The sequence below is a fragment of the Nelumbo lutea genome, chromosome 1, assembly GCF_056320005.1.
Source record: "Nelumbo lutea isolate HS-2025 chromosome 1, American lotus-T2T, whole genome shotgun sequence".
NCBI classification, from domain to species: domain Eukaryota; kingdom Viridiplantae; phylum Streptophyta; class Magnoliopsida; order Proteales; family Nelumbonaceae; genus Nelumbo; species Nelumbo lutea.
The window spans coordinates 191,060,390-191,132,478 of record NC_142684.1 but is presented as its reverse complement, the minus strand read 5'-3'; the positions used below and the strand labels follow the sequence as shown (position 1 = coordinate 191,132,478).

The following is a 72,089-nucleotide window of genomic DNA, read 5'->3' as shown; positions in this document are numbered from 1 at the left end:
TGACCAGGTCAATTTGGTTGGCTAAATAGCCTAAATTGAATCAAACCAACTGATGAACACTCATAATTTCAGCTAAAACAATAGTCATATCTCTGATAAATAACAATAGTTTAATCTCCAGTTATTATTGAAAATTTATAGCAAAAATATACAATTAATGAAAATATATTGATAATGAAAAAAATACAATAATTACAAAAATACAACAAGTATTAAAAATATATTAAATTGGTCAATAAATAGTATAATCTCAAATAATAATTTAATCTCTAATAAATATTAATAAATAAGTTATAACAGAAATACAATAAGTACAATAAATTAAATTTAAAAATTTCATTAAGAGTAGTTTAATCTCCAATAATTATTGAAAGTTTTCTATTAAATAAAAAAATAAATTTATACATAATCATTGAAAATAAATTTATCACAAAAACAATAAATAATTACTGAAATACAATAAATATAAATTTTAGTATATATAATTATTTTTTGAAAGTCATTTTCTCGAATTATTACTTGATATAAGTGAAATTAGTTATTTACATTATTATGTAAAAATATTAAATTATTATTACTTTTAATATCATGTCATAATTATTTTTCTACTTTTCAAAAATTTTTTAAATTTATTACATAATTTCTTTATTTTAACTATTTAAAATCTCATTATGTTAAATATTTTTTTATTTAAAATACCTAGTTATTTAAATACTTAAATAGTATGTAAATTATTTAAATTTTAAAATATTATTTATTTATGGAATTTATTATAAATAAAATCATAATTTATACTATTATTACATAATTTCATTATTAATTATGTAATATATTAAATTATTATTAATTTCAATATTGTCTTATAATTATTTTTATGCTTTAAAGATTTTTTTTAATTTATTACATAATTTCATTATTTTAACTACTTAAAATCGAGTTATGATAAATATCTACTGATTTAAATAATCTATAAAATATTTAAAAATTTTTGTTATTTTAGTTTTTTTTTTTATTTAAAGCTATTACATATTATTAAATGTTTGGAAAACATTTAAATCGATGATAAAAAAACATAATTTAAATTGTTAGTACATGATTTTGTGATATATTTTGTATTAATATAAAATTATTTATTAGATAATTTCATTATTTTAACTATTTAAAATTTAGTTATGATAAAAATTTAGTTTTTAAAATTTTAAAATAATCTAAAAAATATTTATTTTTTTTGTTATTTTAATTTTATTTATTTAAAGCTTTTACATATTATTAAACATTTGAAAAGCATTTAAATTGATAATCCAGAAAAATATAATTTAAATTGTTAGTACATAATTTTGTGATATATTTTGTAAAAATATAAAAATATTTTTTGTGTTTTTAATAAATATGTTAAGGCTATTATATAATTTTGTTAGAATATTTAAATAATTCTTAATTTTTTTTTAATCCAAAATTTCTTTAGATAGATATAGATAAAAAGTAGAGGATAGGATAAATAGAAAGCTAAATAATAGCAGGGACCCGTTTGATGCACGAGATTTGTTAAGTGAAAGCTAAATAATAGAAAGGGTCATATACTATTATTATAATCTAGGTCGAGGTGGGGCGGGGCAAGGCGGGGACCTCAATCCCCAACTTGACCCCGACACTGACCTCGATCTGAGATTTCTATTAATCCTCGTCCCCGCCATTGGTCCACTAAAACAATCCCCATCCCTAGCCCCATCGGGGTCGGGGAAGTAGAGTCCCCGTTGGGGATGGGGAAAATTGTCATCCCTAAAAGTGTGTTCGAATAAATGACCCTAATAGAAATACATAGAAGTATACAATTGTTTTATATTTTCAAATTTTTAAATAATTAATAATTATTCATATTTAATATACTACTTTTAATAACATTTTTGTAATACAAAAATAACAATAATTAATTTCAGTTAGGTTTATTTATCAAATTGATGAATCCGACCAACCCGATTAACTCGACCCAAGTTGGTCAGTTTTTTAGTATTTTAGGTTGGCTTTGGTTAAAAAATTTCCCAATTTGACCAAGTTGGATCAATTTCACTTTGGCCATTTGTAAATATATTTTTTATATTTTAAATATAATTTTTAATATGGAAAAGTGGGAATTTTCCTACATTTCTTAGTCTAAAATGTTTTATATCATAAATTTAATTTTTAAATTTATTTTTTTAATAATTACACTATAAATTTTAAAATTAAATTAAATTTTTTATTTTAAATGGTTTCGATTGACCAACTCCCTAACTTGACCAAGTCAATTTGGTTAGCTAAATAGCCTACTGAATCAAACCAACTCATAAACACTCATAATTTCAACTAAATTAATGGTCTTATCTCTAATAAATAACAATAGTTTAATCTCCAATGATTGCTAAAAATTTATAGCAAAAGACACAATTATTGAAAATATATTGATATTAAAAAATATAATAATTACAAAAATTACAAAAATACAATAAGTGCTAAAAATATATTAACTTAGTTAATAAATAGTGTAATCTCAAATAATAGTTTAATCTATAACAAATATTAATCAATAACATATAACAAAAATACAATAAATACAATAAGTACAATAAATTAAATTTCAAATTTTCAATAGTAGAAATTTAATCTCCAATAACTATTGAGAGTTTTATGTTAAATAACAAAACAAAATAAATTTATAGATAATCATTGAAAATACATTTATCACAAAAGACAATAAATATTAGTTTTAGTATATATAATTATATAATAAATACAGATTAAGAGTTTAAAATTATTTTCTCGAATTATTACTTGATATAAGTGAAATTAATTAATTACAATATTATGTAAAAATAGTAAATTATTATTAATTTTAATATTATGTTATAATTATTTTTCTACTTTTTAGAATTTTTTTTTAAATTTATTACATAATTTCTTTATTATAAATATTTAAAATCTAGTTATGTTAAATATTTTATTGTTTAAAATATTTAGTTATTTAAATACTTAAATAAAATGTAAAATATTTAAATTTTAGAATATTAATTATTTATTTAATTTAATTATCCACAAAATCTTAATTTATACTATTATTACATAATTTCATTATTAATTTTGTAATATATTAAATTATTATTAATTTCAATATTATGCTATAACTATTTTCTACTTTAAAGAATTTTTTTCATTTATTACATAATTTTGTTATTTTAACTATTTAAAATCTAGTTATGATAAATAAAGTTATTTAAATTGATAATCTGGAAAACATTTAAATTATTTAAATTGATAATTCAAAAAAATATAATTTAAATTGTTAGTACATAATTTTGTGATATATTTTGTAAAAATACAAAATTATTTTTTATGTTTTTAATAAATATTTTAAAGTTATTATATGAATTTGTTAGAATATTTAAATAATTCTTATATTTTTTAATCCAAACTTTATTTAGATAGATATAGATAAAAAGTAAGGGAGAGGATAAATAGGAATTAGAGATAATTTAGGAGAGAAACTCTCTACTAGATTAGAGATAATTTTGGTGATAAATAGGAATTGGAGATAATTTAGAAGATAAATATGAATTAAAGATAATTTAGGAGAGAATGTCTCTCTCTCTCTCTCTCTCTCTCTCTCTCTCTCTCTCTCTCTCTTTTACCTAGAAGAAAACCGCCACTATTGAAGGTCAATTGTTTTGAACCATCATTGACCCGGACGGTTAGACCGTTTGGCCTAGAAACCGTTCAAGAAACCAGTTCCATTTCACCCCTAACCTGTTCTTGGGTAAAAAACTATTGACTTTGTCAAAAAACCGTTGACCTGGGCGGTTGAACCGTCGATTCATTTGACCCAGACAGCGGTTCACAATATAAAGATGCAGGAGAGAAACACACAAACTTAGCTCAGTTTGTGTCTAAGATATGTGGAACAAAAGATAGAGAAGAAGAAGAAGAAGAAGAAGAAGAGTGTTGTAGTGAATCTTGAATCTGAGATCCAAGAACTTAGGTATCATATCTCAGATCTGAGAACTCAAATTTGTGTCTGTTGCCGCCGCTTCACCGTCATTTTTGCCATTATCATCGCTAGTGTTGTCGAACCATCCTCCCCCTCTTCGTTCTTCTTCCCTCATTCCTTTCCTTTTTTTTCTTTTCTTTTTTCCTTTTCCTTCCTTTCTTTCTTTTTTTCTTTCTTAACCAACATCTCTTCTCCACCCTAGTTCTCCTTTTCAAATCTCATATAAAATATTTGCCCTAATCCTAATATACAAATCGTCCAAATCATTCAATTCAGACGGTCGAACCGTTGACTCGAAAACCGGTACCTTGAATGGTTTCATTTCCGGGTTGTTTTTTAAAACCTTGCTAAAGGTTGTAGTGGCAGTGGTGGGTAGAAATGATATTAGGGGAGGGGAAATAAATGGATGCCCAAGAGAGGGTGATAGAGAGATAAAGAGTGTGAGAGAATGAAAAAGAAAAAGAAAATGGAAAGAATATCGAAGGTTTAACATCGATGTCATCTCATTCAATTTGCCACTGTGAAGAGCTCAATTTGCTTTACTAAAAGGAAGAAGACGATGAAGAAGAAGAAGGAGAAGAAGAAGAAGAAGAAGAAGAAGAAGAAGAAGAAGATGAAGAAGAGGGAAAGAGATGAAGGGTAATATTGGGCTTTAAAAAATTATACGTTATGTGGTGTTACGTGTGTATGGATTTTGGTGGAACATCAACGGATGCTGATAGTAGGGGTAAAGTTAGTCAATTATCAAAAAAATAGGGGTGGTTTAAGACAATAGTTAAATAGTAAGGGTACAATTTGTCAATTACCTAAACAATAGAGGTAATTTAAGAAATTTTCCCTTCTTTTTAATACATAAAGCTATTGGGTGTTCAACAACATGGTTGGTTTTGTTTTCAAACGCAACAACAACCGCCATTTTGGGGTGTTCTTTTTTTGGGATTTTGAGAGGGGGGAAAGTTGGTCAATGGAATTTTGGTTTCTATTGACCAAGAAATCCATGTTATTTTTTATATTTATGTGGAGATCATGGAAAACTTATTTTCCTGGGTAAATAACTTTCCCACATGGGGGAAAATTTGCCAACACTTGAATGGGACAAAATGCCCGTTTTAATAATGGATTTTTATGGCTAAACTAGTCATTGCCTTATTTATTTGGGAAGTAAAAGAACATGGGTAAATGCACTTACCCGGGTAAGGTAACTTACCAAAAAGTGAATGAGGCCTTGGTAATTTACTCTCTTCTTTCTGAGCTGCAATTTGGATGGGCCTTGTTAGGTTTAGAGTCAATTCAATTCAACTATGTTTTGTTATGTAGGCATTTATTTGGAAGTTTTTGCCACATTAGCATTTATTGTGCATGAAACCACTGTTTGGTTTCAACGTTTACCAAATAAACATTAAAAAACTTAAACACTTGGATTTATGTGCATGAGATGGTGGCGTGCTATCGTAGGCACTCAAAAATAAAACCTATACTCCTAAAAACACATGCAGTAGTGCGAGTAAGGATTGTTCGCACAGAGAGTATCCAGCCTAGTTTTTGTGCTGCGTGAACAAAGATGGAGGGGGGGTTTTGAGTATAACGAAAACCAAATTTAAAAAAGAAAGAAAATCAAATGAAGAGCAATGCAAAATAAAGTACCGAAATTAATCGAAAGAACAAATCTTGGTTTAAGTCAACATCCACCATCAGAATTTTACCACTGATCATCGATGAAAAAATATATCAATTTACACTTCGAATATTCACCGTAGGAATTATTTTCCCATCTCTCATTTTGCAATTAATTAGAAAACAAGCGATCTACTTAACCCTTACTACTAAACAACCCGAAACAAGCGTTCAGAATTTAATCCAGTAGTAGCCTTAAGAATTGGAGATCGATGAAGCTAAACAACACAAGCACAAGCGGTTGCATTTAATTTAGTCGAGTGTTCTTCCTAATATCTAACAATTTCTGACACAACAAATCATTAAACCTTAGTTGCTTTTCAAATTAGAGGGATCAAATGATTACAGATCTGATACCTAACCCAGTAGTAGATTGCAACGAATAATAAACTAATAGGCCTCCTACCGATCAGACGGAACAATCATGAACATAAACATAGAAGAACATTCGATATTCAAAGTATAAATCAAATAGTAAAAATTAAATTAGATCTCACAGTTTTGCTGATTCTGAGGCTTCTGTTTCCTTCGACCAAGTATCAGAATTTAGCCATGCATGGTCATGGTGAAAACTTAAGGAAGAATTAGAGAATAAGAAGAGAGGTGTGGCTGCCTTGTTCTGATTATCTTTCTTCTTGTTTTTCCTTCTCTTCTTTTCTTTTCTCTCTACTTCCCATTCCCCAAGAGAAATCTACAAAATCTTTTAAAATTTCTCTCTAGATAATAATCTCTAAGTCAGACTTATCAAGAAAAATGTTAAAAATAAGATAAAACAAAGTTCTAATGCAAGTGGGAGAGTGGTGATTTCCGCATATGAAAACTTGAAGGCTAAAGAACGTTTACAACACGTTAGCAGTTTGGTTGCAGCTACTTCACACCCGATTTCGACCTTGACACAATTAGTATCTCTCAAAACTCAAAACATAAAAGTTGTATAGATTTTCCTTGTCGTTCCAAAGCATCTTGAATCATCTCAATCGGAGCTCGGAAGAGAGAGTTATGCCCAGATCACGAAGCAATGCTGAAACTGTCCAGAATTGTCCAATTAGCTCTATTTTTCATTTAATGCCTCCATTTGTGCCCTAAATCAAAATATAAGAATAATGTGTTCATTTAGGCACTAAATAAGTATAAAAGAATAAACATTAAGGGAGAAAAATATGATATTTTGCATTATCATCAAATCCCCCCACACTTAACTTTTGCTTGTCTTCGGGCAAAACTCGAAATCACGTTCCCAAAAACACCAATGTTACAATGCCATCAGTAAAGAACAACTAAGCTTTTCAATACTCACAACACATCATGAACAAACATTCTTACCGACTTTCAATAACTTAGTAAGCATTTCCACTCGAAGATGGAATAAACTAAATACGTAGACCCTCACAAAAATAAACACTCAACTCTCATGTTTGAAGGGTATGTGTTTTGCTCAAATTCATTCCAATGGAAATGATCTACCATAGGCTTGCACATCTTCTCATTCTCCATCACTGGGATCTCATGCATAACACGAATCAAAATGACTTTTCAAGGGTTGTAACGTGGCTTAGGATCAAGGTGGGAAATGTTTGGGAATATAACTCAAAAGCCATCGAAACTAGTTGAGCAAAACTGAATCATCTAAAGTTCGGATGTATAAGACATGTAAAACCAATCACTCCATTCAACAACTTCTTCAGTTTTGCTTTAATGCATTGAAACCATGTAAAACTCCTGCATTGGAAAAGAAATTGTTCAAATGAGCATTTTTCATTTGCAGCAGGGAACAATCCTTTGTAACAGCTTCCACCCTTGCATATATAAGCATCCCCTTTCCTTGGAATTTTTTAGGAGCATGGATAGTTTGTAACATCAAAAGCAATTTCCTCCATCACTTTCTTTCTTCTTTACTTACTTTTTTTTCTTGTTTTTTTTTCAAAAACATCAATCACTAGAACTCACGAATTGAGAATGAAAACATGTTCCATTTTACCATTCATAACCATACCACGAATCCAAACACCCCCACACTCAGAACTTGTACATCCACACATATCAAATGATGAACAATGATCCACTAGCTCTATGGCTTGGGTAACGGTATTATCTTTTTCTTGGGTTTAAAGCTTGTAACATGGGTTCACAGTAAATGACATAGGTCAATAAAGCTCAAAGGGGTCCAACAAAGGGGAAATTTTATCACAAGGTAGGCTATTTGGATTATGTAGTTTATAACAAAAAGGGCCTTAATCATGTTCATGCATGCATGTGTCAATGTGATCTTGAAGAGAATCAAGGCAAGTTCTAGAGAAACAAACCAATGGAAGAATATCCCACATGAAATAAAATAGTGAGACTGATATGGATGTGTTAGTCTAATGATGTGTGGCTCATTGTGACACTAGCAAGTGCACTAACCGTTCAAGTAATAAAGTAGTGAGTGAAGTATCGTTCCCACGAGGATTTAGGAAACAAGTATCAATACTAAATTGAGTACTTATCTGATTAAAAAATAAATCAAAACTTTTAATGAAAGCTAAAAAATCCTAAATTAAAATCTATCTAAATCATTGGTCCAATTGCCTTCAAATCAGGTTAGAAGAGTAAGCAGTAAATTTCAATATCAAAATTCAACAATCTATCAATTTGGATCATTCGAATAAATCATAATTGAGTTTTGGTTTGGTGAAAACCCCAAGGTCATGAACAACCTCTCTCAAGCACATGTTCATCCTATGTATGAGTGACAATTCTTCTATCTCTAACAACAATCTAATCCCCATGCATGCATTTCTTCAAACACTTCTAAGGCATCAATTCAAAACTGAATTGATCACCAACTGAATTGTGCAAGCTATCTCTAATCTTGCATCCAATTTAGTTATTGAATAGTAGATCTGAATTCCTAGAGTCTCTCTCAAGAACTCTAGGAATTCCAAGCTTTAGATCCATTCGGCCAATCTAAAAATTGTAGATCTGAATTCTCTTTCAAACAATTCAAATCTTGCAATCTCAGATCTGAGAATTCAGATCTGAGTTTTGAAGGTTAGTTGGCCGAATTAATTTACAAAAACATCATTATTCAAGAAACTCCAAGTACAATTCATGACCATTCGAATGAATAAAAAAGAATTAGATTGCTGAACTGAAATTTTACAATCTGAAATACATTAAGGAAGAATGGAAGAAGGAGAAAGAAGAAATAAAATATAACAAAGAAACAGAATTCAAATTAAAGGAGAATGAAACTACAATTGAATTATTACAAATGATCTTTGAATCACAAACCCCCAATTTCGAACTCACCTTCTCTTCTAGCTTGCTTGTCTTGAACTTCCTTCAGCCATTCTTCTTCTTCTTCCTTGTGCTTAACCTTCTTTTCTTCTCTTCTCTCAAGGTGGCCAAACCTCTAAGAGTGGGAGAGCCTTCCTCTCAAGCAATTGAACACCTCTCCCCCCTCCTAGAGGCTTCCTTATATAGTTTTTCAAGGGGGCTCTTGCCCCTTCTTGAAGCCTCTAGAATGGGGTGTATTACACCCCTTTCTTGAGCTTTCTAGAGCTCTCTTGAAAGTTTCCTAAGGGCTGTTATTTGGGCTGCACTTAGGCTCTCTCTTAGCACATGGTAGCTATACATTGAACTGTTCTTTTGGGTTGAGAATGGGCCTTCCTTGCTGGGCCGAATTCTACTCTTAGCTAGGTTTTCTTTTCTTGGGTTTTCTCAAGGAATCCACTTGCTCTTCTTGGGCTGAAGTGCTCTCTCTTGCTTCTACAACCGGGCTGGGTAGGATTTGGTCTTTTTGAACATTCTTTTCTTGCCTTTTTTCCTTCATTTTTTTGGATTAATTACCCATGAAACTTATTCTTAGCATTAAGCTAAATTAAGGCAAAAATTAATAAAACCGGCATAAAAATCCATGCTAAAGTCCTCAAAAATTATAAATAAGTTGTAGGTTCATCAAATACCCCCACACTTAAGCTTTTGTTTGTCCTCAAGTAAAGACATCAGTCATAAACTGAACATTCCCCCCCTTTTGTTCTTACCATTTACCTGGTAAACTTTTTAAGATAGAAATGCATTGAGTAGTCGGGGAACTTTTGTAAGTGCTCAGCTCTTATTCTTGTAAATTACCATTTAACATAAGTATAAAATCCAAGGAAAGGAGAATATGAATTTCATCATAGTCTAGCCTTCACTCCTAATTCATATATAAATCAACTCCTTAATTGTCAAGGTTAATAATCAAATTTCACTACGTTTCACATCCGTAACTAAATCTCAATGAGAGTTCAACTTTAGAGTGCCCCTTTGAACCTTAGTTGTCACCACAATTACTTATTTCTAAGGGTGAGTGCCTCTTATGCTCCATCTCACCCTTTTCTTCTTTTTTTTTTGGTGTGAGTGCATCTTATGCTCCATCTCACACTGGTCACTTACTTGAAGTAGGTAAATAGGACTCATGTTCTGAGCTGCTAGTTTTACTATTCAGCTCAAAATATCGGAGTCAATTTGGGCTTTTGTCCTTCTTTGCAATTATTGAACCTCAAGAATCAGCACTTCAGATGTGCACTAGCTCTCTTGATCATTAACCATGAAATCAAGGGCTTCCATACACATGAAGATAGTTAGGGCTAGTCATGCTGAAAGGCATATTCAGCTCCCCTTTTCTCATGCATATATCAAATTGGGTCATTCACAAGAATAAAAACTTAACAAGTACGACAGTCTCCCTCAACTTATTGAAATCCTTCTTAAAAATCATCAAATAGATAGTAATGAACTTGAGGAGTTCCGATCTTTTTTTTTTTTTTTGGTTATGTCATTGCCTGCATATGTGTGTTGGGGTGAATGAGGTGCATGGTTTCAGCCCCCGTACCCTAGCCTCGGGCTCACTCCCCCACACTTAAGATGAACATTGTCCACAATGTTCGTAGTGTTAGGGAATCACACTTGCTAGAGCAAACTGAAGAAAAGAAATGGATGAACTGAGTCCTTAAAGAATTGGAATTTTGAGAAAAAGAACTTTATTTTACTAACTAATATTCTAAAAAGATAAATGACAAAAATATGCCTTAACCTGTTCATGAGCAAGCATAAAAGATTATTGGTTATCAAGATAAACAGTGGATGGAGGGGGTACAGTACCGCCCTTTAAATATGGTTTCAGGCGTTGACTATTTACTTTAAACGTGCCCTGAACCGGGTGGGTGAGTTCTATAGCCCCATGGGGAAAAACCTGTGAAACGGTAAAGAGTCCAGACCACCTGGATCTCAGCTTACCTGGAAACAAGCGGAGACGGGAATTATATAACAATACATGTTGACCTACATATCAGCAAGTTCTTATCATGCCAGTTTTTTATTCTTTCTTTATAAACTTTGGCATTCTCATAGGCGACAAGTCTGAATTCATCAAATTCATTCAATTGCAACCGCCTTTTAGCCCCTGTGGCCTGAATGTCAAAATTTAAGAATTTAAGAGCCCAATAGGCCTTGTGTTCTAATTCAACTGGTAAATGGCATGCTTTACCAAAGACCAATCTGTAGGGGGACATGCCAATGGGTGTCTTAAATGCAGTTCTATATGCCCATAATGCATCATCTAATTTGATGGACCAATCTTTTCTGGCAGATGCTACGGTCTTTTCCAAAATTCTTTTGAGTTCCCTATTAGCTAACTCCACTTGGCCACTAGTTTGAGGGTGATAAGGGGTAGCTAATTTATGTGTAATTCCATTTTCTGCATTAACCTTTCAAATTGGCTATTGCAGAAGTGAGTTCCCCTATCACTAATTATAGCTCGCGGAGTGCCAAATCGGGAGAATAGCTTCTTTAGGAAGAGTACCACCCTTCTTGAGTCATTTGTGGGTAAAGCCATGGCTTCTACCCATTTGGATACATAGTCAACTGCAACGAGGATGTATTTATTCCCAAAAGAATTCGGAAAAGGTCCCATGAAATCTATACCCCAAACATCAAAGATTTCACATATCAAAATATTGGAAAGGGGCATTTCATTCCGTCGGGAAATGTTTCCCGATCTTTGGCATTTGTCACATGTGGACACATACCTATGGGCATCTTTGAAAAGTGTGGGCCAATAAAAACCTGATTGCAAAACCTTGGCTGCAGTGCAACTACCTCCAAAATGACCTCCTGCTTCTTTATCATGGCAAAATTGGAGTACCGACTCCATCTCCTCCTCAGGGACACATCTCCTTATGATTTGATCTGCACACAATTTATAAAAAAAGGGTTCCTCCCGCAGATAGTATTTTACATCAGAAAGGAATTTCTTTTTCTGTTGATATGAAAGGTTAGGAGGAAGGACTTGTGCAGCTAGATAATTAGCAAAATCAGCATAACAAGGATATGAGTATTTCTGTATTGAGTACAGCTGCTCATTCGGAAATTCTTCTTGAATGTTGTTGGTTATCTCCTCTTTTGAGCTTACCTTGTCCAACCGGGAGAGATGGTCAGCAACCAGGTTTGCAGCACCCTTCACGTCTCTAATCTCAATGTCAAACTCTTGCAATAAAAGGATCCACCTGATTAGTCTTGGTTTTGAGTTTTGCTTGGTAAGCAAGTGCCTTAATGCCGAGTGATCTGTGTAGGCAACAACCTTGGATAATATCAGATATGAACGAAACTTGTCAAGTGCAAATATTACTACTAGCAGCTCCTTTTCTGTGGTGGTGTAATTGAGTTGGGGTCCAGTCAAGGTTCTGCTAGCATAGTAAATTGGCTGAAAATGTTTGTTCATTCTTTGTCCTAAAATAGCTCCTATAGCAGAATCACTCGCATTACACATTAATTCAAATGGGAGGGTCCAATCTGGTGCTACCATGATAGGTGCATGGATCAATTTGTCTTTCAAGATGGTGAAAGCATGAAGGCATTCAGTTGAAAATTCAAAAGTCACTTATTTTCGAAGCAAGGTAGATAATGGCTTGGCAATTTTTGAGAAATCCTTAATAAACTTCCTATAGAATCCGACATGTCCTAAGAAATTTCTCAAAGAACGAACAGATGTTGGGGGTGGAAGTTTTTCAATTGCCTCCACCTTGAACTTGTCGACTTCTATACCTCTTTGAGAGATCTTGTGTCTAAGCACTATGCCTTCTTGCACCATAAATCGACATTTCTCTCAATTCAACACAAGATGTGTTTCTTTGCATCTAGTAAGCACCTGTTCCAGATTATTCAAACATGCATCAAACGAAGAGCCAAAAACTGAAAAATCATTCATAAAGATCTCAATAAAATTTTCAACCATATCAGAAAATATAGACATCATACATCGCTGAAAGGTAGCTGGGGCATTGCATAACCCAAAGGGCATCCTTCGGTATGCAAAGGTTCCATATGGGCAAGTAAAAGTTGTCTTTTCTTGATCTTTTGGTGCAATTGGTATTTGGTTATATCCTGAATATCCATCCAAGAAACAATAATACTCATGCTTGGCTAGCCTCTCCAACATTTGGTCCATAAATGGGAGAGAGAAATGGTCCTTCTGGGTGGCTTCATTTAATTTTCCATAGTCAATACACACACGCCATCCAGTGATGGTTCTAGTAGGGATGGGTTCATTTTTCTCATTTGGAACAACAGTCATACCCCTTTTCTTGGGCACAACTTGCACAGGGCTTACCCAAGAACTATTAGAAATAGGATAAATGATTCCAGCATCTAACAACTTAATTATTTCAGCCTTTACCACTTCTTTCATGTTGGGGTTCAGGCGCCTTTGGGGCTGAACGAAAGGCTTGCTGTCCTCTTCCATCAAAATTCTGTGAGTGCAGATTGATGGATTAATGCCTTTGATATCTTCTACCTTCCAAGCTATAGCATTTTTGTGTTCCCGCAACACTCTTAATAATTTTTCTCTTTGTAAGGGATTCAGTGTTGCGGAAATCATCACGGGGAGATCTGATGGTTCCTCAAGGAAAACATACTCTAAATGGGATGGTAATTGCTTCAATTCAAGGGTGGGGGGTTCTTGGGGTGATGGCTTACCTGATGGTCCAGGCAATTTACCTAAGTTCTCTAATTTAAGAAACCCTTTTCCCTTGAATTAAGGCTTATCATTCACGTATGCTATCATGAGGTTTATTTCTTCATTTTCTCCTTCTTCAAGTTCTCCCTACTGGAGGCAGAGTTCGAGAGGATCAGTTATTCTACTTACCTGGAAGCATTCATCAATTGTCAATTCAATGGCATCAATCATAAAACAAGAATCATCACTAGAGGGTGCATGTTTCATAGCATCAGACATTTTAAAAATTATCTCCTCATCTTGTATCCTAGGGCTGAGTTGTCCTTGTTGGCATCAATCATTACTTTTCCGGTAGCCAGGAAAGGTCTTCTTAGGATAAGCGGGACCTCCACATCTTCTTGCATGTCTAACATAATGAAATCAACTAGGAAAATGAATTTGTCAACTTTAACTAACACATCTTCTATGATCCCTCTAGGATGTCTAATGGATCTATCAACCAATTGTAATGCCACTCTAGTGGGTTGGGGTTCATTCAACCCCAATTTCTTGAAGATAGAATATGGCATTAAATTGATGCTAGCTCCCAGGTCACATAAAGCTTTTTCAATTTTTAAACTGCCAATGGTACAAGGAATAGTGAAATTCCCTGGATCTTTGAGTTTCTAAGGCAGCTTGTTCAGAAGGATACAGAACATTCCTCATTTAAAGCAATTGTAGCCACATCTCCCAGTTTCCTTTTGTTTGCCAATAATTCCTTCAAAAACCTTGCATAGTGTGGCATCTGGGCTAAAGCATCAGCAAAAGGAATATTAATATGTAAACTTTTAAATATTTCAAGAAACTTACCAAATTCCTTTTCCAATTTTTGTTGCTTCAGCCTGTTAGGCAATGGAACTTGTGGTTGCTGGTGCATCCCTTGTTGTGCTTCTGGTTGTTTCGTCTTCTGTTGTCCGGTCCCAAGGCTTGTTTCTGCCTTGGGTTCAGCCCAATTCTTCTTTTCTACCTCGGGCAACTCTTTTCCATTCCTTAAGGTAATAGCTTGCACCTGCTCTCGTGGATTCACTTCAGTGTTGCTTGGAAGAGTTCCTGGCAGTCTGGAAGAGATTAATTGTGCCAATTGCCCCACTTGGTTTTCCAAGTTTTTGATTGAGGCTTCCTGGTTCTGGAACCTGGTTTCTGCACCTGCTATAAATTTTGTCATCAGTTCCTCCAAATTGGACTTTGGTTCAGGCTGATGATAAGTCTGGTGGCACAGCTTGGAAGTTTGCTGATTTGGCCAGGACTGGTTTGAATGTCCCCTCCATCCTAGATGAAAAGTATGGTGACTCTGATAACCCTACTGTCTTGACGAATTGCTAACATAGTCAACTTGTTCAGTAGATGGCCTGAACTGATTGCCAACTTGGCAGTCAATGCTGATGTGGCCTCCCCCACACAATTCACAATTAAGAGGCTGCACATGCATGGCAGCTATCTGCATTTCATCTATTTTCTTACTGAGTGCTCCTATTTGTGCAGATAGTGCCGTATAAGTATCAACATTATGCGAGCCATGATGCTTCCTAGCTTGAGTTCTTTCAGAATGCCATTGATAGTTGTTGGCTGCCATTTCCTCAATAAATGCATGGGCAACCTCCGGAGTTTTATTATTTATGGACCCTCCGGCTGCAGCATCTAATATGGTCTTATTTGAGTCAGTAAGACCATTATAGAAAGTCTGCACTTGCAGCCAAATGGGGAGGCCATGGTGAGGAACTCTCCTTAACAGCTCCTTGTATCGTTCTCATGACTCGTTGATGAACTTACAATTTATCTATATTTTATGAGGTTTTTGCATGAAATTTTATAATGGTTTAATTAAATTTTTGCCGTATTTTAGCTTGATTGCAAGAAAGATTTCAGGGGGAGCCAAATCAACAAAAAGAAGGCAAAAGCAAGAAAAGAAAACCCAAAAATTTATCAAGTTCAGCCCGGCCCAGCCATGAGAGCAAGAGAATTTCATTCGGCCCAAGAAGAGCAAGTGAAACTCTTTGGAAAATCCAAGGGAAGAAGCCTAGCTATGAGGAGAATTCGGCCCAGCAAGGAAGGCCCATTTTTAGCCCAAATAACAGCCTAGAGTGTAGCCCACATGAGCTCAAAAGCAAGCTAAGTTGTAGCCCAAATAGCAGCCCAAAGGGAGCTAGGGGCGGCAACTTCTAGGAGTTTCTTGAAGAGAAGGAGGGAGCACTCTAGAAGGTTCATGAGGGGTGTAATACACCCCATTCTAGAGGCTTCAAGAAGGGGCAAGAGCCCCCTTGAAAAACTATATAAGGAGGCCTCTAGGAGGGGAGAAAGTTGTTCAATTGCTTGAGAGGAAAGCTCTCCCACTCTTAGAGGTTCGGCCACCTTGAGAGAAGAGAAGAGAAGAAGGCTAGGCGCAAGGAAGAAGAAGAAGAAGGGCTGAAGGAAGTTCAAGACAAGCAAGCTAGAAGAAGAAGGTGAGTTCGAATTGAGAGTTTGTGATTCAAAGATCTTCTGTAATAAATCATTTGTAGTTTCATTCTCTTTTTATTTGAATTCAGTTTCTTAGTTATATGTTCTTTCTTCTTTCTCCTTGTTTCCATTCTTCCTTGATGTATTTCAGCTTGTAAAATTTCAGTTCAGCAATCTAATTCTTTTTTATTCATTCAAATGGTCATGCATTGTATTTGAAGTTTCTTGAATAAGGGTGTGATTGTAGATTAATTCGGCCAACTAACCTTCAAAACTCAGATCTGAATTCTCAGATCTGAGATTGCAAGATCTGAATTGCTTGAAAGAGAATTCAGATCTGCAATTTTCAGATTGGGCGAATTAATCTACAGCTTGGAATTCCTAGAGTGCTTGAGAGAGACTCTAGGAATTCAGATCTACTATTCAAGAACTGAATTGAGTGCAAGGTTAGAGATAACTTGCACAATTCAGTTGGTGATCAATTCAGATTTGAATTGATGCCTTAGAAGTGTTTGAAGAAATGCATGCATGAGGATTAGATTCTTGCTAGAGATAGAAGAACCGTCACTCATGCATAGGATGAACATGCACTTGAGAGAGGCTGTTCATGACCTTGGGGTTTCACCAAACCAAGGCTCAATCATGATTCATTCGAATGATCCAAATTGATAGATTGCTGAATTCTAAGATTGACATTTACTGCTTACTCTTCTAACCTGAATTGAAGGCAATTGGACCAATGATTTAGATAGATTTTAATTTAGGATTTCTTAGCTTTCATTAGAGTTTTGATTTATTTGTTGATCAGATAAGAAATGTTCAATTTAGTATTGGTAATTGTTTCCTAAATCCTCATGGGAACGATACTTCACTCACTACTTTATTACTTGAACGGCTAGTGCACTTGCTAGTGTCACAATGAGCCACACATCAAGTTTTTGGCGCCGTTGCCGGGGATTTAGAGAAACAATATTAGGAAACATTGAGCATTCTTAATCTGATCTCATTCAGCATTGCATTCATAGTTGGGTTAATTTGCTAACTTTTTCATTTCAGCTTGGACTGCAACTGCTGTACTACTGTAGTTATGTTTCTTCTTTCTTAAGTAGATTACTTTCTTTTTTTTGGTTTCAGTTTCATTTTAATAAAGGCATATTTGATTTCTATTCAATCTTGATGTTGTTCCCTTCAAAAAGAAAAAAAAAAATTCACATAAACATGAGTGTTGCAGATCTGAGTTGCATTCGGCACTCAGATCAGCAGATTTTAGATCTGCAGCACTCAGCCGAAAAGAGTTGCTTGTGTTTCAGATTTTATTATTCTTTTCTTTCATTACAAAAAGAAAAAAAAAAAAAACAAATGAAAAAAAAAAGGGGGAGATCTTTTGAACAACCAGAGGAGCAATTGAGAATTCGGATCAGAACTCAGATCTGAGTTCAGATCTGAATTCTGCTATTGCAGATCTGCAACAGTTCAGATCTGAGTTCCTCTGAACTCAGACCTGAACTGATGAAATTTTGAGGGGAATTGGGTGTCATCACCACCCCAATTCACCCTAGGGCACTTCTGCTATTCCCCAAAAACAATTTGGTAGCAATAACTGAAGGTAAGGCAATTGAGAATTCAGATCCAAACTCAGACTTGAGTTCAGATCTGAATTCTGCTGTTACAGATCTGCTCAGTTCAGATCTGAATTCCTCTGAACTCAGATCTGAACCGATGCAAGTTTGAGGTGAATTGGGTGCCATCACTACCCCAATCCACCCTAGGATACATCCAACCTGCCTCAAGGGTGAATGGATAGCAAGGAATGAGAGAAATTCAAATCTGAAATTCAGTTGATATGATGTGAGGACTGAACTGATACAGAGCATACTATGAATTCTGGGTGGACTGAATTCTTGGCTTTACCCACTTGTAACCGAGCTACATTAGCTAAGGAGGTGTATGTTTGGATTGAATAATTGTTATGCCTCAGATATTTAAGAAAAATTAGCACTTTCCAAGTATTTCTTTTAGCATTCAGATCTGTAGCAGGGCTGCTATAGTGCAACAGTTAGCAGACCTGATTTCAGATTTCTACAAAAGTTGTATGGGCCGAATAGCTTGCAATACCAAACATTGCAGACCCAATTTTCAGGTCTTAGCAAGTGTTTGATATGCATCAGCTATACAGGTTTGAGCTTCAATTGTAGAGTTTTTAACCCAAGCCTAACTCAGGACTGGTTTTAGTTTATTTCAGATCCTTTTAAATTTTTTTTTAGATCAGATCTGATTTCAGCCCTAAAGCATCACAGAATTGATTCCAACCTTAATGGATGTATATTGTAGTGTATACCAATGAGTGTGTATGAGATATCCAGCTCAGATCTGAATTATCATTTATTAATTTCTCTAGACTAACAATACCAAAGACTTGTAGATCTGAACTCAGATCTAAATTGGGTCTGAATTCAGATGTTGCAATCGATGGATGTAGATAAAGGAACCTTGAATAAGATGATTGGTTTAAATCTGCTTTTAGTATAATCGGCTTCATTTATTCATGATAGGATGTAGGTTTTGTATTCCAATACTTCACTTTACATTTTCAGTGTGATAGGATTAGTTATTTATTTTCTTTTGTGAATATTGGCATTTTTATTGCTTTGACTTTAACAGTTTATGACAAGCAGACCTGAACTGGAAGAGATCCTTTACGACCCAGAGATTGAACGGACTCTCCGTGTCCGTTTGAGAGCTGCTAAGCAAGTCAGACAAGAAGCACAAGAAATGGCTGAACAAAGAACTATGATGGATTATGCCAAGCCTACCCTCACCGGGACTGTCTCCAGCATTATCAGGCCAACTATTGCTGCCAATAACTTCGAAATTAAACCGGCCATAATCCAAATGATACAAAATACGGTTCAGTTTTGTGGTATGGCCCATGAGGATCCGAATGCCCATATTGCTAACTTCTTGGAAATCTGTGACACCTTCAAACACAATGGGGTAAGTGATGATGCCATCCGGCTGAGGTTATTCCCATTTTCTTTGAAGGACTAGGACATCGTCATCAATTTCTTCTTTAGATGAGCCAGACTCTTTGTTCGCCGCCTTCGCCACCTCGGGAGTAAGATCAGACATAGAGACAACTCTGAGGTCAAGATCGGGGAATTTTTGCCGCATTAGATACTTGCACAGCTTGAAACCGGAACGATAGGAGCTCGATCCATATTCGACCTAGAGATCGAGGAACTCTGAGGATTCTTTGAACCGGTCAATGGTGTGGCTTCTTTCTTCAGCTCGCGCCTCTTGGATGGTGGTCTCGAAGATCTTAGTTCACTCTTGGATCATTGCTTCGAGATTCTCGATCTCTCGTTGAAGCTTTGCCTTCTCCTTGGTCATGACCTTGATTAGCTCCTGTTGCTTTACCTTCTCCTCGGTCATGGCCATGATCAGCTCCTACTGGATCTGAGCTCCCTTCTTGGCCCGAAGAACCTTGCCCTGAGCTATGTCCAGCTTTCGATAAAGTTTTCGTGCCTTCTCCTCAGCTTCCCGAGCTTTCTTTAGGCAGATCTCGGACTGGTAGACCAATGAATGAATGGTAGAGTTCACCTAGTAAAGAAAACCGAGGTAAGTACGTTTGAAAGTTTGACAAGGAAATAAAATGTAAAGTAAGATACTTACTACCATGCAGTAGCTGGCAGCCTGGCCTCCGAGCTGGCTTGTAGGCATGTCAACTCATTCCGCGACCTCGGCAGGAAAAATGACATCCTTGCTCTTGAGCAGTTCGAGCCGAGGAGTCATTATGCTTTCTTTGGGGGACTCGGGCTCGGGTGTGGAAGTGCTCTTCGGCTCATGAGGCTGAATGTCTTCTTCCTGGTCTTCGACCAGGTCCACTGCGAGGGGTTAGGGCGGACCTCCTCCTTGGGGAGCTCGTGAGGGCGAATCTCCTCCTCGGGGAGCTCGATAGAGATCCGCTCCGGAGCAAGGACTTCGGATGGGGCGGGGGCAGAAGGATTGGTCTCTCGGTGAGATTTCTTCGAAGCCTTCCTTTTCTTCCCTCTCTGAAAGCTCTTGAGAAGGTCTTTAGCATTGACTTCCAGCATGGTAACTGCAAGAGTAATAAAAAGGGTTAGTCACGAACTAAAGAAAACCTTAAAATAAAAATCGAGGTGGAGACCTACCAGGAGGGCTCAACCCAGCTCGCACAAGCTTCTCCTCGGCCAAGAAATCTTTCATCTCCACGTCGAGGTCCCTCCAAGAGTTGATAACTGCCCTAGTCTCTGCATCTAAGCTCACCCCGGGATCCTTGATAGCCACCCTCCAATGAGTTGGAAAAGACCATCCCTCAGGATTTTGGACAAGGAAGTACCTCCTCTTCCAGGCCGAAACCTTGTTCGGGCTACCGAACAGGATTTTAAACCCGGGCCAAGGAGAGATGTAGTAACTTTGGCTTACATCCCCGCACAGACAAGCGGAATTCTTTTTGATTGAATAGATCGAATTGAAGACATCTAGGGACAGAGGTCGATTGTACTCATGGAACAGGGAGATGGTGCCTACTATGTTCCGGATAGAGTTTGGGTGTAGTTGGTCAACGGTGATGCTAAAAAACTTGACTATCTCTATAATGAAGGGGTGGAGCGGGAAGCATAGCCCGACAGCGAGATGCTCTTCAAAAACCGCGAGCTCATAGGGATCATGAACGCAAGGATATTGACCTAGAGGAATACTAAAGACTAAGCTATCGGGAAGACGATAGCGAGCTACTAAATGCATTAACCTATCTAAGGTCAAGATAGAAGGACTGAAGTCATTCAGATCCTGACCCCGAAAGAAGATGGGACCTCCGTCCTAGAGGTCGGTCCCTCCTCCCGAGCCTCGAGCTCGACAGGCCGAGATGGCCCAACTTCAGGTACAAAAGTTTCCTCTAAAGACCGAAGAGGAGAGTTGCCCAGCGACAAGCTGACCTCCCCAACAGGGGCCACGGATTGCACCTCGACACCCTTGACCTCACTAGAGTTACCTAAGTGCCTATTATACTAGAGCTAGACATGATTAAAAAATGAAGGAGAACAAACTAAGGAAAACACGAATTCACCAAGAGAAGGACGACCTCGGAACACAAAGAAAGAGCGAGCTGAAAGACTCTGACGCAACGAAGAGGGGTCCCTCGGCCCCCTATTTATAGTTCACCATGAGGTGGTTAACGGCTGAGATTTGCTCGATCCATCGGTTCTCATGAAAACCGGTTACACGACGCCTGATGACGAAATCGGTTGAATGCGTTCTTGACGTCTGCAGAGTCCATAAACAGCGTGACGTCTGCGCGTACACCCAACGCGACCTAGGCTGCGGCTGGTTAAACCAAATGTTCGAATAGGTTTGACCGGCTGATCCGCTCGACAAACCGCCTAGACCTCGTGCGAAATCCACCTGGACTCGTAATGAACTCCTCGCACCGGGTCGGGACCCCCGGCTCGGGGAGTGGGATGCAATTGATGAAGGGTGATTTGGCCTGACTTAGTAACAGGGGGACACGTGGACACGACCTAACTAGTAAGATGACAACTCAGATAATCAAACCACCTCGGGACGAGTTCACCTCGGTGTAAGGTCGCATCAGGACCACCTTGGTCCCAAGGCACTTCGGCGTTCGCCCTAGGTCGGATCTAAAGAGCAGTAGCTCGGGTAATATTGACAGACCACTACATGGCAACCCCGAAGATCTCACCATTAGATTCCAAGCCTCGCGGGATTACGCCTCGTAACGGTAAGCATTATCTCCTTCCCGTCTAGTTCGGGTAGAATTGATAGGCCCCATCAGTTATCCCCCATTAACGCGGAAACGGGTCTCATCGTGGTGATGATCCTGGAACCGCTCTGCGAAACCCACGAGGACTCCACTATATAAAGGCTCTACCCCTAGAGGCCAAGGTACACGTGATTTCTCTGCTCTCTAGCTCTTAACACTCAAAAGCTTTTCAGCTCACAATCAAGTATACTGACTTAAGCATCAGAGCGGCCTCATCGGGTTAGCCACCCCGGGTTCTTTGGTTCTTCTTTTGCAAATCAACCTAGTCCATCATTTATTGGAAGCCAAATCACCTCCAACAGGGAGCAGCCGGATCAAACTTCATCGGGGAGAATGACCAATCAGCCCATATCAGAATTTTATAAACCCAATATACAGGGGGGGATTCAGGGGCAGGATGTGGTTTAAAGGGGGGCTGGAATTCAGAATTCTGCATAGTGTGTATCCGTACTTATCCCTTAAAAAAAACACAACCTACACTTTATCCATCAATGCCCACAGGTGAATTTACATCCTCAACATACCCATCCTTTAATATCCACCCATCCTTTAATATCCAAGAAATAGTCCAATCTAAATTCGACACAAGCTGGTAACAGGGCAAGGCGTCAAGGCCCAGTTCTAAGCCCAAAGTCATCGAAAAGCTCGGGTTGGGCCTCCAAATTGCTATCCCTTTCGACCCTTTTTTTGTTGATACAGCAAGTGCCAAGTGAGTGGCTACGAGCCTACGATAGATCTCCGCCTTTGTCTCTCGAACAACGCACTACGCGGCAAATCGCCATTTTGCCAAGTTCCTTCGCTTCCACCGCGATTCGGTCCCCGTCCTCATCAAATGCTGAATTGAGAAGTTTGGCTTGTCGTGATTTAATTGTACTGCAACTGAAGTGTGAAGTGATAGTGACCACTCAAGTGAGAACTGAGAACTCTTCCCCTCCTCCCCTGCAACATCACCAAACACACCCTTCTTCTTCTTCTTCTTCTTCTTCTTCAGAACTCGTACTTCTTTCTCTCGGTAAAGTGAGGACGGGTACAGCATAGGAAGGGTACACAGGTTCGGTAACCAAAGAAAGCCTTAGGATTCCGGTTAAAGGCCCAGGAATCGAGACCCACAATACAAATCTGATCAGGTTATTCAGATCTGATCTCGTTTTAACAATGGGGCAATTGAATCTCCCATTTTCGAAGCGAAATGCTCGACAATGGAGGCTTATCGATCTCGTCTCCGCTGCTTTCTTTGGGGCCATCTTCGTTTTCTTTCTCCTCGTCTTTACTCCCCTAGGCGACTCGCTCGCCGCCTCCGGACGTCATACGCTTGTCCTCTCCACGGGGGATCCCCGCCAGAGGCAAAGGATGGTTGCCCTAATTGAGGCTGGGAAGCAGCAGTCTATTGAAGCCTGCCCTGCCGAGGCAGTTGATCACATGCCCTGTGAAGATCCCAGGAGGAACAGTCAGCTTAGCAGAGAGATGAATTTCTACCGTGAGCGGCATTGCCCATTGCCCGAGGAGACTCCGCTCTGCTTGATCCCTCCACCCGAGGGATACCGGATCTCAGTCCAGTGGCCCGAAAGCTTGCATAAGGTATATTTTTCTCCTTGTGGTTTTTATCATAGTCTCGAGGTTGGTATTTGTTTATACATTTTGAATTCTCATAAATATTCCCCATATTTCTTCGCGGAAGGTTTAGTTTCAATATTTCAACATCTTCGGTTGTTAAATTCAGATAGATTGTCAATTATTCAGTTTGAGTTTTAAAATCAACATGTTGAAATTTTGGGAAAAGTTATTATCTCATTTACACTCCAAAACAGAATCTTTTGTTATGGACTATAACTGGACATGCTTGGTTTTTGCAGTTAGGACCTTTAGATGCACTTCAAACGAGACATAGTGGGGACAGTTCTAGAAGCATCAATCCCCTCCCCTCCTCCATGTATGAATAATTGCCAGATTTCATTTATTGAAGGAGGTTAACAAGGACTTTCTATTAACAGAATCGGTAGTTATCTCAGTGTAGCAACAAGGATCCTCATTATACTTGTTTTCAACTCCAGTGGGGCTTTAGTGAAATATCTTAACGTGCCTGCAATTTTGAACCAGCTCTTACTAGTTTTAGCTGAAACATTGCTGGTGCATTTTCAAGAAGGATGTAAGCTAGATACTATAGCATTTTCATGGCTTCATATTTTTAGGTCAGAAGGTGCACACCCTGGTGACAAATTTCATGCTGTGAGTGTGTGGACGATGAGATTTACCATCCCATGATTTATGCTGATTCCCAAGATTGATCTATCATAACCTTCTGCATACCTGTTTGATATCTCAGAAATTCCATTTCATATAGGGGTAACCGAAATGTAGGCTCTTTTTTGAAACCAAACTGGTACCACCCGTTTTGCAATTTCTTGATATGAAACTGGATTGACAGTGTAAGACAAGCTCACATTGGCAGTGTAATGCCCTAGAAACAAGAGGTTTTAAAATAAGTAGGACTAAAATAGACTATATGACATGTAAATTTAGCAGTCATAGGAGTGTAAATCAGGACACTCTTAGGATTGGAGATCAAGAGATAACTCAATGCGACCATTTTTGGTACCTTGGTTCAATAATTCATAATAAAGGAGAGGTTGAGGAGGATGTCACCTAGAGAAATAGAGAAGGTTGGGCAAAATGGAGGGGTGCATCTAGAATTTTGTGTGATAGGAGAATACCATGTAGATTAAAAGGAAAATTTCTATAAAATAGTTGTAAGGCCAGCTATATTGTATGGAGTAGAGTGTTAGGCAGTCAAGAAACAACATGTTCAAAAAATGAGTGTAGTAGAAATGCAAATGCCAAGATGGATGAGTGGAGAAACTAGAAAGGATAGGATCAGGAATGAAGCCATCCGTAGAAACCTAGGAGGGAAGAGAGAGAGAGTAGGCTAAGATGGTTTGGTCGTGTGCATAGAAGACCACCAACAACTTCGATTAGAAGAAGTGATTTGTTACAAGTTGATGGGGGCTAGATTAAAAGGAAAATTCTATAAAACAGTTGTAAGGCCAACTATGTTGTATGGAGAAGAGTGTTAGGCAGTCAAGAAACAATATGTTCAAAAAATGAGTGTAATAGAAATGCGAATGTTAAGATGGATGAGTGGAAAGGATCAGGAATGAAGCTATTTGTAGAAACCTAGGAGTGGCTCCAATAAGTGATAATATGAGACAGTAGGCTAAGATGGTTTGGTCATGTGGATAGAAGACCACCAACAACTTCAATTAGAATAAGTGATTTGTTACAAGTTGATGGGGGCTAGAAGAGCTAGGGGTAGACCAAAAAGGACATGGGTAGAAGTAGTAAAAAATGATTTAAGCACTAATAATTTAATATTAGATATGGTTTTAAATAGAACAAAGTGGCGAAACAGGATTCATGTAACCGACCCCATATAGTTGGGATGAGGCATGAATGATGATGTTGGTATTATATATATATATATAGTTATAATATATTATATATTATAAATAAATAAATACACATAATATACATAAAAATATATCCCGGTCAGTTTGGTTAAACATCAGTTTTTTTCCTAGGTTAACTAAGAACCAAATGCGTTCAGTTTTTATGAATACCAAATCGAAACTGAACCGATCAGTTTGGTTAATCACATTTTTCGGTTCAGCTTGGTTTTTCAGTTTTTTATGAGCGCCACTAATTTCATATGCTGTTTGGTTCTTTCATAAAATACCAACGCAATATGTACAGCTGCCTGGTTGTCATATAATAATAGAATAACTATATAGGCTCTGTAACAGGAACCCAATCTCATCTATCAAGTGTTTCAACCACATCAGCTCACAAGTGGCATGAGCCATTGCTCTATACTCGGTCTCTGCATTATGCCTATCTATGACACTTTGTTTCTTACTTTGAGACACATTGCTCATCAGCATCCCTCCTCTTTGAGATAACAAATGGAGGGCCATAAATCCACCTCCAATCACTGTAACTGATTGGTTTCCCAGACCTGGTTGTCTTAATAATAGGAGAGAAACCAGACCTGAAAAGAGGAAAAAAAAGTGAAATGGAGATTACAAGAGAGAGAAGCAGCTGGCCACACCATATGCTCTGATACCATGTAACAATGGTTCAGACCAATGAAGCAATGAAAGTGGAGAAGTGAAATAACTTCTGCTGGAAGAGAGGAAAGCCTAGCTTCTGTTTCTTATGTTGCATGAACCAGGTGGGAAGGTACATATATATTTTACTATAATAGAGTTGGGATTACCAAGGTTGAAATTTTTGATACGATACACCCTGTATTGAGCGTATGGTATTGTATCGGGATCTCTCCGATACCCAAATAAGGGGTGTTTTGGATTTTGAGCACTTTCAGGGTGTAGGCATGCCGAAAACCGATCCCCTGAAGCAATACTAAAACAAGTTATTATTGAAACACCCGTTACGCCTGTTTGTGTGTATTGGGTGTTTCGATATTCAATACTGTGAACCTTGGGGATTACAAATATACCCCTGTTTAGTATAAAACTAGGACTGGAGTTTCCTTACACAATCAAGATAGTTAACCCAACCACCCTGCTGCCCACTTAATATGCTGTATGGCTAACTCCTGTTTCATTTTCAAGAGTATCAAAATCCCTGGAAGGAAGACATTACACATCCATTAACCCCAGAATTTTCATAAGGAATGTGGCCATCTTATTAGATGTCATTGATTTATTGACACTTTTTGTACAGTTTTTATTGAGTTTTCTGAATTTTTGGCAGTAAGTTGGTTCAAAGGTTTTCTTGATGGCTCAATCTATGTCATCACTAAGGCGGGTTGGAAGGGAGAGCTGGTCATCGCCAAGAAAAGTTTCTCGGTGGAGAAGAAAATTAATAACAGGGATGCTTTTGTCCAGTTAACTTGGAAGTCTTTGGAAACGGTAAAAACAAGTTATTTGTATTCTAGAAGTGAAGACTAAGCAAGCTTGGATTCAGATCGCAGAAGCTTTAGAGGACTTCGATCATTGAAGGTGGTTATGTGAAAGGAAATCGAATAGTCCAGTTGCTGATCACAAAACGAACAGTCCAGTTACTGTTCACGAAATTTCAGCAACAGAAAACCCTTCTGTTTCACTTGGTGAAGTGGAGAGGGTGGAAGAAACCAGAGGAGTGAGTGTAGCTCTTGCTTGCCCGAAGTTGTTGATAGAAAGAGGTTTGCAGAACTAGGAGAAAAGGAAAGTTCTAGGATTAGAAAAGGTGGATGATTGGAGCGGAGTATTACATGATATAGTGAAGGTGTTTGGTGTTCCCAATGGTAGAAATAGCCTTTTTGATTCTGTTCGGGTGGACTGCAGCTATTCTTGACCTCGACTGTCATTTCGAGAAAGTGAGTAGAGTACAAACTTGTGAAGGCTGTGTGATTCTGGAAAACTGGAATCCGTCTTGCAACGAGCTTGAATGGGAGGAAGAGACGCTGCAAATAAAATTATTAGGGCTTCCATTTAATCTTTGGAAGCAGGAGATTTTCTCTCAAGTGGTGGTTCTCTATGGGGGATCCTTGGTAGCGATGAACACCTCATCCTTGAAAGCGGCTAGAATAGATTGTAGGAAACCAAAGAAGCAATGGGGTTGGGTTTGGATGGGGAATTAGAGTCTGCAGAACTTCAGGATGAGGAAAGATCAAGAGAGGATGAACTAATTAGAGAGAAGGAAGGAACCAATGAGGTAAAAAGGAATACAAGAAGTGGGGAAAACCAGAATGAGAGGTTCCTGTAATGGAGTTGGTTGACAAGATGGGGTTGAAAGTGGAGAAAGATAAGGAAAGGAAACCTCAAAATAAAGTGATTAAAGATAAGGAAGGAAAGAGGATAAGGAAATTAAATGGAGTTGAGAAACTTATTAAGATGTTGAAAGGGATAAGGAGTTCAGTGCTAGAGGAGGTAGGAGAAGGGGGGGGGGTTATAGGGTAGAGGGCTTGGGTTCAGTTATTTTCATGATTATGAAGATCATTAGTTGGAATGTAAGAGGTCTAGGGAGTGCCACAAAAAGGAGAGCAGTTAAAGAGGTATCGAGGAAAGAGAGACCAAATTTTGTTTTGATCCAAGAATCTAAAATTAAGGTAGTCAATAGGAAATGGATAAGAAGCATTTGGGGTGATGAGAGGAATATTAATTGGAGTTTTGCTTCTTGGAGTTTATCGAGGGGAATAATAACAATCTGGAAAGAAGAGGTTAAGGAAATTGCAAGATGGGTTTGAATGGATCTTCACAAATGTCTATGAGCCAAATTCTTATAGAGAAAGAAGTAAATTGTGGGAAGAGCTAGAGGACATTAGGGGTCTGTGAAGGGCCTTGGTGTATTGGGGGAGACTTCAATGTTATAAGATTTGTGGGTGAGTCAAGCCTGAGGAAGTTTAATTCTTCTATTAAGGAATTTGAATCGAGAGACTTTCAATTGGGACAATCTTGTTTCACTTGGTCACACCTCCAAGAAAACCCCATCTTGTCTAAAGCTTGACAGGTTCTTAGTCTCCCTAGATTGGGAAGAACATTGGATTGGCCTAGCTGGGAGAACTCTACCTAGAATTACTTCAGACCGTTGGCCCATTTGTTTGTTTCAGAAGAGTATTGATAGTGGCCAATTCCTTTTAGGTTTGAAAATATGTGGCTCACTCATTCGGATTTCAATGAGAAGGTCAAAGTTTGGTGGAATAGCTTGGAATAATCAATATTGTGGGAGGGTCAAAGTTTCCTAAAAAAAACTTCAGTTGGTGGAGAAGGAGATTAGAGAGTGGAATAGGGAGAAATTTGGAAGACTGGAGGAGAAAAAAAGCTGATTTGGTCTCCCAAATTGAGGCGATTGATAGCAAAGAAGTGGTGGGTTCTCTTGATGAGGGTGATAGGGAATTGAGATAGTCTCTGAAGAGGGAGCTAGGGGAAACCTTGCTAAGAGAGGAAATAAGTTGGAAGGAAAAATCAAGAGAAAGGTGGATCAAAAAAGGGGATGGTAATACAAAATTTTTCCATGCCATTGCAAATGGAAGGAGAAGGAAGAGATTGATTAGTTCTCTAATGGTGGGGGGAAGTGAGGTTACAGGTCAGACAGAAATCGTAGTCTTTCTCAGAGCATTTCAGGTCTACTTATAGGAGTCCTTTAAATGAAAGGTGGTTGGTTGAAGGGTTGGAGTGGGAGACTTTGGGGGGAGGCTCAAGTGCACTTTTTGGAGAGAAGCTTTGAAGAGGAAGAGATCAAGGAAGCAATTTTCTCTATGAATAGATCAAAAGCCCTTGGGCCTAATGGATTCACCATGGCATTCTATCAAGATTGCCGGAATATAATTAAGGATGATCTTCTTAAAGTTTTTCGTGAATTCTATAGATGGTGGAGGGTAATCAATTTAGGGATGAATTCTACTTTTTTAGTGTTGATTCCAAAGAAGAACAATGCTTTACAGCCCAGAGACTTTAAACCTATCAGCCTAGTGACAAGCATTTATAAGGTTATATCCAAAGTGTTGTCTCTGAGGGGGTGGAAAACTTGAAGTTGGTGGTGAAACTATTTGAGAGACTGTCTAACTTGAGGATTAATTGGTTGAAGAGCTTAGTGGTTGGGACCAATATCAATAAGGAACTTTTGAGGAGCTTGGCCGACTCCTTAGGTTGTGAGAAAGGTGAGTGGCCTATGAAATACTTAGGCTTGCATCTAGGGGATAATCCTAGTCAGCTAGTTTTTGGGCCCCAATGGTGGAAAGGGTTGAGAAGAGATTAGTTGGATGGAAGAGGAACTACATCTTAATGGGGGGGGGGGGGGAAGATTAACCCTTATTAAATCTACCTTAGCAAACCTTCTAGTGTACCACATGTCAGTGCTTAGGATGCCACAGGAGGTAGTGAAGAAATTTGAAAAAACCATGAGAGATTTTCTTTGGGAGCCAGGGGAAAAGAAAGAAATGATTTCTGGATTACTTGGTCAAATGGGAAAATGGTGGTGAAATTGAAAACAGAAGGAGGGTTAGGAATTGGTAATGTTAAGATGAAGAATCGGGCTTTACTCAGAAAATGGTTATGGAGGTTTCCTAATGAAAATGAGAAGTTATGGCACAAGGTTGTGGCGAGTATTCATGGCATATCATGCAATGGATGGGATGCTGGATGTCTTCGTAGAGCTACCTTGGCTGCCCCCCTCCCCCTTCCCAGAAGGCCATCCATGATTTTGTTCCTACCTTCTTACATCATATCAGGTATGACTTGGCCTGTGGTAAAAAAATCAGGTTTTGGGAGGATCTGTGGATTGGGGATACCCCTTTGGGTATTAAATACCCTTCTCTTTTTGATATTTCCAGGTGTAAGTGTAGGCCTATTTCTGACTTCGTTACTCGGCATCACTTCTGAATTGGAATTTTGGCTTCATTAGGAACCTTAGAGAATCTGAACTTTCTTTGATGACTGATCTTTTGAGCTTGCTGAATTCAGTTTTGGTTCGGATTCTAGAGTATGGGGTCCTAACTTTGATGGGGAGTTCTCTTGTAAGCCTTTTCATTTTCTGGTTGCCGCCCCTTCTTCCTCTTCTTTCCCAGTCAAGGAAATTTGGTGTTCTCCCATTCCCCCTAAAATCAGTGCGTTCTGTTGGGAAGTGTTTCATGGAAGCATTAATACCATTGATATACTTCAAAGGAGGAGACCAAATTGGTGTTTGTCCCCCAACTGGTGTGTACTTTGTAAGTTGAATGGTGAGACTGTATTTCATCTTCTTATCTCTTGCCCTTTTGTTAGCTTCTTTGGGATTGTTTTACTTCTCTCTTTGGATGCAGTTGGTCTTCTCCTGATAGGTTGGAGGGTTTGTTTAGCCCTACCGGCATTAGTTGTACAAAAAAGAGGGATAGGACCTTGTGGAGATGCACTAGAGGCTAGAGCAGCACTACTTTGGACTGTGTGGGAGGAAAGAAATGCAAGAATATTTGAAGAGAAGGAAAGAAGCAAGGAACCTTGCTTGAAACTATAGCATTGAGAGTAGCAAGTACATTGGGGTATCATTGCTGCATCTTCAACTACAAGACAAAGATCTTTTGAGGTTTGGTCTCCCCCAATAAATGGCTGGAGAAACTGAATTTTGATGGGAGCTGTTTGGGTAACCCAGGCCCCTCAGGTATTGGGGGTGGGGGGGGGGGCGTTATGGATGAAGAGGGGAACATAATTGCTTTATACTCTGGCCCTGTGGAGCAGGGTGATGTGGCAAGATCAAAATTTTTGGGATTGAGATGGCAAAAGAAGTAAAGAACTGGGTATTAGTAGGCTGATTATTGAGGGAGACTCTAAAACTGTGGTTAAGTGGCTGGTAAAGGGGGAGGGGGTTGGCATGGCATTTGAGGAATGAATTCAGAAAATTCAAATGGCTGTAACAGGACATGTTAATCCAAGTGAAATGGGGGAGGAGGACTGCAAATAGCTTGACAGATAGCTTAGCCAAGCAAGGGGTACATAGAACACATGTTTTGGGCTCAAATGTAATACTGAACTGGGGCAGCTTCTATAGCTGGTTTCTTTCACAACTTCTTGTTGTAATCATGTTTTTCTCGTAATTAATGAATTTTTTTTTCTGTGTTGATGATCAGAAAAAAAAAAACAGATCTGCTGTAGACCTCTCCAACTAATAACTTTGCTGTAGACCCAATGACTGATCACCGCCTGTTCTTTGCACATGTGGTGGTCTTCTCATGTGTGGTTTACTTAACAGAGTCCATGTTGAGACCCAAACACCCCCTCCAGAACCCACTAGGGGAGTGGAGCAGGCCGCCACCTATCAGCCATTCAAAGAAGACAGAGGAGCCAGGCGGCAGAGCCCCAGAATTAGTTACACTCAGAGTTGGTTACTCTGCCACCTGAAGATTTTCCACCCATGTTATCTGCCAGAGTTAGTTATTCAGAAATCAGAGAATATTCCCTATGATATTACACCCGTAGGCCAGCTATATAAGGCCGTCATCACATAATGAAAGCAATGAATGATTCTCCCTTAATTTTCCTCTCCCTGATTCCAGTTTCTTCCTTCCCTCCCTTCTCTCTTTTCTCTCCATCTTTTGTTTTAGGAGGTCAAGCCTCCCTCGAAGAGGTTTCCGAGGTGAGCGGAAACTCACCAAGTTGGTATCAGAGCAAGGTTGCAGACCAGCTATGCCGCAGACAAGATCCTCTACCATGGAAGACAGAGTCGACCAACTTGAGATTGGGTTCCATCAGGTACTGAACGAACTCAGGGATCTCAAGGTGGTCATCTCTAACCTCGCCTCCCAACAACAATCCGACGAGACCAGTCATCCAACAGGGGCCGATGCCTCTGTTTCCGGTAACCAGGGAACTGGGGGTTACCCCACCGGAAAGGTTACTAAAATCAATTTTCCCAACTATTCCGGTGGAGATCCCATTCCTTGGATTTTCAGAGCAGAGAGATTCTTTGAGTATCATGAAACCCCTGCACACCAGCGCGTTGCCATCGCTTCCATTCACCTAGAAGGAGATGCTATTCTCTGGCTTCAGTGGTATCGATAAACCCATCCTCAGGTAACTTGGGCGGAGTTCACAGAAGCCCTGTGCATCCGTTTTGGGCCGACGGCGTTTGTGGATTACGACGAACTCCTCACTCGACTAAAATAGACCGGGACAGTAGCAGACTACCAGCTCGAGTTTGTAAGAATGGTGACCAGGGTACATGGATGGCCGGAGAAGGCTTTGGTAGGGTGTTTCGTTGGAGGTCTCAGAGAAGGCATCCACTTGGAAGTGAGAGCTCTTCGACCAGTGACAGTCATGGCGGTGGTGGGAATGGCTCGCCTGCAAGAAGAGAAGATGGATAGCATGCGCAAAACCAGCAAGCCTTCCTACCCGAATGTGAGGGCTCCCCAGCGGACCGAATAGCAACCCATGAAACAAATTGGGGATTCTCAGAAGCCCATTCTGTCTAGGCCCACTGTGCCCTTCAAGCGCCTCTCATGGGCTGAGATGTAGGCTCGACGCGAGAAGGGCCTTTGCTACAATTGTGATGACAAGTTTGGGCCGGGCCATAAGTGCCGAGTCCAGCGAGTGTTTCTCCTTCAGATAGAGGAAGAACTGGAAGAAAACGTAGAAGACTGTGAACTGATCTCAGTTGAACTAGAACCGGGGGGAGCCGAGATCTCCTTACACGCCCTCATGGGCCTCAACCCTCTTCAGTCCATGCGAGTAGGAAGGTTGGTGGGCCAATCTGTGATGATCTTGATTGACAGTGGCTCTAAAAGAATGGTAGGATCCATCTAATGGACGCCATGAAGGGTGCGGAATGGGCGGGCGAATTTCAAAAATTTTCCTACCTTCTCCCAATTGGGAATCATATTCCCTAAATTTAGAATACAATATTCAAGGATTCTACTTGAACCATAATCGAACCAGATCTGAACCAAAAGAAATAGGGAGGATTATACCTGATCCGGAGAAACAGTATCTCCCAAAGTTGGTGTTCACGCCCAAAGAAGACACCAAGATCCGCTCCTGCTGAAGATGACATAGCTGTGGATGGAACGGAACCATCAGGGTGCGTCCTACACACTGGATCCTTCGCAAGAACCCACTGGAAACTCTGAACACTGAATCCTTTTCAGTCTTTTATACAAGACTGATGTCAAGAACTGATTTCTTGACTTCTTTCTTCTGCAAATATCGAATCTTGCAAGAGGGGTTGGCGGTGGCTGGAGGAGAACTCCTAGGACGAAGATGGCTAAACAACTTTTCTTCTTTCTGGAGTTTTGTGAGATCTAATCTCTGTACGCAGAAGGCTTTCTTCCTAACTATAAAACCCTTGGTTTGAAATATGATATTTTCGAATTGGTTTTCTCCTCCTTTTTTCTTGATTAAGAAAACCTCCTAATTAGGAGTTATCCCAATCCAAATCAATATTTGGATAGGGGATTATCTTAATCCTATCTACAGATTAAGTTAGTTTACTCCTGATCTTATCAGGAGGTTACCAGATTCAAATCTGATTTGAATTTGGTCTCCCAGAGTGGATAAGGTCAAAAGTCCAATCCTTTTACTAACATTAATCTCAGATTCGCCCTATAGATGGGTGATCATATCAGCCCAGCTCGTAATGGGCTTTTGGCCCATTAAGTGTTCAGTGTTTAACTAGTTTCCAATCTGCTGCCCAGTTGGGCTTCTTTGTATGGCGTGGGACCCAAGCATTAATCTACACACCAGCCACATGGGTTCGGCCCAGCCTTTATTACAAGGCCCAACCGAATTCACTGAAAAGCTCAGTGACCCCTTGAGCCCATCACATGGACCCTATGGGCCCAACACTTACATTAAGTGGTCCCTGGGCCAAGCCATCTTATAAAAAACCCAGGGACTGTGGGCAGGTATAAGATTAGCCCATCAGGTATTATCCTAAATGGTCTTACACTTAACCTCTCAGCCCTTAATGATCAAGCACTGCCCGACAAGAGAGGACCTCTCCCTCGGCTGCAAGGAACAGTGCCACACTCTCTACTCACATGGATCCCGGGAATTAAAACCATTTGCAAACCTTTTGAAACCGTACATATACATTTATATATATTAATTTTGCAAAACAAAATTCCAACGATTGAAATCAACTGCCAGCAGTTTGGTTTCCATCAGAGAGAGTGCATTCTCGATCATTACCATTGTCCGACAAAGGGGCTGATCCTGTCACTATGATCACTCACTCAGATGAATTCTCAGACTGCCCCAACATGCCCAGGTTTTGACCCCCGCTAAGGATCTCACTGATTCACATATCAAAGACAACCCGATCCGACACCTAGTGAAGTGTCATAATCGAGTCTAGGGGTCAGGTGTAACTTTCTAGTTTTGCCCATCTATTTCCAAGGTCCAGGGCAATACTGGAAATCTGGTCCGGTTCAAGGATTCAAGTAATCCCATACTGCATGTGCCTTGGGTCTTACCCTGGTGGCTGAGACAAGCCATCCCAACACTTGGTGGCACACCAGTATCAGCCTTGGCAGGATAAATCTCCCCAGACTTATCCGATGGCTGTGTTCATTTAAAACTAACACGAGTCTCTATAAGTGTCCAGTTTTAGGGTCTTATACAGAAATATACCAAACAGTATGAATCAAACATGCACTTTATTTATTTACACTAAATGTCAAAAGTACATCAAATTGGATTGAAGCTAAGGGCATACAAAACTGTCTAACAGGCTCAACCCTGAATTTCATCACTTGCCGATTAGCAAGGCAACTAGGTATGTCTATACAACCCACTCCACTCTTTTCAATCTATGTGGCTAATGGAAGTCAGTTGACATGTGATGGTGTGTGCAAGAAGGAAAGGCTCCTTATACAAGGCCACTATTTTGTGGTGGATCTCCACCCATTGGATTTCTCAGGGGCTGATATTATTTTGGGAATTCATTGGTTACGTGGCCTAGGGCTGGCACTGTGTGATTGGGCCAAAATGACAATGGACTTTTATCAAGATGGTCAAACTTGCCATCACCAAGGGGTGTGACCTCCGAGTCCCCAAGGTGATACTGTAACTTCCATATTACGGGCCTCCAAGAATACTGGACAACCCTTATTTATGCACTTAGGCATGCAGCCCACAGCTCCAACTTTAAACAATCAAGGATGTGACCAACCCACGGAAGCCCAACACGAGGCACTATGATTGATACTCGATCAGTTTGTTGATGTGTTCAAGGAACCAAGCCAATTACCTCCACCTCGGGCCCATGACCATCAGATACCCCTCTTACCAAATTCTAAACCGGCCAATGTGAGGCCATATAGATACCCCTATTTCCAAAAACTAGAAATTGAGAAGGCGGTAAGAGAGCTAATGAACAAAGGGCATATACAAACCAACACTAGCCCATTTTCATCCCCTGTACTCCTAGTAAAAAAGAAGGATGGTAGTTGGCGGTTTTGTTTAGATTACCGGGCCCTGAATCAAATTACAGTGAAGGACAAGTTCTCGATACCCCTCATTGATGAACTGCTGGATGAGTTAGGAGAAGCACTAGTGTTCTCCAAACTGGATCTGCGATCCGGGTACCATCATATCCGGGTTCACCAGGCCGACATCCACAAGACCGCTTTCTGAACCCATGATGGCCATTATGAGTTCTTGGTTATGCCGTTTGGGCTCACCAACGCCCCCTCCACCTTCCAGGCCCTTATGAATGACATTTTCAGGCCTTTCTTAAGGCAATTTGTTTTAGTATTCTTCGATTACATTTTGGTTTACAACAGGGACTGGGGCACCCATATGGAACATCTGAGACTTACTCTCACCACACTAAAGGAACATCAATTACATGCCAAAATGACCAAGTGTTCTTTTGGACAAAAACAGATACAATACTTAGGCCATGTGGTTGCAGCAGGGCGGGTCATGGCAGACCCAGAAAAGATAGAGGCCATCCAAAAATGGCCCAAGCCCACTACTGTTAAGGCTCTCAGGGGTTTCCTTGGGCTTACAAGGTATTATAGGTGTTTCATTAAGGGGTATGGGCTCATGGCCGCCCCTCTAACGCATCTGTTGAAGAAGGATTCTTTCAGATGGCCTGATGAAGTCCAACGGGCCTTTGAAGACTTGAAGACAACAGTTTCGAGCCCTCCAGTCCTTATCCTTCTAGATTTCACTCAGTCCTTTGAGATTGAGTGTGATGCCTTAGGTGCAGGGGTGGGGGCCGTCCTGATGCAGAAGGGACAACCCATTGCTTACTTTAGCAAGGCCTTATCAGCCGCCCACTAGAACCAGTCCACTTATTGTCAAGGAGATGATGGCAGTGGTAATGGCAGTCCATAAACGACGTACCTATCTATTGGGACGCCAATTTATCATAAGATCAGACCAACGAAGTCTGGAATATATAGCATAACAAAGAGTGCACACTCCAGAGCAGCAAAAGTGGCTAAGTAAACTGATGGGCTTCGACTACCGAATAGAGTATAAACCTGGGCCTGCTAACAGGGTAGCTGATGCCTTATCACGGGTAGAAGAGCTGGCCCAACTAACCTACTCTTAGCCCAGTTTTCCCTTGTTTGAAACCATAAGGCAAGAAGCAAGGACTGATCCGCAGCTGCAGGACATTAGGGAAAAATTAAGGCAGAACCCTTCCCAGGTTGCAGGGTACCAAATTGTGGGGCCAGACCTCTTCTTCAAGGGACGGTTCGTGATTGCTCCAAATTCCAGCCACAAAACTGAACTATTGAAGTTGTTTCATGATTCCTTCTTGGGAGGACATTCAGGAGTGCTAAGGACTCTAAAGAGGCTCAGCAGCCACTACCATTGGGTAGGTATGCGCAAGGATGTGTTACACTATGTATCTGAATGCCAGACCCGTCAATGGCAGAAATACTCCTCACAGTCTCCCGCGGCCCTCCTACAGTCCCTTAAGATTCCAAAGCAAGTATGGGAAGACCTCTCCATGGGCTTCATCACCGGACTTCCCCGTTCTTTAGGGAAGGAAGTTATCATGGTAGTAGTTGACCGTCTCACCAAGTATAGCCATTTCTCTGCCCTGCCTCACCTTTACACAACAGCAACGGTGGTTGACATCTTCATACGGGATGTCGCCAAATTGCATGGGACACCAAGATCCATTGTATCGGACCGTGATCCTGCCTTCCTAAGTTCATTCTGGAAGGAATACTTCCGATTGCAAGGAACCCAATTGCACCCATCCACAAGTTACCACCCCCAGACGGATGGACAGACTGAAGTTCTTAATCGGTGCTTAGAAGCCTACCTGAGGTGCTTCATAGGGGAGAAGCCCAAACAGTGGGCTCACTGGCTTCCGTGGGCAGAATACTGGTACAACACAACTTATCAGTCAGCAGCAGGAATGACACCCTTCAAGGCTCTATATGGCAGAGAACCTCCTCCCATATTACCTTATGAATTTGGGTCGGCTAAGATGGCAGAAGTAGAGACTCGCCTATTGGCTAGAGATGAGATCCTTAGACTGCTCAAGGCCAACTTGACTAAAGCCCAACAAAAGATGAAGGCCTACTATGACTCTCACCACCGCCCACTAGAGTTTCAGGTAGGTGATTTTGTCTACCTTAAACTCCAACCTTACCGCCAGGTCTCAGTGATGAGACGGGCTTGGCACAAGCTAGCTCCCAGATATTATGGGCCCTATAAGGTGCTGGAGAGAGTGGGCTTTGTTGCTTATAGATTGGACCTCCCTGCTACCTTGAAGCTACACCCGGTGTTTCACATTTCACTTCTCAGGAAAGCTGTGGGGAATCATACCCCTATCTCATCGAACTTACCCCAATTTACAGATGAAGGGGACATTTACGCAGAGCCTGTCAAGATTGTGGATTTCCGATGGGTTTGGCGAGGAGGGCAGGTGGTGCCAGAAGCCAAGGTTGAATGGGCTGGTCTGCCTCCAGAAGAGGCCACATGGGAACCTTATCTAAGGCTGAATGAGAGGTTTCCCAACGTAGACCTTGAGGGCAAGGTCAGTGCTAAGGGGGGAGGAACTGTTGAGACCCAAACACCCCCTCCAGAACCCACTAGGGGAGTGGAGCAGGCCACCACCTATCAGCCATTCACAAGAAGACAGAGGAGCCAGGCAGCAGAGCCCCAGAATTAGTTACACTCAGAGTTGGTTACTCTGCCACCTGAAGATTTTCCACCCATGTTATCTGCCAGAGTTAGTTATTCAGAAATCAGAGAATTTTCCCTATGATATTACACCTGTAGGCCAGCTATATAAGGCCATCATCACATAATGAAAGCAATGAATGATTCTCCCTTAATTTTCCTCTTCCTGATTCCAGTTTCTTCCTTCCCTCCCTTCTCTCTTTTTCTCCATCTTCTGTTTCAGGAGGTCAAGCCTCCCTTGAAGAGGTTTCCGAGGTGAGCGGAAACTCACCAGTCCACCGTTAGGATTTAACAGTAATATTAGTTTTCTTTTTGTTGTTTATCTTTTAATTTGTATAGCCTAAGAATCCCAAAATTGTATGTTTTCTTCTTCCCATCATATTTTCATTCTTCATCTCTTACTCATCCCTTCTTCTCCCAAAATTTCTTCTGTACGGACTCAACCGAAGTCAGAGATCCATACTGATTAACAGCTGAGATGTTTTTACTTCTAATTGGGTTTCTAATCTTTGTATGATTAGATTTCTAGGCTGCAGCATAATCTTGCTTGGAACGTAACCTGAAGATAGACAACTGTTATACATTGATTCATTGCAGAACACTTTGAATACAGATATTCGTGTTGGATAAGTGTTCATTGGATTAATTGGACTTCTAGGCTTCTGTATACAATGATTCGACCAAAGCAACCAGAACACTTTGAATACAGATATCTGTTTCGGATTCTTTTAATCAAAGGAGTTCTGGTTGCTTCAGTTGAGTTCATACAGAAGAAAATTTGGGGCAAGGAAGAGAGGATGAGGAAGAGATGAAGAGTGAAAATAGGATGGGAAGAAGAAAACATACAATTCTGGGTTTCTTAGGCTATACAAAATAAAAGATAAATAACAAAAAGTAAATTAATATTACTGTTAAATCCTAAGGGTGGGCTCTGTTAAGTAAACCACACATGAGAAGACCACCACCTGTGCAAAGAACAGGATGTGATCAGTCATGGGGTCTACAGCGAAGTCATTAGCTATAGGTCTACAGCAGATCCGGGTTCCTGAACGTCAATTTTTCCTACCTAGAAATACACCATAAATACACATACCAACATGAGATCTTACTATCTACAACATGGACATCTTCATATCTTTGATTGCTATTTATTGATTGAAGTGAAATAATGTCATTTGCGTGTGATACATTTGGTGAAGATTCCATCTTAAGCACATTAGGGGGATGACGCAGAAGTAATGTCTCTATCGTGTATCTAAAACTTTATCTTGTTAGATGGAAATGCTTTAGAGTAGGGGTGTTTGAATTCGGCTATCAAACCAAAAACTGAACCGAACCAAATTGAATAATCCAATTTGGTTTGGTTTGAGAAAAATTTAACTGAACCGAACTGAAAGCTGAATTAACCAAAATAAATACATATATTTATATTTTAATTATAAATATTAATGTTAACATAAAAAATTTATTAATAACTGCAATTTTGGTTCGGTTCATGAAAATGGCCTAACTGAAATGTTGGTTAAGTTCTCTTTCCAAATTGAACTGAATCAAACCGACTGAATGAACACCCCTACTTTAGAGATCATGCCAATGTTAAAAATTACTAGAATTCATTATAACAGTTGTATATGGTGAGTTATTACCCAAACCACCAAGATTTGTCAAGCTGCCAGCTTGTTTTACTCCTTGAATACTGCTATATTTAAAGAGTTACCATTTCATTTTTTAATGCAAGCAGACAGTGTGAGACATCTCTTGTCAATATTTAATAGTTCTCTTTTTGTATGTAGATATGGCACAGCAATATGCCACACAATAAAATTGCTGATAGAAAAGGTCACCAGGGATGGATGAAGGAACAAGGGCCATACTTTATTTTCCCTGGTGGTGGTACAATGTTTCCTGATGGTGCTGTACAATATATTCAAAATTTGGGACAATACATCCCAATAACTGGAGGAGTTTTGAGAACAGCCCTGGATATGGGATGTGGGGTAGGTTGTGTTCCTCTATTACTTCAAAAGCTCTTTTATATATGTATTTTTGGAGGTAGCATAATTCAATTCTCATGCAGGTTGCCAGCTTTGGCGGGTACCTACTTCATGAAGATATTTTGACACTCTCATTTGCCCCTAGAGATTCACATAAAGCACAGATACAATTTGCATTAGAAAGGGGAATACCAGCATTTGTTGCTATGCTTGGTACTCGCAGGCTACCATTTCCTGCATACTCCTTTGATCTAATTCATTGCTCTCGTTGTCTGATCCCATTTACCGCCTACAGTAAGTTCTTCCTTCTCTGTGGAATACTTTTCTATTTTGTTGCTCATGTTGATGTTTTTCTGACCAATAAGGAAATTTGGTTGCAGATGCAACATACTTTGTTGAAGTTGATAGGTTGCTACGACCAGGAGGTTATCTGGTCATCTCTGGTCCCCCTGTACAATGGCCTAAACAAGGTAAAGAATGGGGAGATCTGCAGGCTGTAGCAAGGGTGTTGTGTTATGAGCTGATTGTTGTAGATGGAAATACTGTCATTTGGAAAAAACCTTCAGATGATTCATGTATCTCCAGTCAGAATGAGTTTGGACTTGAATTGTGCACTGACTCTGATGACCCAAATTATGCATGGTAAGCTTCATAAGTATCCATGGTTAGTTTCTCAATTTGGTTTCAATACACCCTTAGTTGCAGGAGTAGGATCTTAACATATTAAGGTGTCACTGTGCCTTTTTGTTTCTGTTTAGCTTACTTGCATATTATGCATGTATTATTCTTTTTATCAATATATTATGCACATATAATCATATTATGTACAAACTCCACAATCGACATGTTTTGGAGTAAACATTTAGAACTCCACACAGTTGATAATTTCTAATAAGTACTATTTTTTTTTAGTTTTTATAGATCATTTCTATATGCAAATAATTTGCCATTTTCAGAGAGCGAATATGGAGTTCGTATATAATAATGTTTTCTTCACCTTTATAGATCATTTCTATGCAAATAATTTTAAAGAAAAATGTTTTTTGTCTTTTCTATGTATATAATCATATATTATACATCTTGCATATTTTACATGATTTGGTCAGTAATCTAGTTAGAAAGAAATGAGAAAATAGAGGGAAAAATAGAAGAGAGAAAGTATAAAGCTGAAGAAAACAGTCTGAAAAAAAGGATGGGCGTACAGTCCCTTTACATTATATGAACTCCTTTTCAAATATAATTGAAAACAACTAGTATATACGTGATTGTACTCCTTTAAACTGTAAATCATAAGAAATAATCAATGACAAGAACTTAAGTGAACCCAGGAATACACCTGTACACATAAACTCCCTACTCTCAAACACCATACAAGACAGAAATATGGAGCATTTCTCAACAATATGCATTAACATGTAAAATATATGCATATAAGATAAAATGAAAGAAAACCATACACGAAAGCTACTTGTACTATAATTTTGCTGTATGCCAAATTGCTAATTTTTTTTGGAAATTCCAAATTGCTAATTATGGTCTTGGTTTGTCAGCATATCTGCTTTCTGAATTGGAGTATGATAACTGTTTGTTCCCTGCACCATCTTACCCTCCCCATCCTCCAATCCTGCTTCATGCTCAGCATTATCTTTTAATGAGTAAAATCATGAGCTAGTCTTTGTTACTCTTTCTTCTGCTGTTTTGTGTGTTATTTTTTTTCTCCTTTTGACATAATCTGGGTTCTGACATACAACCTCAATTGTCCAAACCTTGGCTTTTATGAAAAGCTCAACCTAGAGGATATATCTGAAATGCATGTCTAATCTGAACGATTATGCAGGTACTCCAAGTTGAAGAACTGTGTTAGTAAGATGTCCTCCCATGTGGGAGAATATGCTGTTGGAAGCATTCCTAATTGGCCAAAGAGGCTAACAAAAGCTCCCTCAAGAGCAACACTCCTGAAAAATGGAGTTGATGTGTTTGATGCTGATACACGGTGTTGGGCAAGAAGGGTTGTGCACTACAAGGAATCTCTTAACTTGAAGCTTGGGACTCCATCCATACGCAACGTTATGGACATGAATGCATTGTATGGAGGCTTTGCAGCAGCATTGTTCTCAGATCCTGTATGGGTAATGAACGTTGTTCCTCCTCACAGTCCTACAATTGGTGTGATTTATGACAGAGGCCTGATTGGAGTGTATCATGATTGGTGAGCAATTGATTCAGATATTTTGAGTCTTTCTAAAATAGATGCAATTTAAAGTGATCTAAATTTGTCGTATTCCCCATAAACCCCTCTATTTTGTTTTGGATTTTACTTTATTCTGCTTCTTGTCTTAATTTACTTCATTTGTACTGCAGCCAAACAAAAGAAGCTAAAATTTGAAACAAAAATAGGTCAGAACTTACACTCAAATCATTTGCACTGCCATGGTTTTGCATCAGTGCAAATTTATTTGCATTGCAACCAAACACAGGCTAAGGAAATTAAGTGAGTAGTATTTCCATACATGCCGAAGCTATGCCAATGTATATTACTATTGAGTAGGTTTATCCTTTGTTAACTAGTAGTTCATCATGCAAATGAGAATGCAAATGTTTTTTACTGCACCAAGCTTCTGTACCCTATCTTGAGAATAATCATTTATTTAATTGAGTATTGCCTGACTATGTAATCCTAAAATATGCTCTTTGGATAACATCAAAATTATTCTCAGATCATATTTTGCACTATGTATTTCTTACAACCAACACATGTCTCACTATCTATTTAAAGAAAAGCACAGAAGCTTTCAATTGGTGGTAATCCACAAACAAGAACTTTTAGAAAACCAAAGAAACAAGGCATATTATCGCAATAAACTCACATACTCTTATTTCAATACTTTCTTATTGCTTTTCTGTATAATGGTCTCTTCTATTGACTTGGTCCAGAATGCGATGTCCAAACCTCTTGTAGATGCACTTGATCAATTTGCTAATAGTTATTTGTTTGTTGCTGGTAGGTGTGAGCCATTCTCGACATACCCTCGAACTTATGATTTCATTCATGTGAACAGCATTGACTCACTTGTGAAGTATCCAGGCTCAGGCAGGAACAGGTACTTCTAAATGCAACCCACTCTTCTCTATTTTATTTATTTATTTATTGATCAGTGAAAACCCACTCTTCTCTATTATTGTTCAATGTCTAAAATTCTTTTTGTTTTGTTTTTCCCTTTCCTTGACTTCTCTTGAATGCTTCTGGTTGAACACGTAAAATTATCTATAGATGAGATAATAGGGAGAAATAGAAAGTGGGGAATGTAAATGGAAATATTCCATTGAAGTAAAATGACTCCCTTTTGTGTTAACTTATTGAAAGAAAATCAATATGCAAAATAATTATATTATTACTATACTTTGGATATGGCTCTATTGTCTTATGGTGACGAATAAATATTTGTATTTTACCAAATCTATACACTACTATATAAAAAGTACAAATAGGGCCTAAGATATCTGGAATTTTTTCTGGACTAAAATACCCTTTTTTGAAATAGGGTTCCTATCTATCATGATGGCAGAAAATGTAATTTGAATACTATTATTCATTGCATTCAATTCCCTCATTAAATCCCATTTAAGGTATTAACTCTCATTCACCCTCATTTAACTATACATTTAAGGCATTTTTGTTTCTTTTAATTACTAAACTCCACTAATTAAATCCATACATAAATCATTCTAATAACATAAAAACTTGTACTTTTAAAATTGACTTGGAAAAACAGTACTTTTATCTAGGTGGTGGTAAGAAATTAAACAATTTTGGGTCAAATGGGCCAACCCATGTTGCGTTGTTGCCACAATTAAACAATAAAAAAAAATAAAACTTGATAAAATGCAAAAAATATAGAAATTAAAGAAAAAATTGGGAACATCTTTAATATCATATATTCATCATATTAGAGAAGAATAAGTATGATAAATAAGAAAGACTTTTATTATTGATGAAAATGGAATATAACGTTTAAAACCAATTGGGAATAAAATTATTTTCTTATTCTCTCTCATTAAGTCTCATATCTAAGGTATATTTTCTCATTAAATCCTATATTTATAATATATTTTTCTCATCATTAAATTCTATTAATTAAATCCACAAAAGTGATTTTAATAGTATAAAAATAAATATTTTGAAAAATAATTTGAAAACAAAACCATTTTCTTCCTTCCTGGTGATGGGTAAGCAATTCAACCATTTGGGTCAAATGGGTTAACCAATAATGCCATAAGTAAATAATAAAAATCAAAATGATTAATATATAAAAATACAAAAAAAAAGAATTGAGCATATCTCTAATATTATATATTCATTATACTAAATAAAATTAAGTATGAAATGTAAGAAATATTTTTATTAATGATAAAAATGGAATTACAAATCTAAAATAAACCTTGAAATTAAATAAAATAATGTCATTGTCAAATAATAACATTTTTAAAATAAAAATACAAAAAATCATAAAAATAAAGAAAAAAATTAAAGAACAATTTGGGCACATATCTGATGTTATATATTTATAAAAAAGATAAAATATTGGGTCCATCTATAATATTATACATTCATTATGTTGAACAAAAATAAGTATTATACATAATTTTATCAATAATGGAAATGCAATAATAAATGGTTTGGGTCAAATGAATTAACCAATGATGTTATAGTAAAATAATCAAATTTTAAAAAATAAAAAACGGTACAAAGAATCAAATATACAAAACTTATAAATTTGGACACATATCTAATATTATATATTAATTGTATCAAATAAAAATTAAGTATGATAAGCAAACATTATTTATATAATGTAGATGAAATATTTAATTTAAAATTGATATGAAAGCAAGGCTATTTTCCTATCTAGATGGTGGGTTACTGATCAAACTTTTCAAATAAACTCATGATGATGTCATAATTGAATAGTAAATATTTTAAAAAGATAGAACGCAAAAAATGAAAAGTATACAATTTTGTCGAAAACATTCATGGACATTTCTAATCCTATATATTCATCATGTTAAATATTAATAATAATAATAATAATGAAAAGTTTCATTGTAAAATTTTAACGTGCAATGCTCGTCCACATTTACTAGTAAAAAGTAAGGTAATAAATAGTGGTGCCTAATTATTACAATTTAAGGAGAGAGATGTTCTTGTATAGCATAGTTGTCAAGGCAACGCCTAGGCGACAAGGCACCCTTGGAGGCTCGACTCGCCTAATCACCAAGTAGTTTTCTATAGCATGTTATAAAAAACTTTTATATTCTTAAAATTTTAAGGTTATAATTATAAAATAGACATTTTTAAACTAAAATATTCATTTGTGTGTTTATATACTAATTTCTTTTTATTGTTTTCTTATTTGTTAGGGTTTAATCAACACAAACATTGCTAAATGCTGTATTAAACCCTCAAAGGCTTCACGACCTGAACCAATAAGGAAGAACATAAAATGTTGTCCAATCAACACATTTTGTGTATACATGCATAAATAAAAAACACATTTTGTGTATATATATACTAATTTCTTCTTCTTCTTTTCTTATAACAGAAATAGGGGTTCAGCCCCTGTATATATATTTTTAATTTTCTTTTCTTTCTTTTTCTTCTCGTGAATATGTTGATTTTCTATACTTTAAAATGAAGTTTATACTTTTCTTATGAAAATTATGGATATTTATTAAGGAAATCTGATTATGGAACTTAGGGAATTACCCTAGGATGGATGTTTTTACTTAAAAAAAATCCATCGCCTAGGCGCCCCCTTATCGCCTAGCCTCGTCTTGGTGCCTTGAAAACTATGCTGTATAGAAAAGGCATTTTGCTGAAAAATGGAATTTGGATCTTCTGATCTTTGTTTGGGCTGTAGGTGTAATCTTGTGGATTTGATGGTGGAGATTGACCGGATGCTGCGTCCAGAAGGAACGGTAGTTGTTCGAGATTCCCCTGAAGTCATTGACAAAGTGGTCCGGATTGCACGTGCAATAAGGTTGACTGCCACCATACATGATCCAGAGCCTGAATCAACTGGGAGGGAGAAGATTCTTGTAGGGACCAAGAAAGATTGGAAGCTATTTTGAGCTTCCCAGTGACACGGCCTTGTGTTCTATGTTCTTTGATCCTCCCCCTTCCCAGTCCGTAAGTCCAAGAAGTAATTGTCAATCCATACAAGGAAAAAAAAAAGAGGGAAAGAATAGGAAAAAGGAAATGCAGGTTTCTTCTTACCCTTCCCTCGTGTTTGAGTTAAATCATTTTGTTTTTTTGGTTGCTGCAAGTCAATCTTTGTATTAATTGTAAAATAGGTTCTATTTATTTAGAGCCAAGAAAAATCAATGGGTTTCCTTCATTCTTTTTTGTTTCTTCTGACTTCTAAGATGGTTAATTTCCAAGTCCAGGCAAACAAGCCAGATTCTATCTGTTAGGTAGGTTCATCGGAATATGTAATTTGGCCCAAGTTAGCCCGAAACCGACCAAAAAAAGTCAGGTGGGGACTTGGGGTTACAAAAAGAACTTAACATTGAGTATTAGGTAACCTGAAATCGCTGTTTTGTTTCCGCTAGTTAACCTTGTTTTTTTTTAATCTAATAAATGAGAATATGTTTTCTAATAAAATGCGTTAATAATAATTATTAATTAAAAAATTAGGCTAACTCAATCCTAACATGACTTGTTGAGTTGATGTCATTAGGTTTAGGTTGGGACGTAGGGTAGAGGTTAGAAATAGGGGTCCAACAACTCAGGTTATGGTTTGAATTGAGGGTTATTAGGTTAGGTTGACCTCCACTTGAACTTGCCTAACATCGAGCTCTATTTTAGATTGACTGAACTTCAACTTCTGAAAAGACCCAGCAAATATGAACTAAAACTAGGACTAGGACAAAAATGGCTGATGAAGAATGTTAAGCTTGCCAAATTTTCTAGTGCAAGACCCAATGGATATGGTTGAAATCCACCGTATGTCATTATGTATGTTGTGCAATGTGCATTTCACCGCATTTACCCGGTGCTTCCATTAGCTCATCGTGCAATATCAGTGAAACTAAGGCTGCGTTTGTTTACGATACCAATGCCGGTTCGAAGTAAATATTTACTCTGGTCCAGTATTTCCACTGTTTATGGTGTAAATATGTTGTCAAAATCGATGTAAATTTGTGGATATGCCAGAATTTCCATTGATATAAGCATATCCAAATAAACTTTTACACTTTGTTATCGATGTCAACAAGTTATGTCGTTTGTACACTTTGAAGACCACCTCGAAGAACTCCACCGGAAAAGCACTTTTTTTTTTGAAGAAATCAAGATCATAAATATTAGAAACTCCAACAAGTGAACGATTGAACTCTCTTCTTCTACAATTGAACTCTACTTCTGGTGAGAGAAAAGGCAAGAGAAAGGATAATCAAATCCAGTGGCTGCAGCTGGCAGGACTGAGTGGGTTTCTGAGAATTTCACTCAACGGTCGACACCAATCGTAATGATTCATTTAAATTGCAAATGGAGTCGTTGATCAATTTCAATCTGTCACAGAAGACTGCTGAAACTCATGAAGGTTCTTCCGTTGTTGAAGTCGTAACTTGTGAGTTGGTTAGATTTTGGCTCGGGTGTTAATGTTGAAATCACCAAATTTGATGAATGTTATTTACTTGTGAACTCTGCTTCTCTGTAAAAATCAAATGCCTTCTGAGACAACCATTATATTAGGAAGGTCCCTCTCTAGCTTAAGCCGCCTGTCTATCGTCTTCCTAGTGTCGGGTAAGAAGTTTTGTATTGCAGTGTGCAACTCAAAGAGAGGCCTCTCGACTCCAGGTATGGGATCTGTGCCAAGAATCATGGCTCCAGCACCATCGCCAAAGATCATATGGGCGGTTGGCACTCGGAGGTTTGAACCCTGTGATGGTTGTCTCAGATGTTGCTAGCAAAACACGGCTGCCGGGGTTATTCTCTGCAATGTCCTTGGCAACACGGAGGCCTGCGACACCTCCTGGGCAGTTGGCAATGCACTCACGCTTCGGATTGTATTTGCACTGCAACTAAACGCAGCCTAAAGTAATTATTACATACTTGCACCCATCGTAGATTTGTAGCTACCTGCTCCTATCTCCTTACCTTTATCTTTTGAATGGGAATTACACTTGAATCATCTCTTGTCTTCTTATGTCTGAAGATGATGGGAAACCCTACATTATAGGTGACAGGAGGTGACCCTAAGACAACCCAAGAGAATTAACAACCCAGATTATTCACCAATCAAAAATAATCTGAACCCACCCTTCCATGGTTCAACCGATCAAAATCCCACACCGACTCTTTATTCATTGACCACACTTATCAATCGGACAGTCAAAAACAACATAAGCTCACCAATAATCCCAACCATCTGATATATGGTCAATCAACAAAGTAGAATGTCTTTAACAAAATTATTCAAATCCTTTTTCCTCATGATTTCTTCGATGCCAAAACTTAGAAAGAGGAAGCCTCTATGCGTAGAATGGGATGAGATATATCTCCTGCTCCCTGGACTCTCTATTTTAGATCAAATGAGGAAAAAAAAACTTACTGGTGTGGGATACTGGGATCAACCGGACAGTAAACGTCAAAACTTCAAAAGAACAAATAGATTTTATGTCGAATAGAAGATGTTCATACTTCAACAAGAATGTTGTATACTTGGAAGGTGAAATTCTCCCCGCGAAAGATGCTGTGGAGTGAGGTTTTTCGTCAGTGAATATTGTTTGAAAAAATATCTAAAAAGGAATAAAATTTAGAGGGGATTTAGGAGAACAAAGCGGGCATCTGTTGTATATATCATTGTTTTACTATATAGACATAGATTCCTGCCCTACAAAAGTGTTTTGATTTCTTTCCTTTAACTACACTCTATGGGATGGGGTTTACTGAAAACAAAAATTGTGTGTACACTCCAATAATACACCATCCAATCACACATAAGGAAAATCTAAAATTGTTTAAAATGCCTCCATGTTAATGGATAGGACTGTCAATGGAGCAGCGAGCAGATATTGCATTGGTACAATGCGATGCCTGGACTATCCAAACCTGGTATGTTGCCATTTGTACTATTATCTTATATTAATGAACTGGATATTGGTTGAATCTAACCTAATTCAATATAAATCCATTATAAATGGACAAGGTCCAATTCAATCCAATAAATATTTTGGATCATTTTATTTTAACCGGTCCAATTAAATATGTCTTATTCATCAATCCAATTTGTTCAAATTGATTTTGATTTAGAGGTTTTTAAACTCAAACCTAGTCTATTGATACCTTGATAATTAATGGGGAAGTATAAAAAAAAACATAAAAGTTCAAAGGAGGGACAAATAACACCGCATTACCTTGGGAAAAAAATCCAGAAATTTAGAACTATTTGTATGATTAACTTTCAATCAAGAATAAAAAAGTAGGAACTCCGTATGAAATGGTGTCGTGGTGTAGTTGGTTATCACGTCAGTCTAGGTCTCCGGTTCGAGTCTGGGCGACGACAGCTTTGATTCCCTGAATTTTGTTGTACCTTCTTATTGAGTGTTGACGCTGCGTCCTAACGGTTTTTCGTAACATCACTACAAAGCAATTGATTTGTGCTGCCTGCGCGACCGATCGACGATCGTTCACTGAGACATTCACTGTCTAATGGGTTTCAGGGGCTCTACGATCCGAATGGTAGTTCGACAGAGACAGTGCCACAGTGGCCAAAGCACTCCCAAACATGGCCTAAATCCCGTATTCAAGTCAGCCTCTCTCACAAAGATGCTTGATGAAAATTTGGAAGTTGATGGATCAATTCCTTATTTTCTTAGGCTTTCAGCCGTTGGGTTTGTCTTATTATCCATCCAACTGCTTTTGTTAAAAAACACAGATCTGAGACTTCAGCTTACATGGTTTGTCATCAAATCTGAGATCAATTGACATCATTCTCGCTCGTATCCGGTGCCAAAACGTGTAAATCTGGTTTCATTTGGCCTTGGAATAAGGTACGAAGTAGATGATGAATCTGTCATAGAGAGAGAGAGAATGCCACAAGTAATGGCGCCGGTGACAGATTCAACTTTCCATGTTTAACTACACTCCATCCAAATACAGTATTAAGTGGCAAGACATAATGGTTTATTCTTGTGGGTGGTAGGGGTGTTAATGATATTCAAAAATTTGATTTTAAATTAGAGATTTAACATAATCGAATCGAATTCAAATAATTCAGATATGAGCTGATTCGATTTGATAAATATCTAAATTCGATCGATTATTTAATTTTTATATATAATATATAAAATATTTATATGTGTTATATAATTTATATATAAAATAATTAAATTATATAAATAATTTATATACTTTATTTAAATATAATATTTATTTTATATATTTATTAATTACCTAAAATAATTACTTGGTTGAATTCTAATTAAATCGAATATTTGAATATTTACTCAAATTTGAATTTGGATATTAAATTTCAATATCTATCGAATATCAAATTGAATTCGAATATCGGATTTTTTAATCAGATTCGAATGCCTTATTCAATTCAAATTCGATTCATTACCACCCATAGGTGAATGATGAATCCATTGCTCAAACAATCTTTTACTACAAAGATTAACTTATGACCCAAAAAGTTGCTTGTGGAGCAGAAGGCGAGAGAATAAACCAACTGTTGTTTGTCCTTCAAGTTTAGCAAGAAAGCAAATCCACGACAAGGTTCCATTGTTAGTTGAATAGAAATCCAATGGCTTAGTGAGATGCCACCCATCCCATTCCTGCTAGGGAAGATAGGGGGGTGGGATAGCACTGAACAGTGGAAAGGGGCTAAGCCCAAATATCACTAGATGGAGTTAAGAAGGATAGCAAAGAGAGGCACCGATAGTGGGAGAATGCAGTATCTCTTAGCAATTGAATACATCTTTTGGTGGCAAAATGTTAGTAGAAGATCCGGACTCCAATCTAAGGCCTTGTTGCACCAAAAAGACGTGCAAAGCCCGTTTTGGACAATTTTCGGGAAACTCCGAATGAAACTTTTCATTTTTTTTAACTCATCTTCGTGCAAAAAGATGCACTGAAAGACACGCTTTAACCAAATGGTCTTTGATGAGGGATGATTTGGCCCGACCTGATAAACAGAGGACACATAGATGCGACCTGCCAACTAGACAATAACTCAGCACTTCCCACCACCTCGACAAACCAGGGCACCTCGAGTACTTTAATCACCTTGGATAGTGCTGAAGATCAGAGACCTCGGTGATTGCATATGCCAAGGTGACACATAATGGATTCTACAAGCTCGCCAGCTGTCTCCGATCCTTTCGGAATCACACCACGTAACCATAGGCCTTATCCTCGTTCCACCCAAATCGGATGGACATGATAAGCCTGATCAGCTAGCACGTTGGCCACCTTCCGAAACGGAATGGACTTTTACCACTCGGTCCGAAGATCCTGGAGAGGCCCCTTGGGGTTCACGACAGCTCAACTATATAAACGCATTAACCCCCATAGCACAAAGTACATGCGATTATTTGCTCACTAGCTTACTTACATTTAAGCTTTCAGCTTGCAATCAGAGTGCAATACTAACTTAAGCATCGGAGCGACCTCGCTGGGTTCTCTGATCCACCTTCTTGCAGTTAGAGCTAGTTTGCTAAGCGACCAGCATCTAGGCGACCTTCTAGCTAGGAGCTTTCAGATCGCACACCATCAATTGGCGTCGTCTGTGGGAACACGATCGTAAAGCCAAGTTTTCTACCTCACTATTTCATTCATTCAATGGCTTCTCCAAGCAACACCAAAAAGAGCACCAAAATGACCGTCTCTAGGGACAAGAGCAGATTGCATCTAGCCAAGAGTTCCCCATGGTCTGCATTGACCAGTTCACTATTCCCCTCATTGTCTTGGGGATCCCCACTATCTCAACACAGCAGACTCAATACCGGACCCAACCATTGAACGTTCCCCTACCCCAGGTAAGCGCTACTTTCTCCATGCTGGAGTCTTCTGTGGTACCTCTTGGGGTCAGGCACAAACAGCTCGATGAGCTGGTCCAGAGTGTCTGAACCATGCAACTACAAATATAACAAATGCACCAGTTCCAACAATACTACTTTTACCGACAATACTAGTAGCAGTTTCCACCACTACAACCGAACCAGCATCAGAATTAGCATCAAAATCAACACCAGAATTAGAACCAACACTGGTCCCATAATCAGTAGCAGCAGTAGCAGGGTGTACATTAAACTCCTCCTCAGAGTGTGGGAAACTCACAAGTTCCAGTCCCTCCCCGGGACCGGACACCACCTCGGGGTAGAGTTGACGGTTAGCGTACACCCCCACCTTCTTAGAGAGGAAACCCTAAGGACAAGCCCGGAGTCAGTTAGCATACAAGGACCAATCAACAACAACATTCGCGGCCTGAGAATCGCGAATCACAAGTCAATGACCACCAACTCGGAGTATGAGGCATGGACTCATGACTCGGCTCCCCATAATAGTCAACAGCGAGCTTGCGGCCAAGAAGACGTCGGAGGTAGGAACCCACTCCCACCTCGCGACAGTGATTGGGAGCGAGAACGAACCAGGGTCAAAGTGCCAGATAACATGGAGGTCAATAGTACCAATGTAGAGGCAACTAAGAAGTGGTGACGTCGCAAGACGCGCCAATCATCAGCTAGGAACAGCCCACCACCGAGAAGTAGACAACCATTGGAACCAAGTAGGGTGAGGGAGGAAGTGAGCTCGGTAGCTGCACAACCGGCTCCTGCATTATTGAGCCGACCCTCCCCCTATCACCTGAGATACTAGCAGCCCCAAGGCCAAAAGACTTCAAGATACCAACACTAGAGACATACAATGGGAAGTTCGATCCTAATGACCACGTCGACGCATTTCAATCTCAGATGCACCATGCTGGAGCAGACGAGGCATGCATGTGCATGGCCTTTTCTACTACCTTTAGAGGATTAGCCAAGTAGTGGTATAGAATCATAGCACCAGGCTCGATCAAAAGTTTGGCTCAGTTCGCCAACATGTTTACTGCTCATTTCGTCACTAGTAAGAAGTGCTCGAAGTCACAAGAGAGCCTTCTGAACGTGGTCTAGAGGGAAAATGAATCAATTCAAAGCTACATCAAGCACTTCAATGAAAAGTGTTTGCAAATACCAGACCTCGACTTGGCTGTGTGCCTCACCGCGATGCAAAATGGAATTAAGCACAAGGAGTTCGTATGGTACCTCGGAGTACATCTTCCAAGGATGATCGTGGAGTTCCTCGACTATGCCGAGAAATTCATGAGCATAGAAGAAGATCTTGACCCAAAGTTAGAGATCCAACAAGGTGAGAAGAGGGACAATGAAGATGAAGGAGCAAGTAGCAGCAAGTACAGGCAGAAGAAAAGTAAGTCACTAAGGAGAAGCAAGTCTCCCCATCAGAGAAGTAAGTCACCATCTCGGGGTTCTAAGTCAAGTCGGCGGTCTAGGACCCCTCCTGTTGAAAGAGCATCCTACACCCCCCTCAATGCAAACTGAGCTGAGATCCTGATGGCGATCAAGGATTCTTCGTTTGTCAAGTGTTCACCCAGGCTGTGGGGAGACCCAACAACCAGGAACCTGAATGTCTACTGTCACTTTCATCGTGACATCAGACAAAACATTGAGAACTGATGGAACTTCCACGATGAGATTGAAGAGCTGAAACACCATGAGTATTTGAAGAAGTACATTCAGCATGAGAGCAGGGACTCGTTAGACCGATAAGCTGACCAAAGAAGGAAAGTCTTGGAGTCAAGTAGAAGAAACGACCAGCCACCTCGACAAGAACAACCACCTGAAGATAGATCGATCTGCGGGGTGATCAACATGATCACCAGCGGGTTCATTGTTGCGGGGTGTACCACAACAGTAGGGAAGACCATGGTTCGAGAGTTAGAGCTAGAAGTAGAGAACCCCACCGAAGTGACCTCTGGTGGAAGAGCCAATTTACTTCACCGAGGACGGTGCATGTGGGATCCAGTATCCACACAATGATGCTCTCGTCATCAAGCTTGTAATTAACGACTTTGAGGTAAAGCGAACACTAGTGGATTCAGGGAGTTCATCCAACATCCTGTTCAAGGAAGCTTTTGACAAGTTACAATTGAAGCAGGGCGACATAAAGCCAGCAGATTTGCCCCTAGTGGGGTTTAGTGGCGAGGTGGTCAGCCCCTCGGTCGAGTCACATTACTAGTTGCAATAGGGAGATGGCCCAATTTAGTCTGCTTCGAGCACACGTTCTTGGTGGTCACGACTCCATCCCCCTACAACACGATCATAGGTAGGCCCATCCTGCATGCCTTACGTGTAGTGGTATTGACCTACTATTTGGCAATGAAGTTCCCAACGATTTGTGGAGTAGAAGTGGTACGAGGAGATCAACTTGAATCTTGTAAGTGTTATGCGGTCACACTGAAGAGTAAGGCAAAGTTGGCAGACGACGTTGAACTAGAGCTACCATCTAAGTCTACAGAGGAGTGAGCTGCCCTGATAGAGGAGACAATCCATGTACCGGTTTCCAAAGCCAAGCTGACAAAGAACCTCCAGATCGGCACTCTGCTAAGCGAACCACTTTGGTTGCAACTATTAGGCCATTTAGACAAAGAAAATGAAACCTCGCCCCGGAGTGACGAAGGGTAGTTGGCAAGGAGGTCGGGAAGCTCCTCGCAGCAAACTTCATTAGGGAGATCCATTACCTAAGCTAGGTGGCCAATCCCATGATGGTGAAGAAGGTCAATGGAAAGTGGCGCATGTGCATCAATTACACCGACGTCAACAGAGCCTGCCCAAAGGATTGCTTACCCCTTCCTACAATAGACAGCCTGGTAGATGCGACCTCGGGGCACGAGTTGCTGAGCTTCATAGACGCCTACTCCAGCAAAATTCAGATTAGGATGGATGCAACCAACCAGGACAAGACTGCATTTGTAACCAAGCTAGGGTTGTACTGTTATAAAGTTATGCCCTTCGGATTAAAAAATGCTGGAGTGACCTTCTAGTGCCTTGTAAACAAAATTTTTGAGCCACTAATCAGCAATAAATTGGAATGTTATGTTGATGACATGGTCGTGAAGACCTAGTTTTCAAATTCCTTAGTTGATAATTTAGATTCTATTTTTCAAATTCTAAAAAATTTAACATGAAGCTCAACTCGAACAAATGTCCCTTTGGGGTCACATTGGGCAAATTCCTTGGCTACATAGTGAACCGATGTGGCATCGAGGTCAACTTGGACAAAATCAAGGGCATACTAGATATGAGAGCACCCCAAAAGATAAACGAAGTCCAAAGGCTAACTCCCCGGGTAGCCACCCTAAACCAGTTTATGTCTAAATCAGCAGGTCGATGCCTCCCCTTTTTCAAGGCAATTAAAAATAACGAAGACTTTGCATGGACCGAAGAATGTTAGCTCGCATTTAATGAGCTAAAAAAAAACCTAAGTACTGCACCGGTTTTGACCCAACCTAAGGAAGGTGGCAAGCTAAAACTATACCTTTCTACAAGTGATGAGGTGGACAGCTCAGTACTAATAAGAGAAGTAGACCGGGTCCAGCGGCCCATCTACTATGTGAGTAAAGTCTTGCAGGCTGTAGAATCCAAATACCCCGATGTCGAAAGGTACACGTTGGTAGTAGCGGCTCAGAAATTATGCCCATACTTCCAAGCCCACATGATCATCGTTCTCACCAAGAAACCATTGAGACACGTTCTATTGAAGCCCGAGGTGTTAGGGAGATTGATGAAGTAGGCCATCGAGTTGAGAAAATAAGACATTTGGTTTGAGCCATGTCCAACGATCAAAGCCCAAGTCTTGGAGGATTCATAGCAGAATGTACATTCATCATGCCGGCCCCTGAAGTGACAGAGCTGGTTGGCAAGTTGGAGGCCTCCACTAGCACGACACCAGTCCTGATCAGAGAAAGTTTGACCTGGGACAAGGAGCCCTGGATCCTCCATGTAGACGGCTCGTCTAATCAATGAGGAAGCGGTGCTGGATTGATACTGTATAGGCTAAGTGAGGTGAAGCTGGAGTATGCTCTCTGGTTCGGATTCGAGGCGTCAAACAATGAGATGGAGTAGAAAACATTGATAGCCAAGCTGAGATTGGTGAAGGAAAGTGGTAAACCAGATCAATGGTGACTACGAAGCTCAAGACCCGACTTTGGCAGCCTATCTAACTAAAGTGAGAGATCTCTTGCTAACCTTCCTCTCTTAGTTCGGGGGGACAGAAGATATCGCTCCCATGTTGCAAGCGGAACCGAGTTGGATAGATCCACTTGTTGATTATCTGCTCCACTGGACCCTACCAACAGATCATAATGTAACTCAGAGGGTAGAGCGTCAATCAGCTCGGTACGTTATTACTGACGGGCGACTGTACATGAGGTCTTTCACGCTCCCCTACCTACGTTGCCTGTGACCTTTTGAAGTAGATCGAGTGCTCCACGATATCCACGAAGGGCTTTGCAGAGGACACTTGGGGGGTTGAGCACTATCCCAAAAGGCACTAAGACAAGGGCATTACTGGCCCACCATTAAAGCAGGCACACTCAAGCTCGCTAAGAAATAAGATAATTGTTAGAGGCACGCCAACATCTTTCATTAACCTGTTGTCGATCTAAAGTACATGACTAGCCCGTAGTCGTTTGTGTAGTGGGGAATAGATATTCTCAGACCATTCCCGTCGACAATTGGGTAGAGAAGATCCTTGGTCGTGATAGTTGACTACTTTACAATTACAACCTGAGCCGCTAGCAACAATTACAACTCAACGTGTAGAATTTCTTCTAGAAAAACATAGTGTGCCGCTTCGGACTACCCAAGTGATGATTTCAAACAACGGGAAGCAGTTCAAAGACATCAAATTCCAAAGCTGGAGCACTGAAATGGGGATCCAATAGAATTTAACTTCGGTTGCACACCCTCAAGCGAACGGACAGGCCGAGGTGACGAATAGGGAAACCATTCGTGGACTAAAAATTTGCTTGACGTGAGCTAAGGCGCTTTGGGTGGACGAGCTGCCTAGTGTCCTCTAGGCCTACTAAACTACTATCAAGACTGCAACTGGGGAAACACCTTTCAAATTGACATACGGAATGGAGGCTGTGATCCCTATCGAGATTGAAGTACCAACTTTGAGGGTTGACGCATACGACGGGGATCCAAATGATGACGAGTTCCGAACTAACCTGGACCTGATCGAAGAAGTATGCGACCTGGCCTATATTTGAATTGCGGCCTACTAGCAGCGTGTAGCTCGGTACTAGAATGCCCCAGTCAAGAAACGGTAGTTCCGAGTTGGTGACCTGATGCACAATAAGGTGATGGTACCTGAGCCCAGCATAGGCAAGCTAGGTCCGAATTGGGAGGGTTCGTATAGGGTGAGATGAGTGTTCGGAGAAGGCACGTACAAGCTAGAGGCAATGAAAGGGAGGTCGATACCCCAGCATTGAATGTTGACAACCTGAAGAAGTACTACCTATGAGCTCGAAAGTTAGATATCCATCAAATATTAACTAAGTCTAGAAGATCATCGAGCTAACCAAATTACGAATCAAGGAGTGGACTATGAGTCGCTCCCAGAGCCTGAGGGCCACGATGACCGAGCTATTGAACTCAGCGTAACTTAAGACCTAGTCGCTTCGGCATAGGCAACTTAAGACCTAGTCACTTCGGCATGGGCAATCTAAGACCCAATCGCCTCTTTGGTATAGGCAGGCGAGAAGTAGCTCGTGTGCAAGCAGGTTGGGCATATACCCTACATTGTATGCTCACTTTGGCGTACATTGACATCGGGTTATCCTTACTTACACCGAGCTCACCAGCTCGGTACTTTGGAATAATCTGCACAGAAAATTTTTTTGCAACATCAAGATTTTTGCATAGGGAGGAGAGCAAAAAGATTATATTCATTCAAAATGAAGTCTTAGTACATTAAAAAAAAAGTAATACATGAAAAGGAAAGTTACAGCTAGTTAACCAAGCTCCAAGGCTCGGGACATCAAGTATTTACGGGAGGTCCAAGAAAAGAGGCAAGTAAAGTCACTCCTTCTGAGGCTCCTCGCCCCCACCAGCAACATCCCCGGGCAGATCGGTCTCCATAGCATCCCCTACAACGATATCTTCAACAGTCTCTTCCATTGTCTCTTCACCGAATTCGTTGTCGTCACTCCCCTCTTTGGACTCGGAGTCCTTCACCGCCTCGTTGGCCATTTCTTTAGTAACCCCAATCATGGTAATAGCCTTAAGGTCAAGCTCGGGGAACTCACGCCACATCATCCACCTACTAAGTTTGAAGCCCTTCTGGTAAGTGATCCTGCTGGTCTTTATCATTAGCTCGCGGAATTCCTACAAACTCTTGGAGGCCTCAACGACTTTACTTATAGCCTCCTTGATCGCATCACTAAAGATAGCCTCACGCTCTTGCAGAAGAGCTTAAAGATCCTCCTCCTTTTCTAGATCCTTCATTTTTTCCCATCAGCAGCTCGATCAGATCCTTCTGAGCCCGTGTGTCTTTCTCCAGCTTATGGATTTGACCTAGGGCCTTGTTCAGCTCACGTTGAGTGCTCATAGAGGAGTCTTCGGCTTATAGGGCTCTCTTCAAATGTACATCGGATTTCCGAACTAGAGCGTGAATCATGGAGTTCACCTACCGAAAAGGAGAAAATAAATGTTAAGTATTAAAAAGAATGAGGAAAAGCAGTGTTCGAGGTTTAGATACGTAACACCATGCAGTGACTAGTGGCCTTATGCCCAAGTTCCCCGATCAAGAGCTCAGAAAGCTGAGTGACCTCTACTGAGTAGACCGCTTCCTTTCTCTTGAAGGGGCTGCATTTCAGGCCCATGATGCTTGGCGGCACTCCGGAGCCCTCTCCTGATGAGCTGGCTCCGCGGACAGCTTGGATCTCGGATGTCGGGATCTCTTTAGGCAGGCGAGGTGGGAAATCCATACTGCAATCTTCCTCGACTAAGTCGATCACTGGAGGGTCCTCAATGATAGCAGCATCGGCGATAGATGGGGCAGCAGTCTCGTGAGAATGGGCCTTCTTGGATGCCCACATCTTCCCCTTCTTCATGCTTTCTGAAAAGTTCACTTGCGGGGATATCCTCCATAGCTCATGCAGAAAGTAATAGTGAAGTTAGCCAAGGAAGTTAAGGGCGAATTCAAAACAAAAAGATAAGTGTGTGCACCAAGGTGGTGACCTACCAGGAGGACTCAACCCTGCTTTTATGATCTTTTGTTAGGACAAGAAGTCTTCTAGCTTCAATCCGAGCTTCGCCCAAGAGCGGATTTCCGCGTTTGTCTCCTTGTCTAAGTTGATGTCGGGGTCCTAAATGGTAGGCCTCCAATGAATTGGAAATGGACACCCTACAGTATTACGAACCACGAAGTAGCACTTCTTCCAAGCTGGGACTTTATTGGGAAAGTCATGCAAGATCTTGTAACCAGGTTGGGGGGGACATGTAGTAGCTATGCCTATGCTTTAGGAAGACACAAGCAGAATTATTTTTGATGCAGTAGATTGAACTATAGATGTTGAGGTTCAAAGGCCTATTATAGTCAAGGAAGAGGGAGATGGTACCTACAATGGTGTGGATCAAGTTGGGGTAGAGTTGATCTATGGCGATGTCAAAAAACTTGACGACCTCAATGATAAAGGGGTGAAATGGGAAGCACAACCTGGCCACGAGCTGCTCCTTGAATACCATGATGTCATTGTGGTCATGGTCCCAAGGATACCTTCCTAGGGGAATGCTATACACCAGGTTGTCGAGGAGACTGTAGCGAGCAACCAGGGCTAGGGGCCTATCAGCTGTCATTTCGAAGTGCCGAAGCTATCTGGCCCCCGAGTGCACCGCAAGGTGGAAGTCCCTATCCCAAAAGCCTCTTGTTCTTGCCGAGGTGTGCCTACCTCAGACGGGTTGGAGACCGAACCACGTACCAAAGCGCTCACCTTGGTGGGATTCAACTCTTCAGCCTATGTCGAGGTCCCCACCTCGACTCCAGCGGACTCTTCACTCAAGTCAAAGAAGCTACCTGTGCTAACACTAGACATGCCAAACTAATTGGAAAAAGATGAGCAAGAAATGGAAACAAAGACAAGACGAACTCACCAAGAAGTTGAAAAGAATGAATGACCTCGGACACAGGGGCAATTAGCACTGACCTGGAGACAGATGCGCAACCTTAATGACTTGAATACGCGATATGTGGCAAGAAAAATGGATCCCCTAGGCCCCTATTTATAACCACCATGTCCGGGGTTCGACGATTGAGATTTGCACAATCCGATGGCTCTCATGGAATCTAGGTACACGTTTACCGAGATTGAAACTAGTTGAGCGCACAGTTTGGCATTCGCGAAGCCTATAAACCACCATGTCAATGTGGTCCGACTGAACCATGCTCTCGACCAAGAGAACTCGGGCCAAGTCCACTTAGGCTTGTCATGAACTCCCTGCACCAGGTCAGGACCCATGGCACGAGGAGTGAGTGGGCAATTGATGAGGGGTGATTTGGCATGACCTGATAAACAGAGGGCACGTGGATGCAACCTTCCAGCCAAACAATGACTCAGCACTTTCCACCACCTCGGCTAACTAGGGCACCTTGGGTACTTCAGTCACCTCGGATAGTACCGAAGCCTAGAGACCTTGGTGACCGCATATGCCTAGGTGACACATAATGGATTCTAGAAGCCCACTAGCTGTCCTTGAGCCTTTCAGGATCAACCGCGTAACCGTAGGCCTTATCCTCGTTTCGCCCAAATCAGATGGACACGATAAGCCTTATTAGCTAGCATGTTGGCAACCTTTCGAAACTGAACAGACTCCTACCACCCAGTCCGAAGGTCCCGGAGAGGCCCTTTGGGGCTCATGGCATCTCAACTATATAAGGGCATTAACCCCCATAGCACAAGGTACACGTAATTATTTGCTCACTAGCTTGCTTACTTTAAGATTTCAGCTCGCAATCAAAATGCAATACTAACTTAAGCATCAGAGTGACCTTGTCAGGTTAGCAACCCCGGGTTCTCTGATCCACCTTCTTGTAGTTAGAACCAGCTCGCTGAGCGACCAGCATCTAGCCGACCTTCCAGGTAGGAGCTTTCAAATCGCGCACCAGTAGTTTTCAAGCTATCAAGATCTTAATGCAAAAACATGCTATACGACTTTTGACTATTAGAGCTTCTAGAAGATCTTTCAAAAAACTTTCCAAACAGCCTCTAAATCTAGCAATGGTGGCAATGACTCAAAAACAATTAAAATCAAAGAATATTATATATACATCACAGAAAAAGTAACACAATACAGTAATGAATTCGTGATATTAAGATAGTAAAAGGGCAGCCTGATCTAAGAAAATCTATGACTAGGCATATACATAGATGAAATCAATCCAAAGGTAAAAAAAGAACAAGAAAAAAAAAAGAAAAGGAGAAACCCAAAATGAAGAAAAGAATATGAAAGTTCTATAATGAATCAATTTCCACAATCCCATCTTGAGGTGGAGATGGAATTCAGGTTATGACACCAACTGCAGCTTTTGTTGTCGTTCTCTCATCTAAACAGCATTACCAACCCCACAACAAATATGCAATTCCCAAAATATAAACGGAGAAGTACAGACATGTTCAATGCAGATTTTTTATTTCCACTACAGACTTATAAACGTTCAAAAGGTCACAAACCCACACTCTATGCATTCATACCCGCCTGTGAATTGGCATCAATTTCGAGCTGGCACCTACCCCAAATATACTTTGAGCCTACAAATTCTGACCCTTGGCTGAACCATCATTCTCCCAAATATAAAACATATTTGGTATCCAAAAATTAAAAAAGAAAAATACACGAGCAATACTCAAGCTCAAACTGATGTATATAGCTTACCCAAAAATCTGCAGAATGAGTGCAAGCAACGACATATTGATATGCCTTATGCTTGGATTTCACACAAGCATCAACCAGAAATCTAGTGTCAGAAATAGTAGGGATAGTGTCAGTCAATTTTCATATAGTAAGGATACACTTAGTCAATTAGTTAAACAATAAGGATAGCTATATGAAGAGTATTTTGTGTGCGTCCGCTTGTCAAACAGACTGGGGAGAATCGAAGAAGACAAGTGGCTTAAGGGAATTCGTTGGTGGCTTTTTAATAGGTGGTGAATGTAAACCAGCAGAGAGAGAGAGAGAGAGAGATCTCGATGTCTACGGCGGATTTGAGTGCGAGATGAGCACTCAGATAGAAAAGAAATCCAATTTCCAAAAACAATGGAAAAGATAGAGCTGAAAAATAGAATTTTTTTTTATGAAAATGAGAAAAAATAGAAAATGACCAACACATCCTCTACTTTGATGATATTGAAGGTAGAAATTAGAAACGTAATAGCCTGGCATATGCTATCTTGCAGGCACTATCAGAAATCTCTCATTAGGGAGTCAATGATATTTGTATATATTCAGATGCTCAACAGGTCATCAACGCAATCAATTTGAAGGCGCCCATAGCCTGGTCCTGCCATTGGCTTTTGTCAAGGATCAGTTCTCTAATTTTTGAATATAGACATGTTAATATAAGCTATGTAAATAGAAAATATAACTTTTCAGCCCACAAGGTATCCCAGATAGCACAAAATCATTGTCAATCTTCTTTCTATCTAACATATTTCCAGGAAGGAATACCTAAAGCGGAAGACTTTGTTTTTTTTTTTTTTTTTGCTTTTGTTTAATATAATGAATCTTTCAAAAAAATTAGAAACGTTATACATAATTGGGAAGGAACGTAAAACCAAAAAAATAATTAGAAAGGAATGGAGCCCATGTGTTTTGAAAGAGGCGCGTTTCATTTCGGGTGCAAAACTGCAAATGGATCGAATCCAATCGGATAAATTTCCAACAGGATCTTATCCTTCGGATTCAAATCCAGTTGGATTGCAATTAGGGTATATTGGTATATTACAAAATAAGATCATTTATTAAAATACTCCCTATAGTTCCATAAATTTATTATACCTATTCTATAGATTGTGTTTTACTAAAACATCCCCTATAGTTTGTAAGTAATTTACTTAATTGATCTTTCATTAAATGAAAGTGGAAAATGACAATTTTAACCCTAACATCTATTCAAATAAATTTAATCAAAATAAATTAAAAACAAAAATACCATTTTACCCTGATAAAATACAAACAATCACTCTATTTTTCTCTATTTGGTCAATTTTATTTTTCATATAAAAAAGTGTTAGGGGTACTTTTGGAATAAATAGTAATGGATCCATACCCTTGAACATTTTCCACTCAGCTTAGGGGTACTTTTGGAATAAAAAACCATGGGTCCATGCCATTGAACATTTTCCACTTAGTTTAGGTGATCATATTACTATTTTTATATGGCAAAACCAATAATTCTTAATGAAATGTTAATTAATTAAATAGGTTGCAAACTATGGGGGTATTTTAGTAAAAGTCAAATTTCTTAAACTACCCCTAAGGTTAGGAAATTGACTAACTATACACCTACTGTTTCAGTTTTGTCTTAAAGTACCCTTATTGTTTCTTACAATTGACTAGCTATACCCCTACCATTATCATCCGTTAATATTCTGTCAAAATCTATACACACATGACGTTTATTTTTTTCTAAAATCCAATTTTACCCTTCAGTGTCTTTTTCTCTCTCTCCTTCCCCTTCTTCTCTCCCCTGTTTCATCACCGCCACTGAAAGGAGTTGCAGCAGCGGATCCCTCCACCTCCGGCCTCTCTCTCTCTCTCCTCTTCTTCCCCTTGTTCTCTCTCCCCTCCCTTGTTTCACATTGCACCGGAACCAGAATTAATAAGAAAGATGGAGACCCATCATTGAACGGACCCACCTAAGTGTCGTATAAAACATTTTGAACTGGGTAGCATTGTGAGGAGGAGGATTGGTGAGGGTGGTTGTTGATGTTGCGAGGGTGCCCGAGTAGTGTAAGGGGATTCATCTGCAACTCCTGGCGATACACTCTCTAATCTGTTTTGAGCGGAGGGAAGGGGATTCATCTGCAACTCCCAGATCTGGGCGATACGCTCCCAGATTTGCTTCGAGTGGAGGGAAGGGGATTCATTTACAACTCCCAGATTTGGGCGATACACTCCCAAATCTTCTTTGAGCGGAGGGAAGGGCATTCATTTGCAACTCCTAGATCTGCTTCAAGTGAAGGGAAGGGGATTCATCTGCGAAAAGGTGATTTCCAAAGGTGAAAATTAGAGAGATGAAGTCCATGAAAGGGGAGGTGGCAACCAAGTACTTTGCAGAACCCGTTCTAGAACCCATTTCCGCCTCAGATCCTTGCTTGTAGGCATGCCGAGACATCTTCACGGCATGTATACCAGAAGGCCCAAAGTCAATCTCCTTCTAGTATTTCGAGAGCGGGCGTCCTCCTCCGATAGGTTACATGCTTAACTGGCATTGGATTTGATAACCAATCCTTAATATCATCCTCTTCCTCCAGTTTATGCTAGATGTCGGAAGTTCGTTCACCGACAACCTCCATATTCCTAGTTCAGAGAGCTAGAAGGCTTTCAACCAATTCAGTTCCTGGGTTTTTTTAATGATGGCCATTTGTAGTAATCACAACAATGAAGGAGTCAAAATTAATCAAAGAATTGTCAAGGACCTTGTTGACATTTTTCTAGAACGAGCTCTGGTTTGTGGTCTGGCCATGGGCGATGAATACGGTTTCAGTCTTGAAGGACTTGGTGTAGACGGCATCGACTTCGACGACCATAAATTCATAAATTCATAAGAGATGGAGACCCGGGTGCCGACGGTGCTTCATAGTGAGAGTGAGAGAGGGACTGAAATGTAGTTGGGATGCTGCACACCAGTTGGAGAAATTTTTTTAGCAGTTGGGTTTTATTTTGAAAATTTGAGAAATAAAGGAGGGTAAGTTTGACATTTTATTTTTTCCGTTATTATTTAACAATTGTGATAATTGTCAGAAACAATAGGGGTACTTTAAGACAATAGATGAATAGTAAGGGTAGAGTTTGTCAATTAACTAAACAGTAGGGGTAGTCTAAGAAATTTGCCATTTTCTATCTCAATATGATTTTTTATACATAAAAAAAATAAAAAATAAAAAACCATTGCATAATTTGATAAATAAATTAACATGGATAAGTGAATTTACCCAAATAAACGTTTCCTGCATTTACCTAAGCAGATGCACTTATCCATGTTAAGTGGCCTCTTGAAAAACCAACTTGGTTCATGTGAATGGGGGTTTGGAATCTGCCATTCCAATTCTATCCATTTGGTTGGGAGGAATTGGAAATTTGGAATCCCACTTGCATTATTGGTGAAATGACATTCTGCTATTTGAAAGAATGGCCATTCCCCTCCCTGTCCCTTAGGACTAAGAATCCATTCTAACTTATTCCAATTCAAATTCTCATATGAACCAAACAAGTGAGAGGAGTAAACCACTTTTATTTTAAATGTAATCCAAATAGGATACTAAGGTGGTGTTTGATTGCACTTTTCAGAGGTCTGAATCTGAAAATGCCGCTTTTCAGATTTCACCCCTTGATTGGTTGTACCTCTTAAACTAGGTATGAATCTGATTTTCAGATCTGAAAATCATAAACCTTGGTCCTGCTCTTAACGCGCTTAGATGTGTTTTAGAGCCAATGCATAGTCCAAAATATCCTTACAACATTTTAGAAATGACACGAATTACCCCTAATAACCCCGAACCTAGAAAACCTAAACATTTGACCTCTCTCTCTCGCTCTCTCTCTCTCTGCCCTGTCTTTCTGCCACCGCCGTTGCACTGCAAGTTGCAGCGGCTCTCTCTCTCTCTCTCTCTCTTCACCTTATATTCCTGCCACCGCCACTACAACTTGCAATGGTAGATCTTTCTCTCCCCATTTCTTTTTTTTTCTCTCTCTCTCTCTTCGCCCTATATTCCCGCCTCCACCACTACAACTTGCAACTGTAGCTCTTTCTCTCCCCATGTCTTCTCTCTCTTTCGTTCTCTCTCTCTCTCTCTCTTCACCTTATATTCCTGCCACCGTCACTACAACTTGCAATGGTAGATCTTTCTCTCCCCATGTCTTTTCTCTCTCTCTCTCTCTCTCTTCGCCCTATATTCCCGCCTCCACCACTACAACTTGCAATTGTAGCTCTTTCTCTCCCCATGTCTTCTCTCTCTCTCTCTCTCTCTCTCTCTCTCTCTCTCTCTTCGCCCTATATTCCCGCCTCCGCCACTACAACTTGCAGTGGTAGCTCTTTCTCTCCCCATGTCTTCTCTCTCTTTCGTTCTCTCTCTCTCCCTCCCTCCCCCCCTCCCATGTCTTCCCACCATAGCCACCGTCGTTGCAACTTACAGTGGCTCTCTCTCTCTCTCTCTCTCTCTCTCTCCTGCTCGCTCGCTCGCTCGCTCGCTCTCCGTCACTCCCTCCCTCTTTCCCTCCCCTGTGTTTTCACCACCACCACCGTCGTTGCAACATGCAACAACAGTGGTTCAGTGAGTAAAAATATTTAATTATAGATTATTTTTATTAATTATTAATTATTTTAATATTTTTATTAATCATTAATTATTTTTATTGACTAGTATTTTTTAATTATTTCATTAATTTTTAAAAATTATTTGTGTAAATTATTAACTAGTAATTATTAATTATTTTAATATTTTTTTAATTGTAATCATTTCATTTATTAATTTATTATTTATTATTTGTATTGTTTCAATATTATTTTAAGATTGAAATTTAATTTTTATGAGAGAATGTATATTGTGTTCAATATTTCCAAATAATATGTTTTAGGGGTAAATTAGTAAAATCAGTAAATTTCAAATGGTAAAAGGTTGATCCAACACAAACAAACTTATGGGTCCAGATCCTCTAAAAAGTAGAAAAGCATCTATACCTCTTTTCAGATTTCAGACACAATTAATATCTTTTTAACTTTTCAGATTTATTAAATGCCAACTAAGTTTGAATTTGAGATTCGGCGCTAGGTGCCAACTACATAGTTGTTAAGGTCTCTTGTTGGTTGTAGTAAAGACTTGGGATCAGATCCTATCGAACCTTGCATGTTATGGGTTTATTGAATATCATTATCGGTCAATTTCAAATATGACCTAATTCTATTTGACAATTATTTGAATGGATTATATATAAAATAATTGATCAATCAAATTCAAAATGAATGCCTTGTACATTTGGCTGCCCTTTATTATTTTTGCGTCTTCATTAAAAGTTAAGAGGAAAAAAAGTATTCCTGTTTTAAATTCTCAGCTCCTGTCTTTAATTCAAAAAGTTCCTTTGGCGGCGTCTAAATCTTAGAGGGTTTTCTTATTCTTCCTTGTTTTTGTAAATCTGAAAAATGAATATGCCCCTTGACCTTTTCTTTCTATGCCCATTTGCACGAGCAATTTCGTTTGCCTCTCCTATAGATTTGGTGGCTTACTCAATCTTTGAGACCGTTTTCTCAGCGTTAGCCCCTTGGGAATGGAAATGACCAAATGACTGTTGGGGAAGATGGGGTCGCTGTAACTTAGGAGGAGAAGCTCTAAGGCACGTCTGAAGACATTGTCTTTAGAACGTTATTTGCCCCCACTCAGTTTTACTGAGTTTGCTGTTGGGTTACAGGCAAATTCGTTTCCAAGATACAACAGAGCCTTGGGTGAGAATCTGCAACCAGCAAAGTTGAAGAGTCTCCAAAGAAACATTCTGTGAGACTGTAGCAGACCGGACTGAGAGAGAGAGAGATATAGTGAATTTTGAAATTGTGTGTTTTGGAGTCTGATTCATGTTCCTTAAATAATTTGTGAAGAGATATGAGGAAAAGGTAGGTGCTGGTTTAGAGAAGGCACCTTGAACAGTCACAATTTCAACCATTGTGACTGTTTAAAAAGTTGTTAACAGTTGGTGACTGTTAACTTTGAATTGTGCCTCTTGATCACGCTTGATCGAATCGTAACCATTGATCTCATCAACGGTGATCAACGATCATCAACGCACCAAAACCAGAGCTGCCCATCGCGAGCCACACGGGTGCGTGTGAAGTGCGAGCAAAGTGCGCCTCATTGCGCCACACACATGCGTGCGCGTGCATTGCACGGTATCGAATCCCCATACTCTCCTCTACTAATTCTAAGGAGTGCAAATCAACTCCTATTGAAATACTGAAAACAAACCTTGTAATTATCCAATGTGGGACAAGTTCGAAACTGGGTTTTTTTTTTGTAAGAGAAAAACTGATTTTCCAACCAAGTGTGCAAGTGCAATTTCTCATGTAATTGACCAACCAAACCCATTGGATTTAATCTCTTATTAGATTAAAACCCAACAATCCCCCACATTGATTGATCAATTACATAGTTCTCTCTCAATCCAAACTACTATGACATAGTTATGCATACAAAAGTTGTTTATCAACTTAAACCTCTTGTTAGTATAACTATCTCAAAGCCTTATCAAAGTTATTGGTGGTAAGACCTTAAACCAACTACTCTCAAGACAAACCAGAGACACCTATACACATAAAAATGTTCAGTCTCTGCAAGAGCTCCAAATTTTGCTCAGCACTGTTATGGCCATGTGCTTCTTTCCTGGTTTGACACATTTCAGAACTTCATTAAGAGTTCCACTATGTGCTCCGTTATTTGACACATTTCAGAACCCAATTAAGAGTTTATCTCAACCTTTCATCATAACGGACAACATTGTTTATGTTGTGATGGAAATTTCTCAATGTCAATGCTAACAGTCACATTGTTATAACTTGTTGTTACCCATTAAACCCAATACTGATGGCTTTTCAATTCAGGTTGGGTTACCATTACAGGTGACTAAGTAAAGGGTTTTAACCCCATCTCTTTGGTTGTCATTCTTACAAATTCTCTGGCTAAACCCTTGGTAAGAAGATCAGCCAAGTTTTTACTTGACCTCACATAGGTTATATTGATGACTCCATCTTGAATCAGTTGCCTAACAAATTCATATCTCGGACTTATATGTCTGGACTTACCATTGTAAATACCACTGTAGGCCCTTGACAGAGTTGCCTCACTATCACAGTAAATGGAAATTTGAGGCACAGGGCTAGGCCAAAGTTTTATATCCAATAATAAATTCTTAATCCATTCAACCTCTTTTCTAGCAGCCGCTAAGGCTATGAATTCGGATTCCATAGGCCTTGCTATGTTCTGCATATCCAACAAACATACTTTTCTTAGCTCTGATTCCTAATTTGGTTCTTTTAGGATCTGGAACTCTATAATTCATATGCTAAATTAGATTTTCTTCTTGCCCATAATTCATATGGGCATTTGTTATTAACTCTAGAAACAATTCTGTTATGTAAATGGCAGGCTGTTAGGAGTGCTTCCCCCCATAGGTTTAAGGGTGCACTAGCTTTTAACAACATGCAGTTTATCATTTCTTTTAAGTGTTCTATTTTTCCTTTCAGCCAGGCCATTCTGCTGAGGGGTATAGGGAGCAGAACACTAATGTATTATTCCAAATTCTTCACAGAAAGAATTAAACTCATTTTTAAAGTATTCAGCACCCCTATCACTTATATAGTTTAAACATGTCAAAGGCTTCATCCTTAGCCATTTTAGATTTTACACATATTTCACATTTTTCAGTTGATTCATTACTGTAAGTAATTGTACCTAGTTTGTTCATGTTCTTTATGGATTTAAAATTGAAGTGTGCTAATCTATCATGCCATAAAGGGAAAGAATCAACAATACAAACAAAAACTTTTCCTTCATTAATACTTAATTTGAACATACCATTACAACCATATCCCTTTCCAACAAACATCCCATTCTTGGATATGATTAGTTTGTCGGATTCAAAGACAACTTTGAATCCCCTCTTACAAACAAGATTTACTGTGACCAAGTTAATTCTAATGTTAGGAACATGGAGAACATTCAGGAGAGTCAGTGTCTTTTCGGAGGTGAAGTTCAACTCTACGTTGCCTCTTCTAGTAACTTTGGCACATGTTTGGTTTTCCATCTGTACCTCCTAGCCACCAGTCACTTCTTCATATGTCTTGAATAAGGACTTGTCCTTTTACTGAGACCAAGTTAATTCTAATGTTAGGAACATGGAGAACATTCAGGAGAGAGTGTCTTTTCGGAGGTGAAGTTCAACTCTACGTTGCCTCTTCTAGTAACTTTGGCACATGTTTGGTTTTCCATCTGTACCTCTTGGCCATCAGTCACTTCTTCATATGTCTTGAATAAGGACTTGTCCTTACAAACATGGACTGTGGCGCCTGAATCAAACCACCATCCAGAAGACGATGCTGTCATGTTGACTTTAGTAATCATGGCCACGAGATTGTCTTCTACCATGTTTGCAGACTTGGTTCCGTCTTTCCAATGTCGGCAGACTCAGGCATAATGCCCCTTCTTTCCACAAACATAGCAGGATCCTTTCTTATTGTTGCTCTTTTTGAAGTTCCCGTCCTTCTTCTTTACTTGTAATGCAGGGTTAGTCTTCTTCGATCCGTTTTTCACAAAATTTACCTTAGAGTTCAGCATACCGGTCAGGGTCTTATCCCTATTGTCTCTAATTTGAGACTCTTCTTCAATACGAAGGTGTTGCTGAATTTGCTCCAAGGTAAATTCTTCAGCCTTGTGCAGAAGCTTCTTCCTGTAATCCTTCCAAGAGGGTGGAAGTTTGGTAATGATTGCTCCCACTTGGAAAGATTCAGGAATGATGATGTTAAGGGATCGGATTTTATTGACTATCACCTGTAGTTCATGAACTTGCTCTACTATAGGTTTATAGTCGTTCATGGTGAAATCAAAGTATTCTGCAATAAGATACTTATTTGTACATGCTTCTTGCACCTTGTATTTGAATTCCAGGGCCTTCCAGATTTCTTTTGGAGATGTAAGTTCCTTGTAGAAGTTGTAGAGCCACTCTGATAAGGCATTCAGTATGTGTCATCGGCACAAAAGTGAGTCCTCTTCCCGTTTTGCTATTTCCTTCTTTAGTTTCTCAGAGTCTTTGTCAGTGGGTTCAGGAAGTGATTGTAGATTCGGGTCCAACAGATAGTATAGCTTCAGTGTGGTCAGAAAGAAGATCATCTTGTCTTGCCATCGGCTGAAATTTGCTCCATCGAACTGGTCTAGTCGAACAAGATCTTGGTTCATCATCTTGATCGAAGTCATGCTTGCTTCCGCCTCCATTGTAGAATAATGTTCTAAAATTGTTGGGAAAGATGGGGTCGCTGTAACTTAGGAGGAGAAGCTCTGAGGCGCGTCTGAAGACATTGTCTTTAGAACGTTATTTGCCCCCACTCAGTTTTACTAAGTTTGTTGTTGGGTTACAGGCAAATTCGTTCCCAGGATACAACAAAGTCTTGGGCAAGAATCTACAACCAGCAAAGTTGAAGAGTCTCCAA

At 39.4% G+C, this 72,089-nt stretch overlaps 1 protein-coding gene across 2 annotated transcripts; it reads left to right on the top strand.

The window, feature by feature from the left end:
• The first annotated feature begins 22,616 nt into the window (after positions 1-22,616).
• LOC148880029 (putative pectin methyltransferase QUA3) lies at positions 22,617-46,953 on the top strand. 2 transcript variants are annotated; one of them, XR_016104425.1, is made up of 8 exons: positions 22,667-23,526; positions 40,358-40,561; positions 40,642-40,852; positions 40,939-41,200; positions 42,396-42,767; positions 42,920-43,049; positions 43,564-43,659; positions 46,477-46,953. XR_016104425.1 is itself a non-coding variant. In XM_088961823.1 (7 exons), the coding sequence occupies exons 1-7, from the start codon at positions 23,104-23,106 to the stop codon at positions 46,685-46,687; spliced, it is 1,779 nt and encodes a 592-aa protein (XP_088817949.1). In that variant the 5' UTR covers positions 22,617-23,103; the 3' UTR covers positions 46,688-46,953. The 2 variants fall into 2 exon arrangements, 1 of the variants encoding a protein (XP_088817949.1); XM_088961823.1 differs by lacking the exon at positions 42,920-43,049 and having other exon boundaries at positions 22,617-23,526.
• Positions 46,954-72,089: the final 25,136 nt, after the last annotated feature.

Coding starts and splice junctions, on each gene's coding strand:
- LOC148880029 (XM_088961823.1), top strand. CDS start 23,104: ATGGGGCAATTGAATCTCCCATTTTCGAAGCGAAATGCTCGACAATGG. Junction 41,201..42,395: donor GATGACCCAAATTATGCATG/GTAAGCTTCATA, acceptor ACGATTATGCAG/GTACTCCAAGTTGAAGAACT. Junction 42,768..43,563: donor ATTGGAGTGTATCATGATTG/GTGAGCAATTGA, acceptor TGTTGCTGGTAG/GTGTGAGCCATTCTCGACAT.